This window comes from Mustela putorius, unplaced genomic scaffold (genome assembly GCF_011764305.1).
Source record: "Mustela putorius furo isolate JIRA1106 unplaced genomic scaffold, ASM1176430v1.1 tig00001130_pilon_pilon_pilon, whole genome shotgun sequence".
NCBI lineage: Eukaryota > Metazoa > Chordata > Mammalia > Carnivora > Mustelidae > Mustela > Mustela putorius.
The window spans coordinates 11,222-83,310 of record NW_025421584.1 but is presented as its reverse complement, the minus strand read 5'-3'; the positions used below and the strand labels follow the sequence as shown (position 1 = coordinate 83,310).

Sequence of the window (72,089 nt, the reverse complement as noted above, 5' to 3'; positions counted from 1 at the left end):
CATTGTGCAAGTATTCCGATTTGACACATCTAAGATATAATTTATAGAAATTACATTAATCTGTGGAGACTGAAATGGTATTTCTAATAGTTGCATCTTAATTATTTGGAACTAAGTAAGTTTCAGTATTTTTACGTCCTTCCCTTTGAGTGTTTTAACCACTTCCTTTTCTCCATTAAATTTATATAGATTTGTATAAATTTGTAAGATTTTTATAATATTGTTCACCTATCTCTGACATTGCTCCTAATCCCGTACACTTTTGAGCTCATTTAGACCTGAAACCTGTTTGAAAACAAATCTGAATTCCTGTATGTTGCATGTTCTTCAAGTTTTCCCAAACTTGGAAGCAAAGATCTAAAGGTAAATTCCTGCTTTTGATTTTATCACCAAGGCTGATGTATACAAAATCTGGAATTTCCAAAATTAAATTATACTCCCACAGACGCAACTAGTAGGATTTGAACATACATTCATATTATTCTTTATAACGTAACTACATTATCTAGATTCTTTATTATGAATATGGAAAAAAAGTAATAACTAAACATACAAGAATCAAATCAAATTCGCCAAAACTCAAGACCTCAACCAACTAAACAGGACAAAAAGGGAGTATTACACAAGGATAAAAGATAGAATCATAAAGATTATATACATTGTGTTTCCTTATGAACTAAGCATAAAGCTAAAACTTCTAGAGTTAGTTATAGGAACTTGCTAAAACCATCCATCATGATAATATACATAATACAACTCTTTTAGAATTTGACAGCTCAAATAGACAAAATAACAGCAATGCCATAGAAGATGTGAGTGATACACATCTTACTTAATAGAAGCATATGTATAAAACTTTGTTTTCTACAAATTATTCTAAATATCTTATATCCATTAAATATTTTTAAAAAATCAATTAAAATCCCAACTCTCTTTATTAGCTTTTTTGACCCTGGAAGTTACTTAATCTGAGTTTCCATTCCTTTCTCTGTAAAATAAAAATTTTCACACCTACTCACTAGATTTTAAGAGTGTAATGATTTGTATTTCTAGTGCTCCTATAAACATCTTTAATACACGTGTTTTAACATAATGTATTCCATACAGTACAGCGTGGTGAACACAATTAAAGGCCTAATGATTAGTACAACCGAAAGCCAAGCATGGGAGTGAGCATCTATGAGACAGTAAATAGTAGTGTTTTTTCTCTCTGTAATTATGTTTCTTCTTGGTCTGCATCTTCCCTGACTTGAGTACTAAGCACCTTTTGGTCCCTCTTCCTAGTATAGCTCTTCTCTACTTAGAAAAACTTCAGATGCCCCAAACTGAACAACCCAACAGAGTACATCATTGCAGCATGCCAGATGACCTAACTGCTCTTGCCCTTGGCTGCCCTGGTCTATAGTAATGATAAAATATAAACCAACCAGAAAAAATGAGTCAGATTCTTGGTCATCAAGAAAACCCTAATGAATTCCAAAAAGTAAGAGAGATTTGTATATTCTATATTTAGATATAAAGAATATTTCTATATTCTCTAACCATAATTGAATTGTAAACTAGAAGTTTACAAGATGAAAAAATCGGGGCGCCTGGGTGGCTCAGTGGGTTAATGCCGCTGCCTTCGGTTCAAGTCATGATCCCAGAGTTCTGGGATCGAGCCCCGCATCGGGCTCTCTGCTCAGCCAGGAGCCTGCTTCCTCCTCTCTCTGCCTGCCTCTCTACTTACTTGCGATCACTGTCAAATAAATAAAATATTTAAAAAAAAAGAAGATGAAAAAATAACCTCCAGGGAAAGAAAGAAAAGAGTCCTTAAATATGAAATCAAGTCACACTCCTTGAACTAGCTCTTACCCAAAAACATGATTAAAACTAATATTACAAATAAAAAGAATACTTGATATCAAAATAAACCATCCACAGGAGAAAAGAGCTTACATGTTTTATTACTTAGAGATTGCCAGTAAAATAAGTATGCAACTAAAGAACAGTTTTAAATATTATAACAAAACAGAGTCAGAGAATTATGAATCAAGGAAGACAAAGCACCCATACTCTTTGACACTTCCGTCCACACAGAGTGTAAACAATTATTCACGGCAGCATAGCCTGAAAGTGCAAACGATTAAAATGCCCTACAACAGGTTAATAGATAAACTGTGTACATACATACTATTACTACTCAGCAAGAAAAATGAGAGAACTGCCGATACCTACAACAACTCACAAAGATGAAGGGCCTATGCAGAATTTTTTTTAAAAAAGCTAATCTTAAAAGGTCACATACGATATGAGTCCATTTATATAACATTCTTGTAATGACAAAATTCTGTAGATGGAGAACAAAGAACTGGTTGCAAGGGGTCAGGAGTGGTGGGGGAAAGAGGGCAACTATGACATAATGGGATAGAACAAGAGAGATCTTTGTAGGATAGAATTGTCCTCATCTTCGATATGGTGGGTACATCCATTCCCACATGATAATGTAGCATAGAAATATATACACATGCATTTAACCGATGTAAATCTCCTGCTTTTGATATTGTACCATAATTACATGAGATATAGCCACTGGGGGGAAACTAGGTGAAGGATACAAGGGACCTGTCTGTACTATCTTTACAACTATTTGCAAATCTATAATTATTGTAAAACAGAAAGTGTAAGAAAAAAAAAAGAATGAAATTTTAAAATAGAAAATAAAAATAAATTCTTGTTCTTTGAAAATACAAATAAATACCTAAGTCTGACCAAGAGGGAAAAAGGAAGTAAATAAAAATACACAATTAAGAAAAAGAAATAAGTCGGGGCGCCTGGGTGGCTCAGTGGGTTAAGCCACTGCCTTCGGCTCAGGTCATGATCTCAGGGTCCTGGGATCGAGCCCCGCATCAGGCTCTCTGCTCCACAGGGAGCCTGCTTCCCTCTCTTTCTCTCTCTCTCTCTCTGCCTGCCTCTCTGCCTACTTGTGATCTCTGTCTGTCAAATAAATAAATAAAAAATCTTAAAAAGAAAAAGAAAAAGAAAAAGAAATAAGATATACAGCCATCAAAAGAAATGAAATCTTGCCATTTGCGACGACATGGATGGAACTAGAGGGTATTATGCTGAGCGAAATAAGTCAATCGGAGAAAGACAACTATCCAATGATCTCCCTGATATGAGGAAGTGGAGATGCAACGTGGGGGGTTTGGGGGGTAGGAAAAGAATAAATGAAACAAGATGGGAAGGAGACAAACCATAGGTGACTCTTAATCTCACAAAACCAACTGCGGGTTGCTTGGGGGAGGGGTATCAGGAAAGGGGGGGGTGGGGTTATGGACATTGGGGAGGGTATGTACTATGGTGAGTGCTGTGAAGTGTGTAAACCTGGCGATTCACAGACCTGTACCCCTGGGGATAAAAATACATTATATGTTTATTAAAAAATTTAAAAAAATAAAAAAAGAATAAGAAATAAGAAACAAGGTATACCCCCAAATACAGAAGGAATTAAGAGATCTTAATTAGCAATTAACTTGAAAATTAGGGTAAAATGATCTACTACAAGTCACTTTTCTATAGAGGGTGTCCCTGGATGGCGATGGAGTTGTGCTCCCTGAATCCATTTCCATAAAACACAATGGAATACCTAGAGGTCTACCGGGCAGAGGAGAGAAGCTTAATTAAATGTATGAACTGTCTTTTTCAATTTTCTAAAGACAGATAAATTCACAAGCATTGTCCATGTCTTCATGTCACTTACAGATGCAAAAGTTATAAGTAAACATATAAGTTGAATCCAGTAGAATATTTTTTAACACTTCTGACAAGTAATACATATTCCAAGACTATAAAGATGGTTTTGCAATAGGAAATCTTCAATGTAATTCATTATATTAAACCAAGCAACAACAACAACAATTTACTTATATTACTAGGTGATTAAAAAAAAAAAAAGAATTTGGGGCACCTGGGTGGCTCAGTGGGTTAAAGCCTCTGCCTTCGGCTCAGCTCATGATCTCAGGGTCCTGGGATCGAGCCCCGCGTCGGGCTCTCTGCTCAGCGGGAAGCCTGCTTCTACCTCTCTCTCTGCCTGCCTCTCTGCCTGCTTGTGATCTCTGTCTGTCAAATGAATAAATAAAATCTTTGAAAAAAAGAAAAAAAAAGAATTTGAAAAAAAATTCAGCTGCGATTCAAAATAAGATTGAAGTAAAATATTAAAAGAATGAAGCCGCTTCAACATAAAGCCGCATCAACATTCTAAAATAGAAAGACTTCAACATTCTAAAATAGAAAGGCTGTTTCTTTTTTTTTTTCTTTTTAAAGATTTTATTTATTTATTTGACAGACAGAGATCACAAGTAGGCAGAGAGGCAGGCAGAGAGAGGAAGGGAAGCAGGCTCCCCGCTGAGCAGAGAGCCCAATGCGGGGCTTGATCCCAGGACCCTGAGATCATGACCTGAGCTGAAGGCAGAGGCTTAACCCACTGAGCCACCCAGGTACCTCAGAAAGACTGGTTCGTGAAGTAAAAAAGCAAATAGTACATCAAAAGGCAAAACTATTGCCATAAAATCAGTAACAAAATTCTTTGCTCACACATATAATTATGAATCTAGAAATACACTAAAGAGATGAGTATTAATAGCAAATCTGGTAAGATGCTATTTAAAAGAAATATATGCATTGATTTTTATTCATTACTGAGAACAATTAATGAAAAATATTAAAAACACTTGGTACACTGTAGTAACAATAAAAATTAGGAAATGCCCAGGAATATTTTTTTTAAACTTTTTTGAAGATTGCCTTTATTTATTTGACAGAAAGCACAAACAGGGGGAGTAGCAGAGGCAAAGGGAGCAGCAGGCTCCCTGATTAGCAGGAAGCCTGATGTGAGGCTCCATCCCAGGACCTTGGGATTATGACCCAAGCAGAAGGCAGCCACTTAACCAACTGATCTACCCAGGCACCCCTGCCCAGCAATATATTAACAAATGTAGCTAAAGGATATATATGAAGCAGATTCTAAAATTATACTGAAGGATGTAAAATAAGAACTGTAACAATGGAAAGATACACCATGTGTCTGGGTAGGAAGACTTTTTGTGAGTTTATAAATTAATACATATATTTAATACAGCTCACGTCAGAATTCCGAAAGATTTTATTTTGTACCTGGATAAAATGATTGGCAAAATAAATTGTTAAAAAAAGCAGTGAGGGGGAGAACTTGATTTACATTCCGTAAATCTAAATAGTTGACTTTGGCAGAGCACTACATCATTGGAACAGAATCAAATCTAGAAATAGATTAAACTTTATCTATTGACTGAAAAAAATCCACGATCCATCTAGCATCGTGGCCTCCCCACCTCCAACTAACTATTCTTCCACTCACTTAGGTGTCCACACGCGGTTATAATCTTGATTTACTCCCCAAATCTCAAAGTCAAGCATTTCTCTGATATTGTCTATCTTTCTAGCTCACTTATCTTCATAGGCGCACCTCTTGATTCTACCTTTTTATTTTCCTGTCAACAATTTCTTGTTGACCTCACTAGTTAAAGGACCAATTACTGCTCTAGCTTAAGAGATACATGTACAAGCACGTGTTTCTGTGCCCTCTTGAGAACATCTTAAAAATAAAGGAATTAAAGACTAAATCTTAATACCGAAGGCACGGAAGTACATTATCATATTTCTGCAGATCTATGCAAAATGGAGAAAAGCTGGATGCCTTTAATGGATAAAAGGAGAGGAAAAGGAAGTGTAGAATATCCAGGTATAGACTATAAGAGAGGCCAGAGCCCATCTGCGTGGGGTCCACAGAGAAAGCCCCAAGCGGCATTGGGTATGGTGGAAGTGGGAAGAAGAAGGGAACCAGACATTATATACAAGAGGACCTTTTGGTAATATGCATGTTCCATATCTTTATTGTGATAATGATTATACAAGTGTATGTATCTATTAAAACTCATCAAAATGTGATCCTAAAATGAGTGCTTTTCATATTACATAAAATATACTTCAATAAGCATTTTAAAAATTGACTCAGGAAGCTACCCAGAGAATGAAATGCATAGTTATTCACTGTCCATTCATGGGCCACGGGTTGAACAAGCTGTGCAATCTGTAACAGAGTACTGGCAACCATTAGAAAAAAAGAGAGAGAGAGAGAGAATGAGGAAGAGCTCCATGGATCAATGATACACAGAAAGATTTCTTCAGGTTACATTGTTAGGTTAAAAAGGAAGATTCAAAAGAGTGTATGTTGTATGCTGCCTTTTCTATAAGAAATGGGGGTGTGTGTGCCTGGGTGGCTCAATGGGTTAAGCCTCTGCCTTCAGCTCACGTTATGATCTTGGGGTCCTGGGGTCTAGCCCCACATCGGGCTCTCTGCTCTGTGGAGGCCTGCTTCCCCCTCTCTCTCTGCCTGCCTCTCTGCCTACTTGTGATTTCTCTGTCAGATAAATAAATAAAATCATTAAAAAAAATGGGAAAAAAGAATACTGCATAGAGTATTAAAAGAAACACCGGAGGAATAAATCAGAACTTAGTGATAATGACTGCATATAGTGAGGGCATGAGATCAGGATGGCATCGGTAGGAATGGGAAAAAAATCATGAGAAGGATGAAAAAGAAAGCCCTAAAATTGGATATAAATAGGAGCAAAAGAACTTGTATCAAATAGATAATAAACCTAATCCCTAATAAACCATAGAGGAAAGTATTCAAGTAACGTGATCACTTGATTGTATGTCCTTGGCGAAATTACACCTAAGGACAAAAAGAATGCTAATGAAGCACTACTCTCTTAGCCGGTATCTGACTGGTAATTCTATTGTTATTGTAAGTCCAACCATTTTGTAAGAGTGATTTAATCGTATTTCCATTACTGTGAAGTGAGCTGTGCAAGAGGTAAGTGTCAGCAGACAAGTTTATGAATGTACATGGTTAAGTTATCTGGTACAAGATTTATTAGTGTTACGTTACAGAAAACTTGGATGTCAGTTGTGCTTAACCTAAAATAGGTGGTATGAGGGTGACATGTGGGAATATTTAACCAGCTTAAAATTCCTAGTGAGGAAATTATGGCTAAAGGAACATGAAGCTAAAAAGAACAAATGTCTTGTGGCAGGAGGCGTGGCAAGTTGAATGCTTGGAGCTCCTGTGGTGTGTGTGGACACATGCGATGTCGTGCAGCCTGAGGGGAGGCCTGTCAATAGAAGGCGTTGGCAATAGAAGAACCTGGCAGTGTTCCGAGTAAGTACCTTATCTGCATTTATCTATTTTACCTAGAAATAATTGTATTATTTATTTCCTGTTCACTGTCATAGACTACTGTTTTGCCTGTTTTAAAAGACAACAGAGGGGGCACCTGGGTGGCTCAGTGAGTTACAAGTCTGCCTTTAGCTCAGGTCATAATCCCAGGGTCCTGGGATGGAGCCCTGCATCAGGCTCTCTGCTCAGAGGTGAGTCAGCTTCTCCCTCTCCCTCTCTGATCTTGCTCCCTATTGCTCTCTCTCAAGTAAATAAATGACATCTTAAAACAAAAACAAAAAAACAAAACAAAACAAAAAACATAGAGACAAAATGCTTACAAAACAAAAAGGAAAATACACATGAATGAGAAACTGTAATTTCAGAAAAATAATTTTCACATGAGTATGTCCCATTTTGTTCCCCAAATTTTTTAACCCTCACAACAAAAAAATGTATTGTTTTCTCTCTGGGAAATACAAAAATTGATTTAAGGAACAACAGAAAAACTGAGGCAGCTAACAACTAGGATATGCTATAGTCGGAGCGAACACTTCTTGAACCACACTGTGTCAAGCTTTATACTTCGGAGGGGAGGAGCAAGATGGCGGCGGAGGAGCAAGATGGCGGCGGAGGAGCAAGATGGCGGCGGCGGAGCCCTCATATCATGGGAAGCGGTGGAGCGGTGGAGCACAACATTGGAACTTTTAGAGTCTGCGCCACTGAGCAACTTCAATCCGGAGGCTAAGCAGGGGGTGGAGCCCTCACAGGGACAGTGTGGTCTCGGTCCCGTAGGGTTACAGAAAGACCAGGGGTGTCTGAGTGTGGCTGAGCTCCCAAGTATCAGAGCGGGGATGCTAGCTACAGAGACGGAGCCAAGGCAGGGCTCTCAGCTCAGGCTTACCTTAAACCGCGATCGGAGGCACAGTCCAGGCTGCTCTTCGAGCAGAGACCACCTAAGTGGTAGATCCGGGGAGTCTCACCTTCCTTCCTCTTCCGGGAGGACAGCACGAGCATGCAGCAGGAATGGGCTGGATTTGGAGACTCCAAATGGGGCCGCACTGGAGACAGAAATGCTTGGTCCAGGTTGGGGGAGCTCAGAGTGTGGCTGGAGACCAGAGAGCTGGGAAGGACTGACAGCTTTATCTCCGAGGGCCCACTGAGGAGTGGGGCCCCAAGCTCTGGGCTCCTCCAGGGCCGGAGATTGGGAAGCCGCCATCTTCCTTCCCATCCTCCAAAGCTCTACGGAAAGCGTTCAGGGAACAAAAGCTACAAGACCAAAACCAAGCCCATTACTTAGCTTGGCCCCTGGCAAGGGAGGGTCAATTCCACCTCAGGCAAAGACATTTGACAATCAGGGCAATAGGCCCCCTTCCTGAGAACATCAGCAAGAACATCCAGCTGAGCCCAAATTCACCAATCAATGAGAGGGGAAAGCAACACATGGGATTCATAGCTTTTTTCCCCATGACTCTTTAGTCTTCCAAAGTTAAAATTTTTTTTTCTTACTCAATTTTATTTTCCCTCATTCCTATTTTAACCTTTTCTTAACTAGTAACTATTTCTTAACTTTTATCTTACCTTTTTAAAAATCTTTTTAAATTTGCATGGTTATAGTCATATTCTATTCTTTCATTGTATTTAACCTTATTTTTTGTATACATATAGGTTTTTCTTTCTTTAAATTTTTGAGATACAGTTTCTTCTAATACATCAAAATATACCTTAAGTCTAGGGCATGGCTTTGTTCTAGTTTCCAGCCTGATCACATTCTTTCCTTTTTTTCTTTTTTCAACCAACTTATCATTCCTTTTTTTTTTTAATCTTTTTAAATTTTCATATTTAGTCATATTCCATCCCTTCATCCTGTTTACCCTTATTTGTGTGTGTGTGTGTGTATGTATATATACATATATGTATATATATATATATATATAAGTTTTTCTTTCTTTAAAATTTTGGGAGGTAGTTTCTTCTAAGAGACTAAAATACATCCAAAATCAAGGGTGTGGCTCTGTTCTATTAGCCAGTCACGTGTGTGTGTGTGTGTGTGTGTGTGTGTGTGTGTGTTTGTATTTTATAATATAAAAATTTTTTTCTTCTTTCTTCTCTGCCCAGTTTCAGGTCTCTTCCAGGTTGGATAGTGTATATACTTATGTGGTTGTTGCACCCTTTTAGTATTTTGTTCTCTCATTCATCTGTTCTTATCTGGATAAAATAACAAGGCAGAAACACTCACCTCAAAACACAAAACAAAACAAAAAAACAAAACAAAACAAAAACCAGGCAGGACCAATGGGTAGGGACCTAATCAATACAAATATTAATAAGATGTCAGATCTAGAGTTCAGAATGATGGTTATCAAGGTGCTAGCTGGGCTCAAAAAAAGCATGGAAGATACTAGAGAATCCCTTCCTGGAGAAATAAATCCATCTCTGGAGAAACAAAAAACCAAAATCTAACCAGGCTGAAATTAAAAAAGCTATTAATGAGGTACAATAAAAAATGGAGGCTGGGGTGGCAATCCTTACATCAGATAAATTAGGTTTTAAGCCAAAGACTATAATGAGATGAGGAAGGGCACTCTATCATACTTAAAGGGTCTATCCAACAAGAAGATCTAATAATTGTAAATAACTATGCCCCTAACAAGGGAGCACTGAATTATATAAACCAATTGATAACAAAATCAAAGAAACATATCAAAAATAATACAATAATAGTAGGAGACTTTAACACCCCCCCTCACTGAAATGGACAAATCATCTAAGAGAAGAACAAGGAAATAAAGGCTTTAAATGACACATTGGACCAAAGAGACATCACAGATCTATTCAGAACATTCCATCCCAAAGGAACAGAATATACATTCTTCTCTAGTGCACATGGAACATTCTCCAGAATAGATCACATCCTGGGTCACAAATTAGGTCTCAAGTGATCAAAAGAATGGGATCATTCCCTGTATATTTTCAGACCACAATGTCTTGAAACTAGAACTCAACCACAAGAGGAGAGTTTGAAAGAACTCAAATACATGGAGGCTAAAGAGCATCCTACTAAAGAATAAATGGTTCAACCAGGAAATTAAAGAAACGTTTTTAAAAAATCCATAGAAACAAATGAAAATGAAAGCACAACTGTTCAAAATTTTTGGGACACAGCAAAGGCGGTCCTGAGAGGAAGTATATAGCTATACAAGCCTTTCTCAAGAAACAAGATGATCTCCAGTACACAACCTAACCCTACCTAAAGGAGCTGGAGAAAGGACAGCAAAGAAAGCCTAAACCCAGCAGGAGGAGAGAAATAATAAAGATCAGAGCAGAAATCAATGAGATAGAAACCTAAAGAATGCTAGAACAAATCAACGAAACTAGGAGCTAGTTCTTTGAAAGAATTAATAGGATTGATAAAGCCCTGGCCAGAGTTATAAAAAAGAAAAGAGAAAGCACCCAGATTAATAAAATCATGAATGAAAGAGGAGAGATCACAACTAACACCAGAGAAATACAAACAACTATAAGAACATATTATGAGCAACTATACACCAGCAAATTTGACAATCAGGAAGAAATGGATGCATTCCTAGAGACAATATAAACCACCAAAACTGAACCAGGAAGAAACAGAAAACCTGAACAGACCCATAACCACTAAGGACATTGAAGCTGTCATCAAAAATCTCCCAACAAGAGCCCAAGGCCAGATGGATTCTCAGGGGAATTCTACAAAACATTTAAAGAAGAATTAATTCCTATTCTCCCGAAACTGTTCCAAAAAACAGAAATGGAAGGAAAACTTCCAAACTCATTTTATGAGGCCAGCATTTCCTTGATCCCAAAACCAGACAAAGACCCCATCAAATAGGAGAATTACAGACTAATATCCTTGATGAACACCAATGAAAATTCTCACCAAAATACTAGCCAATAGGATCCAATAGTACATTAAAAGGATTATTCACCACGACCAAGTGGGATTTATTCCTGGGCTGCAAGGGTAGTTCAACATCGTCAAATCAATAAGTGTGACACAATACATTAATAAAAGAAAGGACAAGAATCATGATACTCTCAATAGATGCAGAAAAACCATTTGACAAAGTACAGCATCCTTTCTTGACCAAAATTCTTCACAGTGTAGGGTTAGAGGGTACATATGTCAATATAAAAGCCATCTACAAATATCATTCTCAATGGGGAAAAACAGAGTTTTTCCCCTAAGGTCAGGAACACGGCAGGGCTGTCCACTACCACCACTGCTATTCAACATAGTACTAGAAGTCTTAGCCTCAGCAATCAAACAACAAAAAGAAAAAAAAGGAATCCAAACTGGCAAAAAAGAAGTCAAACTCTAATTCTTTGCAGATGATATGATACTTTATGTGGAAAACCCAAAAGACTCCACGGCAAAACTGCTAGAACTCTTACAGGAATTTAGTAAAGTGTCAGGATATAAAATCAATGCACAGAAATCAGTTGCATTTCTATACACCAACAAGAAGACAGAAGAAAGAGAAATTAAGGAGTCGATCCTAGTTACACTTGCACCCAAAACCATAAGATACCCAGGAATAAACCTAACCAAAGAGGCAAAAAAATCTGTACTCAGAAAATCATAAAGTACCCATAAAGGAAATTGAGGAAGACACAAAGAAATGGAAAAATACTTCATGGTTATGGATTGGAATAGCAAATACTGTGAAAATGTCTATGTTGCCTAAAGAAATCTACACATTTAATGCAATCCTTAGCAAAACATCATCAATTTATTTTTCAAAGAAATGGAACAAATAATCCTAAAATTTATATGGAACCAGAAAAGACCCCAAATAGCCAGAGGAAGGTTGAAGAAGAAAACCAAAGTTGGCAGCATCACAATTCCAGACTTCAAACTCTATGACAAAGCTGTCATCATCAAGACAGTATGGTATTGGCACAAAAAATAGACACATAGATCAATGGAACAGAACAGAGAGTCCAGAAATAGACCCTCGACTCTATGGTCAACTAATCTTCAACAAAGCAGGAAAGAATGCCCAATGGAAAAAAGACAGTCTCTTCAACAAATGGTGTTGGGAAAATTGAACAGCCACAAGCAGAAGAATGAAACTGGACCATCTTCCTATACCACACACAAAAATAGACTCCAGATGGATGACAGACCTCAATGTGAGACAGGAATCCATCATAATCCTTGAGGAGAACACAGACGGCAACCTCTTTGACCTCAGCCGCAGCAATTTCTCCCTAAAAACATCCCCAAAAGCAAGGGGGAAAAGGGCAAAAATGAACTATTGGGACTTCATCAAGAGCAAAAGCTTTTGCATAGCAAAGGAAATAGTCAACACAACCAAAAGACAACTGACAGAATGGGAGAAGATACTTGCAAATGACCTATCAGATAAAGGGGTAGTATCCAAAATCTATAAAGAACTTATCAAACTCAACACCCAAAGAACAAATAATCCAATCAGGGAATGGGCAGAAGACACTGACAGATATTTCTGCAAAGACATTCAGATGGCCAAAAGAGACATGACAAAGTACTCAACATCACTTGGCATCAGGGAACTACAAATCAAAACCACAGTGAGATACCTCCACACACCAGTCAGAATGGCTAAAATTAAATCAGGTAACGACAGGTGTTGGCGAGGATGTGGAGAAAGGGGAACCCTCCTACACTGTTGGTGGGAATGCAAGCTGGTGCAGCCACTTGGGAAAACAGCATGGAAGTTCCTCACAAAGTTGAAAATAGAGCTATCCTATGACCCAGCAATCACTCTACTGGGTATTTACCCTAAACATACAAAGGTAGTAATCCGAAGGGGCATGTGCACCTGAATGTTTATAAGCAGCAATGCCCACAATAGCCAAACTATGGAAAGAACCTATATGTCCATCAACAGATGAATGGATAAAGAATGTGGTACACACACACACACACACACACACAATGGAGTACCATATAGCCACCAAAATACACGAAATCTTGCCATTTGCAACGACATGGATGGAACTAGAGGGTATTATGCTAAGTGAAATAAGTCAATTAGAGAAAGACAATTATTGTATATCTCTCTTATATGAGGAATTTGAGAGGCAGGGCATGGGTTCATGGGGCGTAGGGAGGGAAAAACTGAAACAAGATGTGACCGGGGAGAGAGACAGACCATAAGAGACTCTTATTCTCAGTAAAGAAACTGAGAGTTGTTGCCGGAGGGGGGGGGGGGGGGATAGGATGGTTGGGTTATAGACATTGGGGAAGGTATGTGCTAACGGAAGTGTTGTGAATTGTGTAGGACTGATGAATCATAGACCTGTACCCTTGAAGCAAATAATACATTATATGTTAATAAAAATTTTATAAAAGGCTTTATACTCCCTTGTTCATTTAATGTTTACAACCCAACATAGTTATGGAGATTATTATCTCATTTCTTCCTCCTCCTCCTCGTTCTCCTTCTTCTTCTTTTTGAGAGCCCACACACTCTGGGGGAGGGGCAAAGAGAGAGAGAATCCCAGCAGACTCTACACCCAGTGCAGCCCAATGTGAAGGTTGACCTCACAAACCTAAGATTATAACCTAAGCAGAAATCAAGAGTTGAATGCTTAACCAGCTGAGCCTCCCAGGTGCCATATCCCAATTTCAGTATGAAGAAAATGAGACCCAAAAAGGTTAAGTAATTGGCCCAAGATCACTCAGCAGTAAAATAACTGAGCTGGAACATGAACATACTCTGATGCCAAGTAGCCACACCCTTAACCAGTTTGCTATACGGACTTCTAGGAATCCTGCAATGAACAGAAAATATCCCTTTTTAAAATTAAGTATTTCAGCATGTAGAAAAACATAGGAAAATTTTATGAATCTCACAAAACACAAAGTTATCAACAGAAAGAACAGCCCAGGCTCACTATTATTACATTAGAAAAAGTCAAAATGGTGGATCCCTGGGAGAGCTTGGCCCAGAGAAAACCAAGAAAAGCTGTGGCCTGGAGACAGCTGGGAGATCTGGGCAGTGCTGGCCAAGGAGCAGCACAGGAGTGGCCTCTACAAAAGGCTGGGGGTACGCAAACCTTAACAGCTGGTGTGAAATGGGAGGTTTTCTCTACCCACTTTGTCAGGACACAGACTCAAAGTATCAAAACACGATGCCTGCAGCTTCCTCTAGATAATACACATTTTAAAATAAATTACGTAATTGTTAGTTTACCTAAAAAAAAGAAAAAAAAATAGCTCTAGTTTAAATTGAAGGAGCAAGCTGATTTGGCACCTGGATAGACAGAAAAGCAACTACACAGATTCTGAAATGAGAAAACCAATTCTATTCACACTAATGAAAAAAAGAATTCCTGAGAATAACTTTTAAGAAAGTTCAGGACCTATGCAAAGAAAACTAGCAGTTTTTAAAACGGTAAAAAATCTGGACAAACATAAAAATATCCTTATGTTTCCTAATGGCAAGTAAAAATGTCATTCCAATTAGATTTCCAGTTTTTAAAGCATTGATGAAAATGACTAAATTTCTGGTTTAAAATATTTTAATTGTGCAATATTTCAAACAAATCCAAGAGAAATCAAGACTTGAGAGAAGACTTCAGCAATATATATTAATGGTAAAGGATTAGTATCTATATCATATTTTAGAAAAAAACTCCGTTATTTAAAAAAAAACTACAAAAAGGAAAAATGGGCAAAGGATAAAGTGATCTTTAAGACTCATATGTAAAAAACAAATTGAAAAAGAATGAGAAAAGGCTCACCCTACTAGCCAAAAACACATTATAGAACCATTAACATCAAAACTATTGTTTCACCAGACCCCTGAGACAGTCTGATGAAAGCTGCAGAGCCCTTCTAAGAATGTTTTTTAAAGCATGAAACAATATGCCCAGGATTAAAGAAAACCAATTACACCGAAATGCATTAACTTCTAAGGTTAAGAGACCCTAGAATAGGCCAAAGAAGATTCCAGTACTTAAGGGAATTTAATCTAGGACAAAATTTCAGCTCAGTGGGGAAAATAAAATGTATTTAATGTGTAGTGCAGGCACACTGGATATTCATATGGAGAATACGATGGCTCCCTATCTTATGACATAAGCAAAAGTAATTCCAAGTTTTAGTGGTTCAGAAAGAAAAAAGAAAACCATTATCTCAGAAGAGGCTAAGGAGACTGCATGCACAATCTGAGAGCTAGAGAACCCAGAAGGTGTAAAGTACAATAATAATAATAATAATAATAATAATAATAACAACAACAACAACTTGTATGAAAAACCACAGCATCATTAGAGCGAAAACACAAACAGGTCAGAAAAAAAAAAATGCTTAAAACATACACATACGGGTTAATAGCTATACTACACAAAGAGCTTATGGAAGATAAAACCCTCAAAACTGACAGAGAAACTGGCAAAGAATATGAATAATCATTTCAAAAAAGAGCAAATCCAAATGGCCCACAGTCACGAAAACATGCTCTACAGAAAATATGAAGTGAAGTAAGTTACACTTTGCAAATACTAGGTAACGAAAATTAAAATTTGATAACACTTCCTGTGGCTGATGGGGAATGCTGGTGGAAATGTTCTTTGTTACACATTTTTGGAAAGCCATCTACAGAATGTATCAAAACTAAAAAATACAATTTTGTTTGACCCATGGATCCAACTCTTAGATACATATCCCGCAGAAACAAAAAGATCTGTGCACAGAATATTTATTGCAGCACCATCTGCAAAAGCGATAAATGGAAACAATATGAACGCCCATCACTACAGCAGTAGTTACACCCTGGTAATCCATACCCCAAACCATGGAATATTAATATTGCACAATCACTGAAATAGATGTTAGATGCCTATCAACTGGTCTGCAGGGATTTTCACAATCTATGGTAAGGTGAGAAAGGAAACGGGGTACATACACAGATGATACCATTTGTTATATAACAATGTATATATACATATTGCATATCATTTTGGAGGCAACTATGGAGGCATGGAGAAATGCAAAAGGGGATACACACCAGGTTGTAACTGATTAGCTCAGGGAAGAGAGGTAAGAGCTGAGTATTTATGTGACAAAGGAAACTAAACCAAAAAACATGAGACCCTATAAACGAAGAGGTCCTTAAAATCACATGTATGAATACAACTTATTTATATGAATGTCTATAAAGAAATATATCAAAGTAACCTCACTAAAACATTGTTATTTAAGAGTAATAGCTTTTCAAGTGATAGCGTTACTTTTTTCTTCCCTATGCAAATAAGTATCAATATACTGAACTCGGTGCGCGGAGAGCCCTTACAAAATAAGAACATACTCATGTGGCATACATTTGGTTCCAAGAAAAAAGAAAATCCAACTCACACTGGCTTAAACAAAAATGGAGTTTATTGGTTCACATCAGTAAAAGGTCCATAAGTAGGGCTGATTTCAGGTCCAACTTGATCCAAATGTTCCAGATTGCATCAGGGCTCCAATTTAGACTCCCTCTCATTCTTTGGGGGGCGGGGGGGGGGGATACAGCCCTGAGGCCAGCTCCTTTTGTATTAGAAAAACTAGTTGCAGCAAGTTCAAATGTGAATCTTCACACCACACTATCTTCCAAGAAGGTGTCTTCTTTCAGCTGTTCCTAAGGAAGCCTCTTGTATTTAAGCAGTCTGAGCTGGGTCAGGTGCCTATCCTTGAATCACTTATTTTGGGGGGTGGGGGAAGAGGGACAGTTAGTAGCAGTGGTTAAAGGTAACCAGGCCAGCCCTACCTAGAGGTGGGGGCATGGCAAGCCCATTATCCAAAGAAAACATGGTGGAAGTGAATGTTAGATGGGCGACCACAACATACAGGAGCAAGGAATTAAAGAAAATACAAATATCCAATAAAATACTGAAAGTGCCAATCTCACTAGTAATCAAAGAAATACAAACAAATTGCATAATTTGTCTCTTATGACAGGTTAATTTAAAAAAAAAAGAATTAAGTGTGAGAGATGTGGGGGGGTGCAAGACTGAGAACAGGTGTGCACATAGTTGGAAATGTATGTGTAACACAACAGCTCTACAACTTTATACCACAATCAGAAACAACATGGATTCCTGAATATGAAACAAAAAGCTAATAACAAATAGTAAAATTTAATGCCCCAACAGAAGTTGACTCCTTTTTTGTTGTTGTTGCTGTTGTTCAAACTGGATGCTCCCATTTGGGGGGAAAAAATCAGAGATCCCTGGGCAAATCTCTATTTATATTCCTTAGCTCCAAGTCTTCCTATTTACTCTTTTCAACATTCTTAGACAAAACCCATGATAGAGTCTCTAGTTAATTACCCAAGGAACAGCTGGGGTCAGAACTAGGGTAATGTCTTCCGGAAACGGATTAAAGGCTTTTTCCCTCTATCTAAACAGACAAAAAACTTTCAAAGTATGACTAATGAAATGGAACCCAAGATAAAGAAGCGTAATACTTAAATATTGAGAAGAACTACAATCCAGAGTACCTAGAGGATTATCCCAGTTTGCTTGAAAATACAAAAAACTATATACTGAATTGTGTTTAAAGATATTATGGAAATGAGGTAGGTCTGTGCCATGCCACAGAGAGAAAAGGTAGTGATATAAGGATTCTTTTATGAACTATGGGGTGACAGTTCCAAACTTGTGCAGAATCACATATACTTCTTTGAGTATGCTAAGTACAATGAATCAAAATCAAGTTCAGTTCCACTGTGTTCAATTATAAAGTCAACTCCAAGTATGAATCTGTAGATATGGCGATTAAATACTTCAAACGAAAACATTCCCCCAGTCCCCCAGATTTCAATTTTGAGCAAAAGACTATTCTAAACAAACAAACAAACAAACAAACAAAAAAAGAGACTATTCACAGATTTAATTTTTCTCAGGTCCAATTACAAAGTTAAGGTCCCATACATCTCCTGATTTTGTATTTTTCCGAAGTCAGGGATTTTCTTTCCATTCCAAGAAGGAAAAGGACTAAGAGACCAGTCTCTCTACTCCCTTAACTTTTAGATCAAATGACTTACCTGGTTAGTTTACATCAGTGGAATTTACTTTATAACCAAGAAATCTGACCTACTCTTATTACATATAACAAAAAATGACTAAAAAAAAAATTGACAGAATGTGTTTAATCCTGTTGTGTTAAAACAAAAGAGCTAGTAGGCAGCCTTAGCAAAAGGAACGGTGGTTGAGACCATGGACATATGAAAAATGCCTTCACTGGACTCCAGCTCCATCACTGATGAAGCTTTGTGATCTTTGGGAGTTACCTAGAAAACCTATGTGTCATTATCCTCATCGTTAAAATGAGCATAGTAGGTGTACAAAGCAATCTCTTAAGGTTGCTGTGAGGTTTAATGAAATAAAAATAATCCAGCTCTTGGAACAACACCTGCCCTAAGGAAGCTTCCAATAAATGTTAACTATTAATCTAATATAAACTGAGTATTTATTTGTTCATTTAGGTCTGTGTCAGTACCCCTACAATTCAAAACACGACATTCCAATTGTTCCAATTTGCACCATCTGCAAAAGGCACTTTTAAACTACTTCAAATAATTTGGAAATGAAGAATTAACAAAATCCTCAGCTATCCAAGTGACTAATTTCAGATATGGTAACTACTTCAGTTATGAAACCTCCACTAGGAAATAAGCTTGCAACAAAACAGTAGAGTGAAAGCCATATAACAGATGAGAATCTGAATAACACTATATTCAGATGTTCCTCTCAGCCCATGAGAGTAACAGGGAAACGTAGAATACCTCCTGCACAAATGCATCTAGGGAAAGCAGGCTGTATTTATTTCGAAAACTATAAAAGGTTACAATATAAATCTATCAAACAAAATTAGTTTTTTAAAAGTGACTCATATGTATCCAAATTTTGACCAAATCAACACAAAAATCCAATGCACAAAAAGATTATTATATAGCTCAAGGAGCAAAAAGCAATAAACAGAAATAAATGTCTTGTCAATACAGACACAACATAAATATACAAATCTACAGCTTTAATGTAACACAAACAAATCGTAAGTACATGTGTTAGCTACCTTTCTCCAACAGTAAAGGAGTAAATGCTTTATATTTAGTAAATACATATATAATGTATAAAACCTTTAATCACATATAGTCTCACAAGCGTGAACCAAGTAGAATGCAAGGTTTTCTTACGTGGAAGATGTACAGTTCATAAAGAACCCAACTTGAAGTAAACCCACTATCACAAGTTATTGCAAAGGTGACCCAGAAAAAGTCTATCATTTGCAACGTATACAAAGAACAAACTGCCCAGAAATTAGTGTCAAATCTTAGTGAAGGCTATCATGGTTAACCTGCCTGAAAGGACAAATAACTTACTTGGGGGCTTCATATAGCCAGTATCAATGTAAATTAAGTCACATATGAGTGAAAAAAAAAGTAATGTATAATAGCAAGAGGTTAGAAAACTGAATACTGTGGAAAAGATTTATTAGTCTGTACAAGTTGGTTCTGATAAACTATTGGCTACTTGTTACAGTAAGTTACCAACATTTTCAATGCAACAGTATTTTCCCACACACATCAAAATCTGGAAGCAATCCGTCTTTCTCATATTGTCATTTAGTGTTCTATTTTTCCCAACCCTCAAAACACAGATATAGGTTTCTGAATATCAACTAGCCATTTAGGGAAGTCATAAGATACAGATGTTCATAAACATTACACAAACTACAACGGACATACCCGGACAGACGCCACCAACATTTATAGAAAAAGGTGTTGGTTTTTAAAGTGGTAAGTACTACATGGGTTACATAAACACACTATTCTTCTCCTTCCAAAACCAAAATGGGAGAAAACCTTACTGCCATTCTGCCAAACACCACAGAACTAAAAACGCTGCGCAAAGGGTCAGAGTCCAATGTACATGTCACAGAGGTAAAACTCCAGTGAACAACTGAGCTACTCATTGAAGAAAATTCAAAAGTAAGACCAAACTTCTTAAAACATCAATGCTGTTTTAGAAGCATCATCAGAACAAACAGATTTAATTATAAATTGGCCTGAACTGCACCCTGTAGAGAATTTTGCTTAGTACTAAAAGAGAATCTGTCAGCAAACATCCTACAAAAGCTGTGGAATCATGCTCTGTATTATTCCTGAAAGGAAATCTGCCAGGTCTGATGATACCTGAATACCTCCCAGTGGTTCTGGGAGTTCTACATACCAATTAATTCAGTAATTGATAGGAGTCAGTTAAGCAAAGAGAAGACCAAAAGTAGACCTTGTATCAACATAGACTAGAGAGGTGGATTTTTTAATCACATGATAAATGTAAATCATAAAATCAAATGTACTTTAAAAAGTACACCTATTTTATGTTACATAAAAAACTGTAGACTGCAAACTGTGCATGCTTACCATAACATTGTACCTGGGAAAGCTGATGAGTGGGATTTCTTGCAAATATTTACTGCCATGATACAAAACAAATATGTGCAAACTGCAAGGTCCCTAAAATAGCAGTTAGAGTTTATATACAGAAAGATGTCACTATCTGATCAAATATGCAAGAGATGGAGTTTCCCAGAGTTTATAACATAGAGCAGTAACCACCACAGGCTCCTCCTCCAGGGCCTTCTTCCCTGTGTGTCAGTTTGACTCCTTTATTCTGGTTCTCACTTTCCCACAGTCCAGGCGTCTGAATGATCTTTTCAACAAGTTCCTCAAAGGCACACTGTACACCATCACAGGTTTTCGCACTTGCCTCTGAAAGTCAAGAAAAAAATGTGAGAGTCTATTCTTTTACAGTCCTATTCCTATGCTTTTCTGGAAAATTATTATGGCATAAATATCAGCCGATAGTATATACAGAGGCAAATCAGCAGTTTCTTCCCACAGGTTTAATATTCGTGAACCTCCCCCAACTCTCAAAGTTGAGCTATTCAATTCTATCCACAAGAAGAGTGGTATATGAGCCCGGAATTTTGTGATATGCCAAAGCTCCTTCTTAATTTTTCAGTTAGTTTTTAAAGTCAACCCCCCCAAAACGGATTATTATTCCCATTTCAGAATAAGGAAATTCAGGCTCCCAGCTGAACAGTCTGACTGTTCTGTGCTGGCAATGAGATACAGATCTCCTTAAAAGAGCATTTATGGCCCCCAAGAAACTCATGGGGGACAGCGAGCCCTGCCCCCCAAGCCTACCTTTCCCTCGTCATTACATTTTTGACTATCTGAGATGACCCTCTTACTCCTTTATCATAAAACTCCTCTATCTCAGCTCTTCACCTAACTTTATGTTAAGAAAAACAGAAACCATCTGACAGGAGCTACTGATCTATTCCTACCAAGAGGCTCACCAACCTGCCGGCACTTGTAACCTTAGGCTCTGTCTTCGCTCCTGTGACAGCGGATGAACTGTCCCCTGCTGCAGTCTAGGTGCATCCCCTTTCCTAGCTCCTCGGATCCCACCCCTTCTCAGTCACTGAAGAATCATGGGCCCCCACTCCTGGATTGTATCAGTCAGCCCAAAAGCCTGCCGAAATTACTGTCCATCTTACTAACCAACCAAGCAACCAACCACCCTGCATTCCAGCCCACACACCCGACTCGCAGCCACCCCGGCTCTCTAATCTCTTTCAAAGCGAAACTGTCATCAAGAGCTACCTATTAAGTTGGCGCAGCCACTTTAGAGAACAGTGTGGAGATTCCTCAAAAAATTAAAAATAGAACTCCCCTATGACCCTGCAATTGCACTCCTGGGTATTTACCCCAAAGATACAGATGTGGTGAAAAGAAGGGCCATCTATACCCCAATGTTTATAGCAGCAATGGCCACGGTCTCCAAACTGTGGAAAGAACCAAGATGCCCTTCAACGGACGAATGGATAAGGAAGATGTGGTCCATATACACTATGGAGTATTATGCCTCCATCAGAAAGGATGAATACCCAACTTTTGTATCAACGTAGACAGGACTGGAAGAGATTATGCTGAGTGAAATAAGTCAAGCTCAGAGAGTCAATTATTCACTTATTTGTGGAGCATAACAAATAACATGGAGGACATGGGGAGATGGAGAGGAGAAGGAAGTGGAGGGAAATCAGAAGGGGAGGTGAACCATGAGAGACTATGGACTCTTGAAAAACAATCTGAGGGTTCTGAAGGGGCGGGGGGTGGGAGGTTGGGGGAACCAGGTGGTGGGTATTACAGAGGGCACGGATTGCATGGAGCACTGGGTGTGGTGCATAAACAATGAATTCTGTTACACTGAAAAGAAATTAAAAAAAAAAAAAAAGAGTTACCTACTTACGCTATTTCCCCTTTCTTTTCTCACATTTTTTCTTCAAACTCTAAACAACCTTGAACAACACCAGTTTGAACTGTGCTATTCCACTTACACATGGATTTTTTTCAATAAATACAGTACAGAACTGTAAAGGTATTTTCTCCTCATTATTTTAATAACATTTTCTCTAGCTTACTTTACTGTAAGAATCCAGTATGTAAGACACAGAACATACAGAGCAGGCGTTAACTGTTTATCAGTAAGGCTTCAGATCAACAGGAGGCTATTAGCAGCTCAGTTTTGGGGGAGGCAAAAGTCATATGCGGATTTTCAAGGTCAGGACCCCTAACCCCTCATTGTTCAAGGGTCAACTGTACTCTAGCTAGGTTTTTGTTCTCACCACTCCATTGACATTTTCTTTTAAAAAATAGCAACGTTCTCCATCTCGTCAAATCTACTGACCTCCTCCTATTCAACATCTAGCAGTTGATACAGCTGATCACTTTCCTCCTTTAAATACTTTGTTCACTTGACTTTCACTGAACACTCCTCGGATTCCTCCACTCACCAAAATGTCATTCACAGCCTTGTTGGCTGACTCCTCCTCTTGCTGCTGACCTCTAACTGTCGGAGCACCCCAGCTTCAATCTTCAGCTGTTTTCCTTCCAGTTACTCCTGTGGCCACTTTAATTCCATGACTTAAAATACCACCTAAAGGTCAATGACCAGCATGTCCACGGGTTCTCAAAAAAATGGTTCATCTTTATGCTAAGCAGAATTCCTGATTCCCCACTCCCTTACGCAAACCTGTTCTTACCTCACACGCTCACACACAGCTAATGGCAGCACAGTTCACCAGTTTGCTCACGCCAGAGACTCAGAGTTATCCCTGACTGTTCTCTCTCCTCATCCTCAATACCCAGTCTATCAGCAGAGCCTGTCACCTTTACTATCCAAATATCTCCTTGATCTGCCAACCTTCCAGAAGCTACCCACAACCACTCCCACAGTCAAAGGCACCAGCATTATTCATCTGGGCCACTATAAGAGAATGGCAAGCCTCTTGCTTCTGCTTCTCAGGGGCCATTTTCTGTACAAACAGGTCTTTTAAAAAGAATATCAGATTACAGCACCACTCCCCCGCTTTCCACACTTAGAATAAAATTCATTCCTTTACCATACCCTGTGTAAAGCCCAAAATGATCTTTTAAACTTCATCTCCCATTATCACCACCTTTCCCCCCAACATACACTATACTCCAGCCCACAAGCTTTCTTCCTGTCCCTTAAACATTCTAAACTCATTCCCACCTCAGGAAGTATTTGCTATTCTCTCAACCTGAGATAGCCTCCCTCTAGATCTTCATATTATGGATTCTAGTTCGAATGGCACACCTCAAAGAACTTCCCTGAATTACCTCCCACCCACCGTCATACTCTCTTCTCCTTCACAGCACTACTTACTCAAGCCTGTTTCCTCTACTAGAATGTGAGCTTCATGAGCTCAGGGACTTTGTCCACTTTGCTCATCTGTTTGTTATATTCTCAGAGTCCAGTAAGCGTTTTCTGAACTAATGTATCAAAATGAAGGACACCCAGCAAGTAAGCAGAAGAGGTAGTACTCAATTCCTTTCTAAAACTCCCTATTATCTTCCACTTATAGCACCCAGCTTCTATCTATAGATGATGTTCTTTTATTTCCATTTCTTAATTCCTAGAAGATTCTAACAGTGGAATAGCTCAATCAGTAATTCCTAAAGCTGGCTTCACATCAGAATCAACTAGGGTGTCTTTAGAAACTGTCTTCCAGGCCCCGTTTCAGACCTGTGAAAAGGTTCCAGGGAACCTGTAATGTTAAAAAAGTTCCAAAGTGATATAGTCCGTCCACTTTTCTAGACAGGGGGTCAAACAAACTTTTCCTGTAAAGAGCCAGATGGTCAATATTTTAGGCTTGGAATGCCTTATGGTTTCTGCCATAAGTACTGAACTCTGCCAGGAAGCACAGAAGCAGCCACATACAGCGTGTAGATGACCAGGGAGGTAAGGCTGTCCTCCAATACAAATGATGGGACCAAATTTGGCCCCATGCTATAGTTTACTGAACCCTACACTTCACCGTGCTTCTCAAGTATTAATGTGCATACAAACCACATGAAGATCTTGTCAAAATAGAGGTTCTAATTCAGAAAAGCTGAGTTGGGCCTAAATGAAGCATTTCTAACAAACTTCCAGGTGGTATCACTGCCGCCAGCACAAGGACCACACGGTACAACTACAGGGCTGCGTGCCTGCCTTTACTGAATGCCATCATATCTGGAGAGGAAGGATCTGTGTCCTATGCAACTTCACATAATGAGACCTGGTTTTTTTGTTGTTTTTTTTTTAACAGAAGGAAAAATGAACCTGTGCTATTTCATAGCACAAGAAAATGATGAACTAAGTACATACATTTCACAGTTCATAAAGAGAAAAATCTAGCAAAAACTCCATTTTAAAATTCCTCTTTTTTTTTTTTTTTAAATTTTTTATTTTTGATAAACATATATTTTTATCCCCAGGGGTACAGGTCTGTGAATCACCAGGTTTACACACTTCACAGCACTCACCAAATCACATACCCTCCCCAATGTCCATAAAATTCCTCTTTAATAATGAAAGGATAAATGTTCACACACCTACCTATAAATAACATGGAATGCTTTCGTGCAAATTTCAGGCCTTCGTTTCTATCAACTTCACGATTTTCCTGAAAGGTAAATATAAAGATTAAGAAAAGCTACCAAAATACAGTCAAGATGCAAAGTGTCTGACTTCTTACCTTATCAATTTTATTTCCAACTAGCATGTTTACTATGTCATTTCTCGTGCAGTATGTTTCCAATTCATTTAACCAATTATCCAATTTAACAAAGGTATCTCTTCTTGTGACATCATAAACTGAAATAAAAAGGGTCACTTATTAAATAAGCATTAAAAATAAGAAGCAATGACATTATATTTCTGATATGTGACTAAAAGCTAATATTTCTATGTACGTAAGTCTGTTTCTAAGCCTTCAAATGTTTAACAATCAGTAAACTGCTAACCCAGATGTAAGAAACAAGTGTGTTAAAAAATAAGAATAAACATACACATACACACATTTCAATTTTATTAAGACACACTCTGAGAGAAATTAAATTATATCCTGTGCAATAACCGAAAATTAACTTAAGCAAAACAACAGCTGTTCCCATTGGTAATTAAAAGACATTGATCCAAAAACCAAAATGTTCAGATCCCAATCTGTGGCAAAATACCAAAATTCTTCCATGGATTTAAACAACTATGACCCTGTTAACTTGTTTCTTATAAGAACCAGAATTTGCAACTTTTGAAAAAATATGAAAACTTAATGGACAGGATCCTGATTGTCTCCCTGTTATCACTTTCATCTTACATCCCACTGCATTTTAATATGTAAAGAGCTTATTAATATAAGACTTTATTAATTTAAAATGTTTTCTAGGGGCGCCTGGGTGGCTCAGTTGGTTAAGCAACTGCCTTCAGCTAAGGTCAGGATCCCAGGATTCTGGGATTGAGTCCTGGATCTGGCTCCCTGCTCAGCCTGCTTCTCCCTCTCCCTCTGCCACTTCCCCAGTCTGTGCTCTCCTATTCTCTGTCAAATAAATAAACAAAATCTTAAAAAAAAAAAAAAGTGTTTTCTAAAGATGCTGAACCAAAATAAGAGTTGCTGTTAAACTGATAAAATGAACCTAAATCCTCACGATTAATGACATAATATAAAAAGATAATCTTCCCTAAAATTGATCAATATTTATTTCTAGGAAGTTTCCCAGGAATATTAATAACAAGTACTTTTCTACAACTTACAGTGAGAATCCATATTTGGCTTTTAAATTCTGTATGATTATGGATCAACAATGTTAAGTGCTTTGTGGATACTCTTTAGGACTAATAAGAGATTCAACTAAACAACTAGCACACTTCTTCCTTTATAAATGCACAGCAAATGTTAATACACTGCTGACTGAAGATCGTTCCTGGTAACACTCTTAAGACAGACAATTATTTGTGGATTAATCCTCAATTATATCCTCATCAACATGTACTTTTAAAACCAAATAAATTAATCGGATCTTTATCTTTCAATCGCTAGACAAAGAACTGAAAAGAAATTCTGAAAGTTTAAATATTCATTAATATTAAATGAAGTTAATATAACTTCAAATTAATAAAGAGACCCTGAAGAAAAATAAAAACTTACTGACCTTCGCAGATAGGGAAAATCAGAAATTGCAATAATAAAACAACAATATTTAAAGCAGTATCACAAAGTAAAACCTTACCTAATATAACACCCTGCGCACCTCTGTAATAGCTGGGAGTTAATGTTCTGAATCTCTCTTGACCAGCAGTATCCTAAAAGTGACAATTATTATTAAACTATAGAAGTATAAAAAAAAAGATCGTCAACATATCAAGAGTAGAACGTCAAACTGCATTATTAAAAATATCCATGTTCAAGCTCATTTAAAACTTGAAATTAGGGGCGGCTGGGTGGCTTAGTCATTAAGCATCTGCCTTCAGCTCAGGTCATGATCCCAGGGCCCTGGGATTGAGCCCCGCATTGGGCTGGAAGTCTGCTTTTCCCTCTCCCACTCCCCCTGCTTGTGTTCCCTCTCTCGCTGTGTCTCTATCAAATAAATACATAAAATCTTTTAAAAAAAATTGTAAAACCTGAAATTTAAATTGGATGTATTCTCTTACTGACAAGTGTTACATAAAATAAAGAAATACTGACTCATCTCTAGAAAAACACATGTCAGTAAAGGGGTATTTTTTTTAAATATAATTTTTTATAAACATATATTTTTATCCCCAGGGGTAAAGGGGTATTTTTAAAGATTTTTATTACACGTGGAACCTGTTTATTACACATGAAACCCATGGTTCTCAACTTCAGAAGCACAATGAAATTTCCTGGAAATGAAAAATTCCAACCCCTAGTGATTCTGGCTTCAGTGGTCTATGATAAAGACAAAAGTTTTCAAAGTCTCCCCAGGCGATTCTATTGTAGAATCAAGGTTAAAACCCACTTAACTTTTTTTTAAAAGGAGAATTACAGGAGTATCTTATTTTAGGTAAACAATTTTTAGGTCGGAAAGTATTTTCGGTGTATCTTCTTTTAGGAAAATGCATAAAACCAAACCACTTGCTATCACATGTTTCTGACTCCTACTGGGGGAGAGGAACATAAGATGTACATCAGCCAGGAAGCGCAGGGTCCTGGGATCAAGTCCCATGTCAGGCCCCACGCTCAGTGGTGAGTCTGTTTCTCCATCGCCTTTACCCCTCCCTTGTTCATGCTTTCTTGCTCTCTCTCATAAATAAAATCTTAAAAAAAAAAAAAAGACTAGAGCAAAAAATGTTTTAATGTTAAAATAAAATAAAAAACTGCACAACTGACACTTCACACACAAATATCTAAATCAATCCAGTTATGCAGACTCTTGATTTTTTTTTTTTTGATCCACTTATAAAATGTCTGAGTAGGTATGATAATTTGGGCAAAAACCCCATGCCACAATACTGGATCAGGATTTATAACACCTATAAAATTTATATGCTTAAATAGTCAAAAGTTAACATTTGCTTGTGTTTGTTTTCAAGATAGGAATTTGCAGTAACTGCAAAAGCATCCCTGGTAGGTAAGAAAAGCAAGCTTATTATCTGAGGTTTTCTTCTCTGACAGGAAAGGAGGAAAGAGATTATTAAAGATAGAAATGAATAAAAGACTAGGAAGGATCTGGAAAGGCTAAATATTAAAATGTGGGAGTAGAAGTGAGGGCACGATATAGAGAAAGCTTTAGAGGAGCCAAGTTAGGTCGTGATGTGTGTGCAGCACTTTCTAGTGGGGTACTGTACTCGGGCTGGACTCAACTACTCTATTTGACCGATCCTAGGAGGAGTGCCCAAGCTGGAGAGAACTGATTTTACATATGTATTTAAAAAACCACAGAAGAACTAGAAGAAGCAATGGTTTCATGTATTTCTACTAATGAGTGAGGAGGTCTTCCTAAATACGATCTAACACCCAAATTCATGGGGAAAAAATGGTTTGACCACATACATATTAGAGCTTTGGTATAGCAAGAAAGTCCTTCTTGACCCCATCCATACCCCATATACACTCTCATCCTAAACAAGCTTTGAAGGCAAATGACAAACAGGAAAAAAACATTTGCAGCATATGACAGAGTCGGTAACGTGCGCGCGCACACACATGAACATTAACCTCTGAAGCACCTGCATGGCTCAGCTGGTTGAGCGTCTGACTCTTGATTTCAGCTCAGGTCATGATCTCGGGGTTGGGAGACTGAGCCTCTCACTTAAAAAATATTTATATGCCTATGATAAAGATGTCACTTCGGTAATACCTGCCAACCTTTTTATTACACAGGAACTAAAAAGTAAATTTTAAAAACCTCTTGCATAAAAGAAAGATCTCACAGAAACCAACAAGCCTTAGATCCAACTCTAACACGCATATCTCACAGAACTGTAGCAAAGGCAGAAGGAAGTGATAAATTCAACCATGAAAAGTACATGGAAAATCAGGCCCCCGCTTTTGTACAGGAAGAAGCCAACATTCTTAAATTGTTCAGTATATTTTATTACGGCGTAGTCCAACACTTTCCAAATTGTTTTCTGTTAGACATTACTATTTTGATTGATATCATAATTATATTTTGGGGAGGGGGCAAACAGGCTACCAATCGTACGAAGTATTACATGTTAGAAAAAAATTAACAGAAAAACATGAGACACATTTACACAGTTCCATGTTATTTGGGATAAAATGTGTATTAGAAATACTATGCTGTTCAGAGAATGCCAGGAAGATGAATCAGATCATACAGTGCATGAACAGTTGCTGTTTCAATCTGCAACTGATGCCCAAACATTTACTATTTAATCACCATGTTGAAGTACATCTCAACATTCTAATATTTATTAGAAGCAGTTCTAATATTATCACAGGTAATAAAAACATATTTATATATCTAATTATCATAGTACATGTGAGAATCAGATATATAGGAGCATATTTTTATAAATTATACATGTAATATATTAGCAATCATTTAGATATATAGAGAGAAGTAGGCAGGTAGATAAGAGGTGGGGAGAAACAGGCAGACAGAGATAGACACTGAGCATCTTGGATGTTTTTGACAATTAATGCTACTTTATTCAGTCAGCACTATCATGAAAAGGTCTAGTTAGGAAAGCAACATGCATCAGAATGTTTGGGTTCTCAGGCAAATGAAAAGGAAGTGAGTAAAGACTGGGCAATGATATTAAAAAATAAATCCAAAGTTGGCAAAATCAAATTTCAAAAATATTTATACTAAAAACAGGAAAAATACATTTTTTCCTGAGCATCACTTCATCCTCTTCTCCCCAACAACTGCCATCAGTGTGAGCTGAGTATACACTGCCTTCTTCAAAACTTTAAAGAAACATATTCAGTAACAATAATCCTCTCTAGCAGACAAGATGATTTTTCTACATTTTGGTTTCAAATATTCTTGAGGGATTACACACTTTAAAATTTGGGGTAAGTAAAACAAGTCTCTGCTTCATTACCCAATTATAAGACATAACCATTTATTGTTTATCCCTTAACCAACAAATTGTCCAAATTATTTAGTATAAATCGTTTACCTCTAGAACTCTATACACATCAATTTCTGCTTCTTTAAAAAATACAAGTTGAATATTTATACAAAATACATTTTTAAAACTCTTACCCAGATTGCAAGTTTAGCCTTATTTCCATCCACTGAAATTGTTTTCACCTTAAAGTCAACACCTTGAAAAAAATAAAAATGTTGATAAGCATCCCAGTAAAATGACACTTTTAAAATCAATTACCAAGAAAACAGAAAAGCCACTTTATGAAACACTCAAATTCATACCCCAAATTCTTGGAGTTATGGATTGAAAACTTAAAGAAACATGTGCCTAAAGTTCAGCAGCTTAAGATTTAATCAGGATAAATGAAAACCAAATGCTTGCAGAATTCAAACACTTACCTACCCATACTTGCTTGAAAAAAAAATAAATAAACACTTTAATGGAAAAATAAACTTCAATGTAAGGTGATTAACGATGCACATTAAAAGCCAAGTGCTGGAATTCACGGAGCTCACGCAGAGACGACTATCCAGGCTGACCCTGGATCAGGGCCATTTTCTAAGGGGCTCCAAACGCCACCTACACTCCGTCATTAAGGGTGCTGTCCACAGCCAGCTCATCCCCTAACTCAGATTCTGACTGGAAGCAGCTTGGTAAAAACATAAAAAGGCCACTTACTCTTGTCTTATGAATTCTTTGTTTTTAATCCTAAAAAAAGTATTCGTTCTATATAACTTTATCAATGATCCCTTGCTACTGCACAACTGCAAAAGAATTTACACACAAAAACATATGTGCCCAATCCTCTAAGAATCTTCATAAGTGAAAAGGAGGAGTGCTCAAAGTGCTATGAAAATCTGCTGTATGCACTACTGGGTATTTACCCTAAAGATACAAGAAAGAACCTAGATGTCCATCAACAGATGAATGGATAAAGAAGATGTGGTATATATACACAATGGAATACTATGCAGCCATCAAAAGAAATGAAATCTTGCCATTTGCGACAACATGGATGGAACTAGAGCGTATCATGCTTAGCGAAATAAGTCAAGCGGAGAAAGACAACGATCATATGATGTCCCTGATATGAGGAAGTGGTGATGCAACATGGGGGCTTAAGTGGGTAGGAGAAGAATCAATGAAACAAGATGGGATTGGGAGGGAGATGAACCATAAGTGACTCTCAATCTCACAAAACAAACTGAGGGTTGCTGGGGGGAGGGGGGTTGGGAGAAGGGGGGTGGGGTTATGGACATTGGGGAGGGTATGTGCTTTGGTGAGTGCTGTGAAGTGTGTAAACCTGGTGATTCATAGACCTGTACCCCTGGGGATAAAAATATATGTTTATAAAAAATTAAAAATTAAAAAAAAATCTGCTGTAAATACTAATTTATGTAAAGAAAAGAGTTCCATAAGAAGACACATAAGGTTTTACTATAGTGCCCCCACCTCCAAAAAAAAAAAAAAAAAACCAAACCCTTTCCAGGAAAAGGAGTTGACACAAGCCATTTGGCTTAAATGAACAGTAACTGCCCACATGTCTTTAAAGAGTATCAAAATTAATGTGCAGGCTACCCCACTGGCCAGAGGGAAAGCATTAGCTCAAGAAGCTTGGAAAGAAACTTTGAAAAGATCTTATTAGCTTGTCACAATTAATTCAGAAGAGCCACAACTAAGATGAACAGCACCCTCATATACTAAATGCTTGCGAGAACACCTGTCAGCAATATGGAAATACATCAGTAATTCTTGGATGATTTCAGGTGATCCATTACAAACACACAGTAGGTAATAAAAATGCGTTTCAAATATGCATTATATCAGGTTCTTCTGTATGCCAAAGATTAAGGAAAAAAAAAAAAAAAGTTTAGTGTTCTGGGCTAGGGTGATAAAGGAGCTGAGAAAGCCACACCCAGAATCATGGGCAATTGTTCATTAAAGGACAGTGCTAATAACATAGTCCAAGGAAAACCTGAAATTTCTTTGCAGCTAAACATATAAAAAAATCTTATTAAATCACTTGTTATCATTAAATCTAGATAACGAAATACTATGCCACACCACTTATATAAAAAGTATGAAGGGCGCCTGGATGGCTTAGTCAGTTAAGCATCTGCCTTTGGCTCAGGTCATGTTCCCAGGGTCCAGGGATCAAGTCCCACATTGGACTCCCTGCTCTGTGGGGAGTCTGCATCTTCTTCTGCCCTCTCTGTCTCTCATGAATAAAATAAAAATAAAATCTTTCTTTAAAAAGTAGGAAATTATTTACATTTTCTTTGTAGTACTTGAAAAACAAAACCAAACCTGAGAAAATTCAGATGAGGGAAATGGTTCTGACTTGGTACAGGTACTACTAAATTAAGGCCACTGTAAACCATACATAGAGATAATCCATCATACATACTCTCCAGTTAAATTCTCCAAGTTTTTCAGAGAATAAAGAACTCTTTTTTCCCTAATTACTCCAGACAACATGCTCAAGGGCAGACTGGCTTTTTGCCAGCTACCAGCTAGTACACCCAAGAAAAGAAACTCACTGTTTCCAAAATGTTTGTGTTTACCTCCCCTCTCCCAATTTCCTTCTTCTCTTTCACAATTTCCTGTTTTTCATATGTTTCTTGACAGTCTAATGATAGTCTCTGTCATATGTATCACTTACGTGTTGTTAACTGTTTCCAAGTTACTCTTCTGGGATATTAAATCTGCAAGTTACAGATAACGTCCTTAGGAAACAATGCCCACAGATGTCCTATCATCAAAGTCAATACACACAGGTAGCCTGGAAAGGGCACCTCATCTGGACCCAGGCCCTGCAAGTCCCCCATTTCATCTTTCCTTCGTCCCTCTGGGGAATCTCCTACACAAACTTTAGCTTTCATCTGCTCAAATTGCTTCTTCACCAAGTCTGGTTCTTCTGTTTTGCAAGCGGCTCTTAACTTCCTTTTAATGATAGCCACACTGGGAATCTTTTTAATAAACCTGATTTTGCCAACTTCTTACTAGATTTGATTAAACTGTCTTTTCAACTTCTTCATGTGGATGACAAGGAGCTTGTAACAGAAGCTGAATGTCTAGGGGAAAAAAAAACACTCCTGTGCATTTCTTCTACTCTCCTACAACACTGAACACTTCTGTGACCATATTGTGAGGGGTTTTCCCACAAGCAATTCTCGACTCTCTGGGGACATCGGTGTCTTATAATTCAATTCAGTCTGATAGAGTCAGATCCCACAGGGGAAGGGCTAATTAATAAGTCCTATAAGACTACTGCCCTCCCATTTCAGATGCCATCCCAAATCCAGGTTGCTACCTGTGCTTCTGACCACCTGGCTATTAATCAAAGCTTCCCACAATCCCCTCCTTTGACTGGATTAATTTGTGGCTCACAGAATTCAGAAAAAGCTACTTATTAGAGTATCATTTTATTATAAAAGGATATAACCCAGGAACAGCCAGATGGAAGAGACAAATAAGGAAAAGTATGCGGAAGGCACAAAGCTCCCATGCCCTCTCCAAGTATGCCATCTTCCCAGAACTTCCATGTGTTTGCCAAACAGAATTCTCAGAACCGGTAAATTTAGCATTTTTATGAAGGTTTCATTATTTAGGCAAGACTGATTAAATCATTGTCCTTCAGTGACTGAATAAAATCTCCCAGCCCTCATCCCTCTCCCCTCCCCTGAGGTAGGAAAGGAAAGAGGAGGACTAAAAATCTCAACCCCATAATCACATGGGTGATTCTTCAGGCAACCAGCCTCCACCCTTAGAGGCTTTCCAGAAGTCACAGCACCAAGATAAACTCAGGAATCATTGAAAGGGGCTAGATATGAAAAACAAAAGACACCTTTACTGCTTTGATCAGTTAAGAAAATCAAAGGGTTTTAAAAACTCTGTGCCAAGAACTAAATATGTATTTCTTATAAATCAAAATATCCACAGAAAAACTGTAATTTTGGCTTTTTCTTGTTGTTCATTTGGGCTTGCACTTTTAATAGTTAATTCAGGTTTTTTAAAGTAATCTTTTTAAGGCAGATGAATAGTTCAGTTAAAACTAGACATTACAGTCAATAAAACCTTTAAAACAAGCAGTAAATGGAACATGAAAGTTTACCAAAGATAGTATCAACTGTATTATACAGAGACACTCATCAATGAGAAATCAGAACACATCAATGAAATCATATGCCATGTCAGAATTAAAAAGCAATCAAAAGAAACTAACTCAAAACTAACAAAAATTGGGCGCCTAGGTGGCTCAGTGGGTTAAGCCTCTGCCTTCGGCTCAGGTCGTGATCTCAGGGCCCTGGGATTGAGCCCCACATCAGGCTCTCTGCTCAGCAGGGAGCCTGCTTCCCCCTCTCTCTGCTTGCCTCTCTGCCTACTTGTAATCTCTCTCTCTCTGTCAAATAAATAAAATCTTAAAAAAAAAAAAACATAGATGCTAGAATTAGCAAACAATAAATTAAAAACTAGTCTAAACATATAACCTGTGTTGAAAAAGTGAAGTACATATGAGAGATTGAAAAGACCCAAATCAAGCATCAAGAGATGAAATGACAATGTCTGAGATGTAAATTACATGGGATGAGATTAACAAAAATCAGACATCACAGAAGAAAACATAAGTGAATATGAAGACACAGCAATGAGTGCCTGGAAGGCTCAGTCAGTTTAGCAGCGGCCTTTGGCTCAAGTTATGATCCTGGGGTTTGGGATCAAGCCCCATGTCAGGCTCCCTACTCAGTGGGTATTGTGCTTCTCCCTCACTCTCTGCCACTCCCCCCAGCTTGTACTCTCTCACTCTCAAATAAATACATAAAATATTTTAAAATAAATGAGTAAAAATCAAAATCAATGAAACAAAAATAATTGGTTCTATAAGGAAAAAATCAATACACTGATAAATTCTAGCCGAAGTGATCAGGAGAAACAGAAACAAAAACTGCCATTATAAAGAATGAGAAAGATCACATCACTACAGATTGCACAGAGGTTAAAAAGCTACCAAGGAAATGTTATAAACAAGTTCATACCAAAAGTTCATGACAATCCAGATGAAATGTCAATTTCCTTCAAAGATTAAAAACTATCAGAACTGACTCAAAAATAAATAGACCACAAACAAAATACCTAAAGAATATAAACAAAAGGAAATCAAAACATGTCACTATAAAAAATCAACTAAACCCAAAAGGCAGCAGTAATGAAAGAAACAAGGGAAAAAACTGTGTAAGACACACAGAAAACAAACAGCAAAAGGTCAGAAGTAAATCCTTCCTAATAAGTAATTATATTAAAGTCAGAGATTAGCAGAATATATATAAATATATACATAAATATATATAAAAGATCCAACTATATGCTGTCTATAAGAGACTCATACTCCAAAGGAAAGATCCCAATAAATATGAAGCAAACACTTACATAACTGAAAGGAGAAATACAGTATTAGTTTTAGATTTTAATATACCACTTTCAATAATAGATAAAACAGCCAAAGAGATAAGACAGAAATAGGATTTTTGAACAACAATACAAACCAGTAAGACCCAATAGAACATGCTACCCAACAACATCAGAATAAAGTTTTCTCAAGCGCACATGAAATATTCTCCAGGACAGACCACATGTTGTCTACAAAACAAGGATTAATAAATTCTAAAAGAGGGGCGCCTGGGTGGCTCAGTGAGTTAAAGCCTCTGCCTTCGGCTCAGGTCATGATCCCAGAATCCTGGGATTGAGCCCCGCATCGGGCTATCTGCTCGGCAGGGAGCCTGTTTCCTCTCTCTCTCTGCCTACTTGTGATCTCTGCCTGTCAAATAAATAAATAAAATCTCTAAAAAAACAAAAATAAGTAAATAAATTTTAAAAGACTAAACTCATATGAAGTATTTTTTATCATAATGTAATGAAACTAGAAATTGGTAACAGAAAGAAAACTGGGAAATTCACAAACGTGCACAAATTAAATAACACCCTTTTAAACAACTAATAGAGTAAAGAAATCGTAAGAAAAATTAGAGACTACTTTGAGACAAATGAAAACACAGTACACCAAAACTTGAGATGTAGCAAAAGCAGTGCTAAGAGGGAAACTTATAGCTATAAACATATATATTATAAGAGAAGAAATATCTCAAATCAATAATCTAAGTTTATACCTTAAGGAACTAGAAAAGAAGAGCAAACTAAGTGCTATAAAAGGAAGGAAATAATAAAGATCAGAACCAAGATAAAGGACACAGGGAACTGATATACAACAGAGAAAAATCCATGACCAAGGGCTGGGGTTTTTTGGTTTGTTTTTACAAAAAGATCAACAAAACTGACAAGCTTTTAACTAGACTAAGGAAAATAGAAGATTCCAATTACAAAATTCAGATATGAAAATGGGGACATTACTACTAATTTACAGAAAAAAAAGATTATAAGAGAATATTATGGACAATTATATACCAATAAGCTGGATAAACTAGATGAACAAATTCCTGAAAACACATAACTGACTAAATTGACTTATCAAGGAAAAGAAAATCTGAAGAGACCATTAGTAATTAAAAACATCTCAACAAAGAAAAGCTCAGGACCAGAAAGTTTCACTGACAAATTCCACCAAATATTTAAAGAGTTAACACCAATTCTTTTTTAAAAAACAGAAGAGAAAGGAACACTTTCAAGCTCATTCTAAGAGGCTAGCACTATTCTGATACTAGAACCAGACAAAGATGTTACAAATAAAGAAAACTACAGACCAATATCCCAGAGGAATACTGATGCAAAAATCCCCAGTAAAATACTAGCAAACTTAATTGAGCAGCCTATTAAAAGGATTACACACCATGATAAAGTGAGTTGTACTTTTATAATATAAGACTGGTAGATTATGAGCAAATCAATCAAAATAATATATCCCATTAAAGAATGAATGGGGGAAAAACACATGATCATCCCAATTCATGCAGAAAAAGCATCTGACAGAACTCAACATCCTTTTATGATTAAAAAAAAAAAATCAACAAACTAAGAACAGAACAAAATTTCCCTAACATGATAAAGGCTATATAAAACTCATAACTAACATATTCACTGGTGAAGGACTGACAGCTTTCCCCACAGATCAGAACAAGACAAGGACATCTACTCTCACCTCTTCTATTTTACAGAGTACTGGAAGTTCTCGTCAGAGCAATCAGGCAAGAAAAGGAAATAAAAGGTATCCGTATTGGAAAGGAAAAAATAAAATGACTTCTGTTCAAAAACATGATCTTATATACAGAAAATCCTAATTCTAGTACATACATACATACACACACACATAAACACACACCCCAAACAAATAAAAAACGTGTTAGAACAAATGAATTTAGCAAAGTTGCAGGATATAAAATCAACAAGCAAAAATCAGTTGCATTTCTATATACTAGCAATGAACAATCCAAAAAGAAAAATTTTAAAAACTATTCCATTTACAGTAACATCAAAAAGAAAATAATTGGGAATAAATTTAACCAAGGACTTTTAGACCTGTACACTGAAAACTACAAAACACTGCTGAAAGAAATAAAAGAAGACATAAGTGGAAAAAGTGTATTTATGAGTTGGAAGACTAAATATTTTTGAGATGATAATACTACCCAAAGCAATCTACAGTTTCAACACAATACCTATAAAAATTCCAACATTTTTTTGCAGAGAAGAAAAAACTGATATTCAAATTTATATAAAACAAGTAGTACTAAAGAGCAAAACAACACTGAAAAAGAAGAATGAAGTCTAAAGACTCACACTTTCCAACCTCAAAACTTACTACACATCTACAATAATTAAAGCAGATGGTACTAGCATAAGGACAGACATTTAAACCAACGGAACAGAAGAGATAGCCTAGAAATACACCCTAACATAGAAAGCCAATTGATTTCCAGCAAAGGAGCCAAGACCATTCAATGGGGAAGTATGGTCTTTTCAACAAATGGTCCTGATAACAGTGAATATCCATATATAAAAGAATGAAGTTGGACCCTTACCTTCTACCACACACAAAATGAACAAAGACATGAACGTAAGAACTAAATCTTTAAAATTCTTAAAAGAAATTATTGGGAAAAATTTTCATGACACAGGATGCAGAACTGATTTTTTGGGTATGACAACAAAAGCACAGGCAACAACAACAACAACAAAAACAGATAAACTGGACTTCATCAAATTTACAAATTTATGTGCATCAGAAGACACTATCAAGAGGACAAGACAAACCACAAGTAAGAACTATTTGCAAATCATAGCTGATAAGGGATTAGCATCACTAATATATGAAGAACTATAATTCAAAAATAGTAACAAAATAACCTAATTCAAAAATGAGGAAAGGATTTGAATAGACATATATACAAATGGCCAATAAGCACATGAAAAGATGCTAAACATCATTACCCATTAGGAAAATGCAAATCAAAAATCAAAACTACATGAGATACCATTCTTCAAACCCATTAAGATAGCTATTAAAAAAAAATAACAAAAGGTAACAAGGATATAGAGAAACTGGAACCCCTGTGCATTGCTTGATGGAATGTAAAATGGTAGAGTCACTGTGAAAAATAGTTTGATGTTTCCTCAAAAAGCTAAAAATACAATTACCATATCATGCAGCAATTCCACTCTTAGGTATATAGCCAAAAGAAGCAATAGCAGAAACTCAAACAGATACTTGCGTAGCAATGTTGATAACAAAACAGATACTTCACATCAGAAGGCCTAAGCAACTCAAGTGCTCATGAACAGATGAAGATAAACAAATGTGGTTTTTACATATCATGGAACATTACTCAGTCATAAAATGGAATGAAATTCTGATATATGTTACAACATAGATGAACCTTGAAAACGTTAAGCTAAGAGAAATAAGCTACTCATAAAAGGACAAATATTGTATAATTCTAGAATAGGCAAATTCATAAAAGCAGAAGACAGAATAACGGTTACCACAGGCTGAGGGAAAAGTGGAATAAAGGCTATTGTTTAATTGGTGCAGAGTTCCTGTCTGAGGTGATGAAAAAGTTCTGAAAACGGATAGTGGTGATGGTTGCAAAACAAAGCAAATAAACTTACTGCCACTGAACTGTAAACTTAAAAATGGTTAAAATGGTAAATTTTATGTTTATTTTACCACAATAAAAAAATAAATAGGTAACTGGAGAGTCCTGCATCTATTAAAGAAATTGAATCTATGATTAAAAAGCTTTCCATGAAAAAAATTTCAGGCCCAGAGTGAATTCTACTGCACATTTAAATAATAATCCATTCTAAACAAATGCCTCCAGAAACGTGAAGAAGAGTGAATACTTTCTTAGTCACTCTATCAATTGTACATTACCCTGATACCAAAACTAAAGACATTATAATTAAAAGCTATATAGACTAATATTCTTCATGACTCAGATGAAAATCCTAAACAAAATTTTATCGTAACTAATCCAAATTATGTATAAGAGAACAACACATCACAACCAAGTGGGTGTTGTTATCCTAGGAACAAAAGTTTGACTTAACACTGAAAAAAATCAATAGGGACTTTACTACACTAAAAAAAGAAACTTAAAAAAAAAAAAAAAAGAAAGAAACTTCAGGGGGTGCCTGGGTGGCTCCGTGGGTTGAGCCTCTGCCTTCAGCTCGGGGGGTGGAGGGGGGCAGACTTCGTATGATCACTATCAAATGCAGGAAATGCACTTAACAAAATCCAACATGCATTCCTGATAACACCTCTCAGCAAACTAGAAACAGAAGGGAAATTTCCCAACCTGATAAAGGGGGTCTATGAAAAACACAGATAACATCACACTTAATGGTAAAAGACTGAATATTTTTCCTCTTCATACCAGGAACAAAAGACAAATCCCAGCCCTCTTCACTTTTTTAAGAGAAAAACCAAAAACCTTTTTCTTTAAAAGCCAGGGCAGTAAGACAAGAAATAAAAAGAACCCAGATTGGAAAGAAAAAAAATGTAGAAATTCAATGGAACCTACAGGATTAAAAAAAATTAAATTAAAAAACTCCTAGAACTATAAGTTTAGCAAGGTTGGAGGATACAAACTAAATGTTTAAAAAAAAATCTATTGTATTTCTATATATCATCAATGAACAAAGGATTTTTTAAAATTTTAACATTTTTAATAAAAGTCTATTAAATATTTAGGGCTAAATCTGACAAAAGATGTAAAAGACATATAGCCACTCTGAAAGAAATTTTTAAAGACCCAAATGACGGGAGACACATAATTTGTTCTGTGATTATAAGACCCAATGTTGTTAAAAGGTCAATTCTCCCCCAAATTGATGTATATAGAGTCAATGCAACCCCTATAAAAATCCTAGAAGGCTTTTATTTTTAAATCAACAAACTGATTCCAAAAGTCATTAGGAAATACAGATACTAGAGTCAAAAATAACTCTGAAAAAAGTAACAGAATTGGTAGACTAAGAATACATGACTTCTAGGCCTACTATAAGGCTACAGAAATCAGGACAATGAGGCACTGACATAGACAAATAGATTAATGAGATAGAATAGAGTCCAGAAATAGACTCACCATATATAAACAACCAAGTTTTTAGAAAGGTGCAAAAGCTATGCAGTGCAGAAAGGACATTCTTTTCAACGAATAGTTTTAGAACATACAAGGGGAAAAAAAAGGAAAAGAACAGAACTTCGATTCATATGCTTTACACTATATACAAAAATTAACTCAAAATGAATCACAGACCTAATGTAACACATGAAACTAAACAACTTCTAGAGGAAAACAAAGAGAAAAATCACTGCAATGCTCTGTTAAGCAGAAAATATAACACTGAAAACATTAGAAAAAACTGACAAATTGGGTTTATCAAAATAATAAACTTCTGCTTTTAGAAATAAACTGTTAAAGATAATGACAAGAGGAGCCACAGTCCAAGAAAATATCAGCAAAGCATATATCATGTAATAAGGAGTTCATATGCATAATATATAAAGAACTCTCAAAACTCAACAATAAGAAAAAATAAAAAATGAACAAAAGATTTATTCACATCACACACTCTCAAAATATAGCTCAATAGATAGCAAATAAGAACTTTTTAAAAAGACTTTTATTTTTATTTTTACTTACTTGTTTGACAGAGAGAGACAGAATACAAGCAGGCAGAGCAGCAGACAGAGGGAGACGGACAAGCAGGCTCCCTATGAGCAGGGAGCCCGATGCAGGGCTTGATCCCAGGACCCTGGGATCATGACCTGAGCTGAAGACAGACTCTTAATGGACTGAGCCAACCAGGTGCTCCAGCAAATAAGAACTTTAAAGACACTCAACATCACTGGTCATTAGACAATGCAAATTAAACCACAATGAGACTACCACAACATACAAACCTATAAGAATGGTTAAATTTTTAAAGTCTAATCATGCTAGGTGTAACAGGTGAGGATGTGGAAACAGGAACTTTTATGTACTGCTAGTGGATATATAAAATGACACAATCACTTTATTAAGAAATGGATGAACTATTTTCCAAACTTAAACATGCATTTACCATATGATCCAGCAATCCTATTACTGGGTATTTACTCTAAAGAAATAAAAATTTATATTCATATAAAATCCTGTATCTAAATGTTTACTACAGGTCTATTCATAACCACCAAAAACTGGAAACAATCCAGTGTCCTATAAAAAGTGGATGTAAAACATCCACAAAATGGAATATAACCCAGCAGTAAAAAGAAACAAACTACTGGCTTGCAAGAACATGGATACAGCTCAAAGGCAATATGCTAAGTGAAAAAAAGTCTGAAAAGTTTACATTAGATATTCCATTTATAGGACATTCTCAAAAAGATAAAGTTATAGTGATGAAGGCTCGCCAGTGGTTGCCAGAGGCTAGAGGCAGGAGAAAAGTATGACTAAAAAGACACTCGTTTTTTAGAATTATGGAACTGCTTCATATCCTGACTGTAGTAATGATTAAATAACTATATACATTTGTATAACACATGTTAAAATTCAGAAAACTATATAACAGAAAGGGGTCAATTTTACTGTATGGTAATTAAAAAAACAAAACACTGTCTACTCTTATGCTAGGAATATAAAATATAAAAAATATTTTCTAAAAGAATAAATTACCAGAGAACATGTATTACAAAATTTCTGCTTCTTTCTGATTTACGATTTACTTTGCCACGAAGTCCAAGACTGATTCTGTAAAACTGTTCCATGCGCTTTTGAAGTAATGAGCTCTTCACTCAAAAGATTTGATTGTGGCACCTTGATGGCCCAGTTGGTTAAGCAACCAACTCTTCATTTCCGCTCAGGTCATGATCTCAGGGTCATGAAATCAGCCTTGTGTCAGACTCCACATTTAGCAGAGTCTGCTTAAGACCCTCTCCCTCTCCTTCTGCCTCTTCCACCCCTATCCTATCTCCCTACCCCAGCCAGGATCTCTATCTCGATTAAATAAATAAATCTTTAAAAAAAGAAAAAAAAAGTGTTGACTAACAGATGTCTTGCTGGCTCTGTCAATAGAGCATGCAACTCCTGACCTTGGAATGGCAAGTTCAAGCCCCACGGTAAATGTAGGTATTTTTAAAATCTTAAAAAAAAAAAAAAAAAGTTTATCAATTGTGTTATTCTATTTTCCTATGGTCTCATCTGTGTCTTTTGGATCTATTTAATTATGAAAGAGATTTAACAAGTCTCCTAATATAACTGTATTTTCATCAAACTCTCATGTTTTGAACAGGTTTTGCTCTTATACATAACATCTATGTTTGGTGCCTACTTGTTATGATTGTTACAGCTACTTTGATAATAAACCCGGCCTCTCATTATTATATACTATCTTATTTCATTATATCCAGTGCATTAACCTTAAATTCTACTCTAAATTACATTATATTACCACCTGTTTTTATATTGCTTGCAATTGCCTAGCTCATCCCTTTATTTTCAACCTTTCATTATGTAAGTACTCTTCAAGTCCATCCGACAATGTGAGTTACTAGAATTGGACCAATTCACATGTAATTAACATATATTTTAATTCTGTTGCTTCCTTCTTCTGTTCAACATTTTTGACATTCTGTTCAAATCTGTGTTTGATCCTTTTTATTTCTGTATTACTACGTCGTGATTAAAAGAATACCAAGTTAGAAGTTAGGAGACTGGGTTTAGTATCTGTTCTCTTACTGAGGTCTAGATAGGCAGAAGCCTAACCTTCTTAAGTCAGTTTCCTCCTTCTCATCAAGGAATATAAAAATTCCTGCTTTACCTGCTAGTTATTTTGGAAGGAGGGAGGGTGAGAACATCGGGGTAAGATGACATCAAGAGGGGTACTATAAAAGCTTTAAGATCCCATGGAGAAACGATTATGAGGACCTAGATCCCCAAAACTGAGTTTACAAACTTTAAAAGTATCAACAATAAAATGAGGTAAGGGCTCTGCTACCCCAGAGGACAGAGTAAATATATTTTAATAGTTGAGAAGGAGGGAAAGCTGGGTGTGAGAAAAGACATACAAAACCTTATGGAGATTAAAGTTTTTGAGATGAAGAATAAGGTGGGAAGCCAGGGCTTTTTTGTTGACTACTTAAAGGGAGATATACAGTATAATGGTTTTATGGCAAAAAGTAACAGTGAGATAAAAAAGGTTTAGCCTGGGTAGCTCAGTTGTTAAGCATCTGCCTTCGGCTCAGGTCACGATCCTAGGGTCCTCAGAGTGAGCCCCCCATCGAGCTCCCTGTTCAGCAGGAAGCCTACTTCTACCTCTCTACTTCCCCTGCTCGTGTTCTCTCTCTCTGTCAAATAAATAAATACATAATCTCACAAAACAAACTGAGGGTTGCTGGGGGGAGGGGTGTTGGGAGAAGGGGGTGGGATTATGGACATTGGGGAGGGTATGTGCTTTGGTGAGTGCTGTGAAGTGTGTAAACCTGGTGATTCACAGACCTGTACCCCTGGGGATAAAAATATATGTTTATAAAAAATAAAAAATTAAAAAAAAAAGTAGAAAGGAGAGAGAGTAAAGAATAAAGCAATTTCTCAAACAATTAAATAAATATATTCCTCAGGGGGCCAGGGTGGCTCAGTCAATTAATGTCCAACTCTTGATTTCAGCTCAGGTCATGGTATCAGGGTTGTGAGATCAAGGCTGTATCAGGCTCTGAACTGAGTATGGAGCCTAAGATTTTTTCCTTTTCCCTCTGCTCCTCCCCGCACTTGCAAGTGCTCTCTCTTCTCTCTCTCTCAAATAAATAAATAAAAAAAATCTTTAAAGAAATAGTAGAGAACTTGTTTCAAATTTTAATTTAAAGAAATAAATTTTCTAATTTTTTATTTGAAAAATGTTCTACTCAAAGCATTTTTTATTCTCAGTCACCTAAAACAAGGTACATTAAAAAATTAAAAACTTTAAAAAAAATAAAAAATAAAAACTTTTAACATGAAGGAAATTCTGCCAATTTAATAAGCTTATATAAAATCAGTGTAACTAATTTCCATAAGCAGAAAAAGAAACCTGATGCCTTTTGTTTTTCCAAACATACCCTTGAAGTAAAAACAAAAAACCCGGTCAAAATATTCTTATAATTGTGTGTGTCTGTGTGTGTTGTCTATGTGTGTATTTATTTTTATGTCAAAAATATTATCTTGGATTATATATTTAAATATTTGTTGTCTCATTCTATTTCTTCTTCTGAGATTCAAATATACATATGCTGAATTTCCTTTTCTAATTTCCATATCATTTTTTCTCTCCAATGTGTTTTAACATTTTCATTCATTTTGGTTAATTCTACCCACTTTTTCCATTTTTAGCTTCTATTGTCTTTTATTTTGTTTTTCACAGTCTCTACTATCCCTTGTGATCCTTCTAATTTCACCTTTATTTCCGTGATGGTTTTATTTTCTTACCTTATTTCTCTTTCCTCTCCGTCAGCCTACCCTGCATTCTCTCATGCAGTCTCACTATCTCTTCCCGAACTCCTGTACCACTGCTTTGTGCTTTCAGTGGTAAATGCTTCCAAAAACTGTTTTACATTCATAGCAAAACAGCTAGGCATGATTTTCATCTTTTCTACAGAAATATTTTTTCTGCTGAATATTCATCTGTCTGTTGTTTTTCTGCTACTTTCTTTCTTTTTGATTCTTGAGTGGTCGGGGTGGCCTAACGCTGAAATCCTTTTCATAATTCATCTTTAAAAGAGGTGAAATTTTTCTGGACAAGCTATTTGTAAGAGATTCATGCAGAAGGCTCCAGCGGTTCTAGTTCTTGACCATCAAAAACTATGTTTTGGTTCAAGGTTTCATATGAGAATCATTTAAGTTTTTCTATTTGTTTGTTTTTTTACTTTTCAACAACCAAAGGAGATAGGCAGCCTTGAGGTTTTCACAATGAAAAGCCATTACTTCCCCTACCGCTTCAGAGACAGACAAATGTAAAAATGTCTTGTTTGTGTGATTCTTTGTTTGGCTTCATCTCCCCAACTTCTTAGAATCAAACCAGGTGCAGGAAAACTCCTGCCATTAGCTTAAAAAAACAAAACAAAACAAACAAACAAACAAACAAACAAGAAAACCCATTCTGCTTTCGCAAACAAAGGATTTAGGCTTTGCATCTCAGGGTGGGCCTCTCGGGTTCCTGAAGCTTCTCTTGCTGGTTCCAGGCTCTGCAGTTGTGGCATCCTCACTCTACTTCTTCCCACATACAGCCTGCTTAGACTCACTGCCTTTGGCAGCCATTCCAGCTATTTTGTGGCCTAGGGTTTTTAGCTTTCTTCTATTTTAGTGGAATATGGGGTTGGGTTTTAGTTTGTCCCTCTCTTTGTTGTTATTCTAGTTAACCACCAGAAAGCAAAAGAAGAAAATGCCAACTTTACTGTACTGTCCTCGGATTCAAGATCTAACAATTATGTTAAAAGAGTATTTTATACAAGATTGAAACTTGAATGTCTCACTATATTACTGAAAGATAAAGGTGTGCTTTCCTAGTGGACAGCTCTGTATAAAAGAATGAAGCTTGACCATCCTCTTACACCATACACAAAGATAAATTTGAAATGGATAAAAGACCTCAATGTGAGGCAGGAATCTATCAAAATCCTAGAGCAGAATGCAGGCAGTAACCTCTTCGACACTAACTTCAGCAACTTCCTTTAAGACATATCTCCAAAGGCAAAGGAAACAAAAGCAAAAATGAACTTTTAGGACTTGATCAAAATAAAAAAAAACTTCTGCACAGCGAAGGAAACAGTAAATAAAACAAAAAGGAAACCCATGGAACGGGAGAGGATATTCGCAAGTGACACTACAAAGGGCTGGTATCCAAGATCTATAAAGAACTCCTCAAACTCAACACCCCCAAAACAGATAATAATATGAAAAAATGGCAGAAGACATGAAAAGACACTTCTGCAAAGAAGATATACAAATGGCTATCAGACACATGAAAAAATATTCATCATCATTAGCCATTAGGGAGACTGAAATCAAAACCACATTGAGATACCACCTTACACCAAGTTAGAATGGCCAAAACCAACAAGACAGTAAACAATAAGCATTGGAGAAGATGTGGAGAAAGGGGAACCCTGTTATACTGTTGGTGGGAAAGCAAGTTGGTGTAGCCACCTTGGAAAACAGTGTGGAGATACCTTAAGGAGTTAAAAATAGAGCTTCCCTATTACCCTGCCATTGCACTACTGGGTATTTATCCCAAAGATACAGATGTAGTGAAAAGAAGGGCCATCTGTACCCCAATGTTCATAGCAGCAATGGTCACAATCGCCAAACTGTGGAAAGAGCCAAGAAGCCCTTCAACAGATGAATGGATAAAGAAGATATGGTCCATACATATAATGGAATATTACGCCTCCATCAAAAAGGGTGAATACCCAACATTTGTATCAACATGGATGGGACTGGAGGAGATTAAGATGAGTGAAATAAGTCAGGCAAAGAGAGTCAATTATCATATGGTTTCACTTACTTGTGGAGCATAAGGAATAACACGGAGGACGTGGGGAGAAGGAAAGGAGAAGGGGGTTGGGGGAAATCAGGAGGGGGAGTTGAACCATGAGAGACCATGGACTCTGAGAAACAAACTGAGAGTTTTGGAGGGGAGGGGGGGTGCAGGGTTGGCTGAGCCTGGTGGTGGGTATTAAGGAGGGCACATATTGCATGGAGCATTGGGTGTGGTGTATAAACAATGAATTTTGTTACACTGAAAAAATAAAATAAAATTTAAAAATCTAATAAAAAAAAGAAAGAAAAAAGAAAAAAAAGGTGTGCTTTCCTTACTATTTTACCAGTAAAATACTAATTTTCCACAAAACACAAATTTTTACAAGGCCATTAGCAACTGAACTAATTGTTTTAGTTTAAGAGTTCGTGTGTATATTAGTTATAACCTCAGGCAGAAAATAATCTGATGCCTAAATGTAAAAGACACCTTCCAAGACCCAGAGCCCATTTGGGGAACAAATTATGTACATCATTAGTAAGCCACAATCTTCGTATTTATTTTTAAAGGAGACAAAGGCTTTTTAATAATGAGGACAATACATAATTTGTCATTGTCCAACTCTCCAGATTTCATTTGGGTTTGAAATGGAGACAGATAACTTTATATCATATATTGATCATTCCCTTAGTAAAATTTTAACTCTAGGCAAATTCATTTTCCTGCCAGTTACTACTCTTCTACTCCTTGCTATCCATTGCTAGGCATGTACTAAGTGAAATGAAGTTTTATTACTAATTGTTTAAAGAATAAATAATAGGACTCCCTGCTCAGTGGGGAGCCTGCTTCCTCCTCTCTCTCTCTCTTTCTGCCTGCCTCTCTGCCTGCTTGTGATCTCTGTAAAAAAAAAAAAAAAAAAAAAAAAAAAAGAATCTTAAAGAACAAATAATATATCAAAGCTGAATTAAAATAGATTTTAAATTACTTGTGCTTTAAATGATTCCTTTTCACATACATAAATGTAGATCTGTAAAAGTTAATATGCCACACAAAAGCTAATAATGCCTGGTATAACCTATTAAACATTTAGAGGCACTATGAATTCATATTGATAAAAAGAAACAAAAAAGGCCTCTTCCTTAAAGAATTCTAAATAAGAAATATAGACAGAATGATGGAATCTAAAAAAATCAGTTTGACAACCACCATAGGTAGAATGACAGGGTGACACTTTAAAGGAATTTGGCATTTATCACCTAAAGTAACCAGTCCCATCACCAATCATGGTACAAATATATGGTACAAATACACACCATGCTCTGAGAAGCACTTTGTGGAATTCCCACAAAAAATCCATAAACTGAATTTAACCACAAGGACATATCTGACAGATGTAACTGAAGGATGCTCTACACAACTGAGCTGGTGTGTATTCAAAAAATGTCAAGGCCAGGAAAGACCAAGAAAGATAACAGAACTGCCCAGATTAAGACACTGAAGAGAAATAACAACTAAACTCAGTTGTGATCATGGACTGGATCCTGGACCAGAAACAATTTTTTTTTCTTTTGCTAAGTAAGACTTTAGAGGGACAATTAATGAAATCTGTCTGTATACAGCAGAACTATATCTATGTTCATTCAGGAAATACACATTAAAGTATTTAGAGGAATCTTGTCTGCAATTTTACTCTCAATTCAAAAAAAAACCAAGAACACTGTGTGTGTGTGTGTGTGTGTGTGTGTGTGTGTATTTAGAGAGAGCATGATAAAGCATATGTGATAAATATTAACATTTGGGGACATATAAGAATTCTTGTACTATTTTTACAACTTTTCTCTAGTATGAAATTACTTAACATTTGAAAAAAAGAAAAAAATACAAATCCCCACATGCAATAAATGAAACAAAGCCAGTTAAGAGAAACTCTTTATTCTCCCTAATAATAATGCTAGGATCACATTTATTACATTCCACTGAATAGATCATGAAATTTTAGAGCTGTAAGAAAAACACATTGCCTCTCACCAAAACTCTTCCATTTATTGGTGAAAACAGTGAGGTTAAAGGACTTCCTCAAGATCTAGACAACTGGTTTAAGGCAGAGCCAAGACCACTCCCCTACTCTGACCCAGCTCTTTCACAATGCAAGTTGTCTCTTGATACATTTACATTGTCATCTACTCCCTGAACATGGGTACACACACTAAATAGCTCAATCTTCTCATATATTCTAGTGAGCTAATGGGGCAAACCACTTTCTAGCAATCTAAATTTCATTTTAAAAAGGCATTTAGGTATTATTGCTCCTAATGATATTTAATAACTAATGTCAGTAAACATGTGAGTTCACAATATACACAGGATATAGAAGCAAATGCTAAAAATGCAGAATTAACACTACTATTAGGTGATACTGGTAGGTCCGTGATGATAGACACCGAGTCCATATTATTCATCATTATAACCCCACCCTTCGGAGAGTGCCTGACAGACAATAAATACTCAGATAACTGCATGTTGCTAAGTGAAAGGCAATCCATAGTACAAGAAAAAATGTATGTACAGACAATCGTAATATCCGCGTTGTTAACCAAGTGCCACGAAACAACAAATGAGTTATTTTTGCTTGACGAGATCTACAAAGACTCCAGAAATGTAATGAAACTAGTTCAGCCTCGAAAGACAAAGAATTCAAAAGACATGGAAGCAATGGGGTGGTAGATGGAGGGTAGAAAAAATTAAATAAAACATACTGAAGGCAAGAAAATACCTGGCATTTCTACTGAACTTTAAACATAGGCTTACCTATTGTTGCGGCAAGTTCAGGATCAAAAGTATCATCTGTGAACCTCAAGAGCAGGCTAAAAAAGATGTTAAAAAGAGAGATTAGAAATTTGTCTTTTCTCCTAACCATTTCACAAATATTCATGATTATTTCATTTTGTCACAAATGAGACACAGATAATGGGCGCCTGAGTGGCTTAGTCGTGATCCCAGAGTTCTGGGATCAACCCCCACACTGGGCTCCCTGCTCAGCAGGGAGTCTGCTTCTCCCTCTGCCCCTCACTCCATTCGTGCTTGCTCTCTCGCTCAAATAAATAAAATCTAAAGAAAAAAGAGCCTCCGTAAAAAATAAATTAGACACAGATAAGAATAGCTGATGTAGATCTGCTCCCACAAATACTACCTCAGTGCAGATACATAAAGAGGATTTAAATTATTGGAAAGGCAATGAAAGAATCCCAAGAGCAAAGCAGTTTACTTACTATACTGCCCATGCTCTCCTACACAATTCCCAAGTGTGAAAAGATTTGGGTTTGGGTTTGGTTTTGATTTTTAATTGTAATGGTATATCCTTGTGAGAAAATAGAATCAGCAACACGTCATACTGCAACATGGACAAAAGGGGTGAAAATCAGTCTCTTGAAATGCAACAAATTAATTTTTTGTTTAAATCTGATGTGCACTACTCTGAATTCAAGTGAACAGAAAGCTGTGAAAATCTATCATCTGGTAACAAGTAGTAGTTGGACTACTTCCTAAGCGGGAAGAAAACATACAGTTAGCAGGAAGAAAACATACAGTTAAAAGTGAAGGTAGATCACACAAGAGCCAGAGAAGGTATACTCTAGCAAATGCTAGGTAGGGTGTATGAAATCAACTACGAACAGGGAGTTCTGAAAGCTTTTATTTAAAAAAAAAAAAAAAAAGAAAGAAAGAAAGAAAAAAGAATGGAAAGAACTGCTCCACATTTTGAAAAGTTAATGCCAGCAAAAATTGCAAGAAAATTAATCGAAGACAACTGCCATGGTTAAGGTGAGAGTAAGAAGGACTAAACTTAGGAAATAGTAAAGAAACTAGAAAGAAAGAGATGAAATAATAGCAAAAGACACCATTTGAGCAGGAATTTAAGAAACAAGACAGAGGATCATAGGGGAAGAGAGGAAAAAGTGAAGGAAGAGGAAACCAGAGAGGGCGACAAACCATAAGAGACTCTTAATCATAGGAAACAAACTGAGGCTCACTGGGCAGAACGGGAATGGGGAGATGGGTAACTGGGTGAAGGGCGCTGGGGAAGGTATATGCTATAATGAGCACATACAATAAGACTGATGATCACAGACCTGTATCCCTGAAACAAATAATACATTATATGTTACTTCATTGAATTTAAATTTTTTTTTTAAAAAGACACCATATGAGTACTCAAAGATCTTATATATTCCAGAATTATTTATTTAATATAAGGTGGAAGTCAATTATTAGGAGCTCTTCAAAAATGCAGTTTAAGCTTTTGTTAAAGCCCAAGATTTATAAAATTAATCAATCTTCATTCGCATTATCTCCTTTAATAGGACAAGACTGTTCTACCGACGTGCATGCACTAACAAAATCAAGGATATAGCTATCCGATGTCTGAAATGCAAAAAAAAACTTATGCATATTTCTGTAGGTTGTAATTATTACTGCTAGAGGTTTTTTTTCCCCCAGAGTATAATGCAACACATAATGGCCTTTTAGTATTCAAAATCCAGTGCTATTAATTGTATTTAAAAGATTAACTCTCCCTTTTTTGGTTTTGCTTTCTTGTGTCTATCATGAAACCAGCACCACAAAAGTGAAATAGCAGATTTTCCACTTAACATTGTACCCTCTTGACTGTAACTTTGTTTATTCCAATGTGAGTCAGGTGACAACACTAACAAGAATCTTAAAAGACTGCACTTGTAAAAAATTTTCTTCTCTTCCCAACAGTAAGTTTTTAAATTAACAAAAGTAAAAATTTCACTAAAAACTTAGTTACTCATATTTAAGAATGAAAAAGGTAAGTATCCATTCTTAGTCACCACACTAAATAGTATTACATAAAAGAAACTTGCAGAGTAGCAGTGGCAGTAGTAATAATAATAATACCAGAATAATACAAATAATAACAATGGTATTGGCCATTATTTATTGAACATCAACAATGTGCCAGACACTTGAGCCTGTGTTTCTTCTTACATAATTGCTAATCCTTATGATAATCCTTGTCATTAAAGGTCCTTTGTCAGGAAAGGCAGGGAACTGATACAGTACAAAGCAACAAATTTTAATACTGGCTCTAAATGTAAGGAGATCTTAGCCACGGGTATACTGTTAGCTGGAAATGTATTCAAAACTCTATGTGATGCTTTTTTCTAGGCAGAGTCTATTTCTCTGTTTAAGTTTTTAAAGACTCCATGATTAAGAACCATGCTTTAAAGGATATATAGTTAAGCATTCGTATTTTCAAAGTCAAAGGATCAAAACACTCTCCACACTGAGCTACAGGTAGAAAGAGTAACTACCTCCATATCATTTAGAGGAAACCAAATTTATAATAAACAGTGTGATCATAAATAGTCTGCATTTCTTAATTTACACCTGAAGTTGGCCAAAAAGGATGTGGACAGAGACATAGAAGGACAGCAATTTAATTAACAGAAGGTCTCTATAATCCCTTCCAGATTCTGAAACACTTCGCTACTTCTTTACTTCACCATGGCTAGCCACAGAATCAAAGCATCTTACACATTAACGTTCGATAAGGTGTGAGGGATTTCTATTCCAACCTCATTTTTCAAATAAAAAAGAAGACCTAGAGTGTTAAGTATCACACACAAGGTCACACAAGTGGCAACACCAGTTTCATAATCTTGGTCTCCTGGCTGCTAAAACACATGCTCATCACACCCCAACAGTCTGAAATAAACTGGAAAAATAACCCACTACTTTGAATTACTTAAGATGTCCTTTCTCGTGCAACAATACAAATGATATTTCACTTCCCTTAACTCTAGATCTGTAAAGAAACAAACTTACTGGTCAGAACAACCCTTAGAGATTATATCCCGACAAAAGTTTGTGTACTAACTCTACTAACTCACCTTAAAAGGAACAGGCTTCTATGTTAGTAGAGTCATTTATTCTCATCATGCCCAGAAAGAATAAGTGTTCGAGGTTGTTTTCCACAGCAGAGCACATGCACCAATAATGTTCATCTAGCTAGAAAAATAAGCCAACTTTCTCCCTAAACGTAATCCTTTCTTGAAAGAGGCAAAGGTTAAAATTTTGCAGTGAGCAGCTGAAAATTCACCATTAAGAATTGAGAAAAGTTTGGAGCAGATTAGATCCAACTAAGTTTGTCTGAAGGGAGGGAACTAAGGAAACAGTTAAATCCGCCTAACTGATTTAACACTAAAGAACCTCAATTACGTAAACACTCTAAACTTCCAGAAAATTTTAACACAGTTAACTGGTCATCCATCCAATATGTTTAGGAAGATGCTGCCAACCAAACCTGAATTGGGCTGAACCACGCGAAATGACATTCAACCACCCGTGACCTCAAAATCAGCCATTTCATATGCCTTAACCTAAATGAGGGTCACATCTCAAGAAAGAAAGATCACGAGGCTATAGAAGTCCTATTAAGACAATGCTCAAAATATTAACTTTTTAACCCTCAAACAGTGATCATGAAAAGTACTTTATTCAGTCCTTTATTTTTTTAAAGATTTTATTTATTTCTCTGAGAGAGAGAGACAGCATGAGCCAGGGGAGGGGCAGAGAAGCATACTCCCCTCTGAGCAGAAAGCCTAAGGCAAGGCCAATCCCACAACTCTGGGATCCTGAACTCTAGGATCATGGACTGAGCCCAAGGCAGACACTTAAGCAACTAAGCCACCCAGGTGCCCTATTCAGTCCTTTAAATAATGCATACATACACACACACACAGACTCCCCATACTATTTTGCTATCCCAAAGTATTTCATTAATTCATTCCTTGTTATGTACAAGTCCCTCACTCCAATATACACGGAGGTAAATGAGAAAAATTAGAAAATTATTAAGTGAGAAAAATTAGAAAGCATACTGTCACACTTTTAAAGTATAAAAAATTGCAGAACATATTACAAAACAAAATTCAAGTTAAAGAAGTACAACTTGGGGCATCTGGGTGACTCAGTCACTAAGCTTCTTCCTTTGGATGGGGTCATGATCCCAGGGTCCTAGGATCGAGCCCGGTATAGGGCTCCCTGCTCAGCTTTTCCCTCTCCCACTCCCCCCTGCTTGTGCTCCCTCTCTTGCCGGTCTCTATCAAATAAAGAAACAAAAAAAAAAATTTTTTTTTTAAAAAGGTACAACTTGATGAAGCGATCTGAAAGATAAGTTTAGCCGCAGATGTGGCTAAAATACGAAATTACAGCTCCTGGAATTGGAATATTGTTTAAAAATCCAGATCGCCAAGAATATAACCTAGTAATCATCACCACCACCATCATCATCATCCTAAGAGGGCAAGGAGAACTTGACCTGGAGAACTTTGTTCTAGGGCTTGGATGAAATCACAACCCACTTGCAACACTCACTGGGCGTCATTGTTCTTACCTGATACTCAACTACTGTCAGTTAATCTTTTCCCTCCAGAAAAAGTCAAGAAAGAATACACAAAACACTAATTCGCTCTTTCACCTCTAAACGATGCGGCAGAATGCGAAGGGACAATGACACTTTATTCTCCAAGGCGGTCCAGAGCTTGAACTCCCCGACTAAAGCGATTACTCAAGCGGTCAGAAGGCCCGAGAGTTCTTTCACAGCTGACTCAGGGGCAGAGAGAGAAGCGGCCATGGGCGGCCCCGAAACAGGCCAGGAATGTGACCCACGGCGTCGCGAAACTTCCTGAGTGGAATACTACGTCGTCAGAGAAAGCCTGACAGAACCACCAAAGTGCTGAAGTTACAGCTCAACTCGCGGGGTGACAGTGAACCTGAACCCCAGGGCCGAGTCCGGGCTCCGCTCGCGGCCACACTCGGGCCCGAACCCGCCCGCCACGCCCTGAGCTCCTCGGCCGCGAAGCCGCGAAGCCGCCGACCGAGACGCGGCCCTCGGAATTGTTTTCGTCTTTGCTACGACAGGACGGGAACGTATCCAGACAAGTCGGGCCTGCCCGGGGCCGACAACCAGGCGGGCTTGGGGGGCAGGGGCTGCAGGACCGCGCCGCGGAGAGGCCCGGGAGAACCCGCAGAGCCCGCCCCCAGCCCGGCCCGCACCAGCCGCCGCCTTTACCGTTCCCGACGCGGCCCAGCAGACAGCGGCCAGGGAGGCACAGAGAGCCCCGCCGCCCTCGTCGCCGCCCGCAGACCCGCCTCACCTAGACTTGCCCACGCCACTCTCGCCGATGATGAGGATCTTCAGGGTGGTCAGCACGTCCTCGTCCATCCTGACGCCGCTCCGCTCTGAGCCCAGCTGGCCACCCGGTTCCGGTTCTCAACCCTTCACCGGAGAGAGGGGCCCGCGCATGCGCAGCGCTGCACGTCTGCCACCTTCCTTTCTCCCCGGGTGTTTAGGTTGCAGAAGTCCCGGTCGCCCCAGTTCCGCCTTGGGGAAGCTCTGCGTCTGCGCAAACTCTGTCCCGGGCGTCTTTCCGGAGCGCTTATTCATCCTCTGCGCAAGCGCAGAAGGGAAGGGCCGCGTGTGATTTCGCCCTTTTGTAGGCGGTTACACCTCCCGTCTCCTAACCTAACCCTCCTTCAGTGGTGTACTTGGGAAAGGACCGAGCTGGCAGAGCATAACGCTCTTTTATTTCAGCAGCTGCTCGTAATAGGTGCAATGCAATAGGAAAAGCTTGTGCTTGAAGGCAGATATCTTAAATTTAGGTCCCAGTGCTACCTGATGAGGGATCGGAGCAGGAAAGTGTTCATCCTCAGACCAAAAGGCTGACCTGCGGCCTGCATAGTTTTGATAGGGTTCAGATATGTGCTGCTTGCTATAGTCTCATGACTACCTATACGTCTTACTGGTGGCTAATATTGAGCTGAATGATAAGCACCAGAGAAATCTTGTAAAAGTAGTTCCAGGTGTAGAAACATGAAGAAAACATTATGATCTAGTATTCTCTGCACGTCTCTCCTCCCTCTTGAGCACTAAGCATATACCACCAGCATCATACAGCAAAGAGTACAGCCCTTTCTGCTCACGGGTCCTGTCCCCATGCTACTTAAATAAACTCCTTACGCTGCACCATACAACTCCTCAAGAATTCTCTCTGTACTGTTGTGCTCAGAAACCCCACACCATACCATATAACCATGTTACATTATCTAGCCTTCTGACCCTATTCCCTGTCTCACAGTCAAAGCCAATAATACTTCTTAGAATAATATTGACTTAAAATTGTTATGAAGATTAAATGAGATAATTAATGAACACACTTTGTAAACTCAAGTGCTCTGCAAAAGGTGCGATAGGGTGTTAACCTCCCGGCTTAGCTTCTGTTAGGTTAAAGACTAGTACCGGTCACATGTCAGTTCACTGTGGAAGGGAGATGTAAATGTCAGATCAGGTGCATACAAACCTCTGTTGGTGCAACTTCAAGCCAACTACTGCTCCTCATTAGAACTGCTACCCCTATAACTGCAGGAATTGTAGGTACATGCTTTATCTTCTTCACTAATCTGCAAATCTTCGTGAAAGTACCGACCCTCACATAAGTTTAGCAAAGTGCCTGCTACATGGCAGACACTAAATGAACATTAGCTCTCAAATCTTATTTTATTTTTTTTAAAGATTTTATTTATTTACTTGACAGACAGAGATCACAAGTAGGCAGAGAGGCAGGCAGAGAGAGAGGAAGGGAAGCAGGCTCCCAGCTGAGCAGAGAGCCGGCTGTGGGGCTTGATCCCAGGACCCTAGGATCATGACCCGAATCAAAGGCAGAGGCTTTAACCCACTGAGCTACCCATGCACCCCCAAATCTTGTTTTCTTAATACTTGCAGCTAATGCCAGGTACAATAGATATCTCATTAGAGAATATATAAATAAAATTTAGAATTAATTTTAAAAACTAATTTTTTCAAATATCTAGAAAAGCTTTTCTGCCAGACAACCAAATGGCTCCCTCACTTCCTTCAGGTCTTTGCTAGAATGTTGCCTTTGCTCAAATGAGTCCTTCTGTGTCCCTACTACGGAAATGTGCAAATCCTTCCATCAATCCCTATACCTCTTTGCATTATACTTCTGCAGAGTCCTTACCATGCTCCTGTGCCCTATATATTTCACTATTTTGTTGACTGTGTAGTCTTACCCAACAGAAGGGAAGCTTAATGAGGGGATTTTTGTCTTTTTATTGTTATATCTTTTGCATCTGAAAGTTACTGGCATAGAATATGTGCTAAATAAATATTTGGGTTTATTTAAAAGATTTATTTATTTATTTGTAAGAAAAGAGTATGTGCATGAGTTGGGGGGGAGGGGGGTTACAGAGGGAGAGGAGGCGTGGGAAAGAGAATTCCAGATTCCATGCTGAGCACCGAGTCTTACATAGGACTCGATCTCAGGACCCCACGACCATGACCTGAGCTAAAACCAAGAGTCCAACACTCAACCGACTGAGCCACCCAGGCACCCCTAAATAAATATTTGTTGAGTGAATTCACTGAATGAACATTCTTGAATCCATTCCTAACTTTGGAAGTAGTACCAACCCGGTAACATCAACCTCTCACAAAATAGCCCTTGAAAACTCAGTCGACTCTATCTGCCTTAATTTTGACTACAGTATCTAGAGTTTATTTGTGAAGCTCACGGTGTTGTCAAGCTTTCCCACTCTGGGGCAGTTAAATATAATCCCCAGAGCCCTAGAGGTCCCTCTCAAGGAGTCTGCAAAGCAGTCAAACTATTTTCATAATTATTTAGGACGTTATTTACTTTTGGGGGCCCCTGGGTGGCTCAGTTGGTTGAGCCTTTGCCTTTGACTCAGGTCATGATCTCAGGGTCCAGGGATCGGAGCCCCACCATCGGGTTTTCTGCTCAGCAGGGAGCCTGCTTCCCCACCTCCCTGCCTACTTGTGATCTCTGTTTGTCAAATAAACAAATAAAATCTTAAAAAAAAAAAAAAGATGTTACTTTTTTCACTCTTGCTCTCTTGTGATAATACAATGGAATTTTCCAGAGACTACACAAAACATGTGACAGCAAAACAGACTGAAGACAGACCAGATAGGAGAATCCAGCTGTTTTCTATTAAGCCAGACATTAAAGAGATTTTCCAAAATGTAAAATAATGCCACTGTCCTAAGTTTTTTTGTTTTAAAATAGTTACTTTTATAAACACATTAACTAGTAATCAATAGGTTTATTATTTGTTAATTAATAAGTTTAAAATTTTGTTTTAATTTCTAATGGAGTAAATATTAATAGATCTAGCCACAAAATCAGCTCTGATTGCTCCATAATTTGTAAGAGTGTACAATCATTTGTACAACCAAAAAGTTTGAGAACTGTTGCACTATAGTATTCACACCAAGGTAAAAACCAAAAACCTTCTCATAAATAACAGGCCTGGATTAACTGATATTGTATGTAACATTGTTGACCTAGTTAGGCAACACCATGTTTTCTTAGATATCCTCCTACCTCTGGGCCTCTTTTCAGGTTTGTTTGTTTTTAATGACATCCTCTTGCTTGTCTTTTAAACATTTTTGTTCTCTGGGTTTTAGGGTTTAGGTATGGCTTTATCTATTGACTTTACACACACTTCTTACTCTATGCTACTCTACGCTGTCTTCTGGGACTTATAGCTTCCTTATCCCACTTGCTTGGAGTAATCCCAAGGTGACATCTCCGGCCAAGATTTCTGTCCTGAGATTTAGGCCAGTGCACACAGCTGCCATGACATAGCTATATGGGTCTACCCAGGTGCAGAACACCAAGCTAAACACGCCTGACACCAAATGCATTATCTTCTCCTCTAGACTAGCTTTTTCTCCTGATTTTCTTCTTCTTCTTTTTTTAAAAGATTTTATATATTTATTTGACAAATACAGATCACAAGTAGGCAGAGAGGCAGGCAGAGAGAGAGAGAGAGAGGAGGAGGAAGCAGGCTCCCTGCTGAGCAGAGAGTCCGATGCGGGGCTCGATCCCAGGACCCTGAGATCATGACCCAAGCCGAAGGCAGAGGCTTTAACCCACTGAGCAACCCAGGTGCCCCACTCCTGATTTTCTTCTTATGACATGGCACTAGTATCCATTTAACTCTCTCTCTCTCTCTCACTCACTCCCTACACCCATTTAGTCCTCGCAGTTCTACCATACGCATCCTTGAAATGTATCTACTTTTTTGTCACCACCACTGCTATGATTAGGTCATCCTCAACTTTTTGCTGGGTTACCTACCATTATCAGCAGCCCAGCTGGCCTGCCACCTCCGCTTTCCTGTCCCCTCAGGCTATCCTCTACGCTGCAAGCAATGTGGTATTACCCAAATATGAATCTAATGTAGTCACTCAGCCTTCAGTCCACTCCTCACTGCCCTCACAAGTGTTTATTATCTTATCATAAGCCCTGATTGTCCCTCCAACCTCATCTCTTGCTTTCCCATACCCTGTACTTTGTGTTCCAGCCGAATTAAATGCCCTTCGTATTTTCAACAAACCAAATTTTTCTTGTCTCCAGGACCCTGCATGTGTTGTTCCTTCTGCCTGGAAGTAATCCCCTGTCCCCCATTCCCCACCCCATCACTGCACATGCACTCACACACACTTTCACGTGGGCAACTTCTACTCATTCCCCATGTTCCTGTTTTGGGATCCCTTTCTCTGGGACAACTTCTGTGGCCCCCCCAGGTTGGCATTGCATGTTCCTATTATGTGTTCTGATAGTGCCTACATATCTATTGTGATGTGCACTCCATGGTGTGATAATTGTGTTGAATTGTTTGTTCCCTGGTCAGAACGTGCATTATTGGAAAGCACTGACTGCTGTCCTGCATTGTTCTATCTTCAACATCTAGTATAACGTCTAGCATAGAGACATAGAGTAGTTGTTCCAGAAAAATGATCAACTTAAAAACCCCAAATCAGCCTCAGGAAATTGGAATGATGTAAAATCTGCTTGCTAGTTTCTTTTTATATAAATTGGGATGTCTCTTGACTCTCTATCTTGAATATGACGGAGAAACCTCAGTAACTCTTAATGCACAACGATTATCAAGTACCGCTAGAAAGGAAGCCAGCATTCATGCACAGATAAGCCAAAGTAGCATTTTACGTGTGGGTGTATGTGTGGGGTGTGTGTGTGTGTGTGTGTGTGTGTGTGCGTGCGTGGGCTAAATGACCAATACAGACAATACATGTTCTGGAAAGTCAGATCAGAGCAACTGGACACTGAAACTTAGAACAACCAGAAAAGGCTTCACAAAGAAAGCAGGGCATGACAAAATGTAGAATTTAGATCAGTACAAACAAGGGAGCAACATTTCAGGCAGAATGAATTCAGTATAAACAAAGGCATTGGGATGATAGGTAAATAGAATCTTTTAAATGGATAAATCTAGCTATGTATAGGAAGTATTCAGAAAAGGGCGAGAATATGGTGGTGGCAGGAGGCTTAGAAAAGGAAGGCTGCCTACAAAAGACACGAGGGAAAATTGCAAGGGGTAATTGGTGAAGGGCAAGGAGAAGAAAGGGAAGAGAAAAATATCAAGCATTTGTCTAATATTTTAAGTTTTAGTACTACCCATAAGAAGGAAAAGGCAGAAAGAGGGAGGAAAATGAGTTAGGTTTCAACCATGGTGAATTTCATATGTAGGTGGGCCTTGACACCAAAGTTTTCTGACTCTTTTAGAGCTGTGGTTCTGAAATTCAGGGCAGATGCCAAGACACCAAAACAGAACAAACAGGTCAATGACATTCTCAACCAACAGTTTGGCCTGGGTGCCCTACTCCACATATACACTATTATGCTTAAATCTCTGGAAAAAGAATCATTCTTGCTTAGGCTTCAGACATACCTCATTATGGTTCCACACTAATATTAATTCTTTCTGCCATATTCAAAAAATATGATCAGCTCAATCAAAGGCAAGATGCTTAGGACCTGAAGCTTGAGACGACCTATGAGGAAGCTCAGTATGGAGGGGAAGGGGTTGTAAGTATGAAACCACTTGGAAATGTGGCGGGGAAGGCCTTCTGAGTCTGTGCTGACCACAACATGCCCCCAGCATGTTGCCAGAAAGGGACAACAGAGTAGGAAAAAGATCACATTTGGGCCGTTGACTTCTCTGCAACTTTTTGCTATGACTCTCAGCATCGGGGCGGAGAGAATAGAAATGCCGCTTGCAAAATGTGCGCACTCTAACAGGCACCAACACGAGGATTGTGACTCATGGCGTGCACGGGGCTGCTGTGTCCAAGTACAATAAGTCTTTGTGGCTGGAGTTCAGGTGCTACTGGTGCGGTCGCACATCCTCCCTTCCCACTCTCCCTCCCCCCCAAGCTCCATTCGTCCCTGGCTGAGCAGAGTTTCTCAAACCAGCTGTACCTTCTGGGTATTTCCTTGTCTCCATTGATGCACAGGAACTTTGGTCTGTAGCCCTACACTGAGAGGGGTCAGGGTCAAGAGCTGGAGTAGCCATATTAGGCTTCCCACCTCCATTATTTCCTTTTTCCTTTTATTTTTTTTATTTAAATTCAATGAACCAACATATAATGTATTATTTGTTTCAGGGGTACAGGTCTGTGATTCGTCAGTCTTATCTAGCACCCAGTGTTCATTATAACACCTACCCTCCCAATGTCCAGCACCCAGTCACCCTATCCACCTACCCTCCGCCCCTGCAGTAACCCTCAGTTCGTTTCCTATGATTAAGGGTCTCTTCTGGTTTGTCTCCTTCTCTTGTGTCTTCTTGTTTCATTTTTTCCCCTCTCTTCCCCTGCGATCCTTTGCCTTGTTTCTTAAATTCCACGTATCAGGGAGATCATATGATAATCGTCTGTCTCTGATGGGCTTATTTCGCTTAGCCTAAACCCTCTAGTTCCATTCATGTCGTTGCATATTCGGCTTTGAGCTAGACCCAGCAGGGCTGTCTCAGGGCCCAGGGGGCAGGGTAGCTGAGGCTGAGAAGAGGACCACTGTGCGGTTTCTCCATTTGACCTCAAGCCCATTATAACCCATGCAATACCACTCCCTATCAAGGAATTCATTTTTGCAGCAAAAGAAATGTGGCAGAGGGCTCAGGCAGGCCCTTGGACTTGAATGATGTTATCATATGCCCCACCCAGAAGCAGCAGGTCTGACAAACTGTGGAATAGCTAGCTGAAGGCAGGCTCAGTTTAGATGTCAGCATAAGGACAATACCCTGTAAGACGTGCTGTCCTTTAGGATGCAGTAAAAGCTTGAAACTTGCAACTACAAATGATGCTGCTTTTCTCATAGAATTCATAATCTATAGAGAGCATCTGTCTGACTTCTAGATGACCTGCTCTAGTCCCAGCTCTCACTGGGCTCTGGTACCATCACTGCCTGCCTCTTCCCCTTTTGGTCTAGAGTGGAAAAGTTCTCCCACTACATTAATCTCTGAGTTCCTCCCTTGTTACTTGTTCTAATGTGACCATGCTACTGTAAATAGTTCCTTGATGATAGTTTCCTGAGACAGCTGAGTTATGTTCTGTTCCTTGCTGGGACCTTGACCGATGCAGCCATTCTCTTCACCAATTCACTGAAGTAAGCACTTAATGTTACTCCCATTTTTTAGTTAAAGAAATTGAGTCACGGGTGCCTTGGTGGCTCAGTGGATTGGGCTTGGGCTCAGGTAATGGTCCCAGATCCTGGGATCGAGCCCAGAATCAGGCTTCCTGCTCAACGGGGAGTCTGCTTCTCTCTCTCTCTCTCTGTGTGTGTCCTTCCCCCTGCTCATGCTCTCTAGTCTCTCCCTCTCTCCCACACATCCTCTCTCTCTCAAATAACTAAAATCAAGAAAGAAAGAAAGAAAGAAAGAAGAAACTGAGTCACAAAGTTGAAGTAATTTGCCCTAGGTTATACGCCAGGTATGAAAATTGAATCAGGATTATATCTCCTGATAACTTCCATTATCTACATTATAACATTACCAAAAACACGTACACTTTAGCTAAACTTGTAAAGGTTTATTTCCTCAAATGCCAGTACCCAGTGGTATACGAAATTTACTTCTGGGAACACTGACTAAATGGATAGGCGTTCTCCGCTATTCAAGTATTTGCATGAAGCTCATTTTTGCTACTAACTAGAACATTTTAGATATTTCACATTGATGATGATATTTTCAGTTCAAAACTCCAAGTGAGCATTCTGATATTTGAAAATGGAGTAGACCATAGATTTTCATGAAGACATATTAAGTGAATCGGTAATATTTACAGTGAATGATAAGGCCATGATGTCAACAGACAACAACTTAAATCCCCAAAAGCCAGGAAGAGATAAGCTAACTAAGGACTTCAAAAGAAAATATAGTTTTATAGGTATAAAGTTAGCTCTGAGTTATTAATCAATATAGTCTGAAAATCTAAAACCTAGGTGAACCTGGTATGGATATACCTGAAAGTCTATAGTTTTGTCTGTACAATCTTTGTCAAGTTTGGGTTTGCTGGCTTCAAAAAATGAGTTAGAGAATGGTCTATGTTCTATTATCTAGAAGAGTGTGGATAATTTACCTAAATTCAATTTCATTAAGATTTTATTTATTTATTTGAGAAATAGAGAGAGAGCATGAAGGGGAGAGGCAGAGGAGAAGTAGACTTCCCGCCCACATCATGACCTGAGCTGAAGGCAGCCGCTTAACTAACTGAGCCACACAGGCACCCCAAATTAAATTCAGTTTAAACTTAAGTCTTCCTAATCAGACAACAGTAAGAAATAAAAAGTATTCAAACAGCAAAGAAGAAGTCAAACTCTCTCTCTTCACAGATGACATGATACTTTATGTGGAAAACCCAAAAGACTCCACCTTCTAATTGCAAGAACTCATACAGCAATTCAGTAATGTGGCAGGATACAAAATCAATGCACAGAAATCAGTTGCTTTCTTATACTCAACGGGGGAGTCTATAGTCAACAGGGGAGTTTCTTATAGTCAATGGAAGAGTTGCTTTCTTATTCACTAACAATGAAAATATAGAAAGGAAAATGAGAGAATCGATTCCATTTACAATAACACCAATAGCCATGACACACCTTGGAATAAACCTAATCAAAGAGGTAAAGGATCTGTACTCTAGAAACTACAGAACACTTATGGAAGAAATTGAAGAAGACAAAAAAAGAAGGAAAAACATTCCATGAGCAATCTATATGTTCAATGCCATCCTGATCAAAATACCAATGGCATTTTTCAAAGAGCTGGAACAAACAATCCTAAAATTTTTATGGGACCAGAAATGACCCTGAATTGCCAAGGAAATGTTGAAAAAGAAAAACAAAGCTGGGGGTATCATGTTGCCTGATTTCATGCTATATTACAGAGCTGTGATCACCAACACAGCATGGTACTGTCATAAAAACAGACACTGGAATAGAATAGAGAGCCCAGATATGGACCCTCAACTCTATGGTCAACTAATCTTCAACAAAGGTAGGAGAAAATATCCAATGGAAAAAAGATAAGCTCTTCAATAAACGGTGCTGGGAAAATTGAACAGTTATATATAGGAGAATAAGACTCAACCATTCTCTTACACCATACCCAAAGACAAACTCAAAATGGTTGAAAGACCTCAGTGTGAGACAGGAATCCATCAAAATCCCAAAGGAGAATATAGCAGTAACCTCTTCCATATCAACCACAGCAACTTCTTTCAGGACCCGCATGGGTCCTGAAAGGCAAGGGAAATGAAAGCAAAAATGAACTTTGGGACTTCATCAAGATAAAACACTTCTGCACAACAAAGGAAACAATCAACAAAACCAAGAGGCGACCCATGGAATGAGAGAAGATACTTGCTAATGACATTACAGAGAGAGGGTTGGTATCCAAGATCTATAAAGAAATTCTCAAACTCAACACGCAAAAAACAAACAATCCAGTCAAAAAATAGGCAGAAGACATGAACAGACACTTATGCAAAGAAGATATACAAATGGCTAACAGACACATGAAAAAGTGTTCAACATCATTAGCCATCAGGGAAATTCAAATCAAAACCACACTGAGATGCCACCCTACACCAGTTAGAATGGTAAAAAACTGGCAAGGCAAGAAACAACAAATGTTGGAGAGGTTGTAGAGAAAAGGGAACTCTCTTACACTGATGGTGGTAATGCAAGTTGGTATAGCCACTTTGGAAAACAGTGTGGAGGCTCCTCAAAAAGTTAAAAATAGAGCTACCCCATGACTCTGCAATTGCACTACTGGGTATTTATCCCAAAGATACAGATGTCATGAAAAGAAGGGGCACATGTACCCCAGTGTTCATAGCAGCAATGTGCACAATAGCCAAACTGGAAGGAGGCGAGACGCCCTTCAACAGATGAATGGTTAAAGAGGATGTGGTTTACATATACAATAGAATATTACACAGCCATCAGAAAGGATGAATACCCACCATTTGCATCAACATGGGTGGAACTGGAGGGGATTATGATAAGTAAAATAAGTCAAGTAGAGAAAGACAATTATTATATGGTGTCACTTACATGTGGAATATAAGGAATAGCATGGAGGTCATTAGAAGAAGGAAGGGAAAAATAAAGGAGGGGGAGAATCAGAGGGGAAGACGAACCATGAGAGACTATGGATTCTGGGAAACAAACTGAGGGTCTGAGAGGCATGGAGTGTGGGCAATGGGTTAGCCCGGTGATGGGTATTAAGGAGGCATGTATTGCAAGGAGCACTGGATATTATATGCCAACAATGAATCATGGAACACTACATCAAAAACTAATGAAGTACTGTATGGTGACTAACATAACATAATAAAAAATAATAAAAATAAAAGGCAAAATATAATAAATAAATAATAAACTTAAATCTTCCTTAAATATTTGATAGAATTCACCAGTGAAACCATCTAAGCCTGGTGCTTTATTTTTGAGGTTATTTAATTTAAATATGAGGTAGAGGGGCGCCCGGGTGGCTCAGTGGGTTAATGCCTCTGCCTTTGGCTCAGGTCATGATCCCAGGGTCCTGGGATCAAGCCCCACATCGGGCTCTCTGCTCAGCAGGGAGCCTGCTTCCCTTCCTCTCTCTGCCTGCCTCTCTGCCTACTTGTGATCTCTCTTTGTCAAATATATAAAATCTTAAAACAAATTTAAATATGAGGTAGAGTTAGTGTTACTTCTTCTTTACTTACTTGGTAGAATTTACTAATAAAACTATTTGAGGTTGGAGATTTTCAAAAGAATCTTAACTGAGAATTAATTATTTTAAATACACACACACAGAGTTTTATATCTATAGTAGTATATATAATATAAATAAAAATCATATATCTATAGATAACTTGAATATAGTATATGTGTGTATATATACATATATATTTATATATTCAGATTATATATTTCATCTTTAGTCAGTTTAGAAAGTTTTTTTTTTTTTTTTTTTTTTTTTAGGAATTAAATAGGTCTATTTCACCTAAGCTGTTGAATTTATGTGAAGAGTTACTACTTTTTAATATATCCAGTATATGTAGTGTTTTCCTCCTTTTTTTCGCCTGAAAAGAGGACAAAGGGCATAAGTTCCATACTCTCTCTGAGCTTAGAAATTGTGTTTTCCACTCAAGTCACCACCAGAATTCAAGAATTCTCTTTCGGTGCCCCATTGCCCATTTCCAGTACATTGAGCTGAGGCCAGGAAATTTTGAAAAGAAAAAAAATGATAAACACTGCTGGTTTCGTGGTATTTCAGATTTTAGTCTTCTTTCCCAAGCCATATGCTATTTACTTTTCGGAGTCCTTAAATAGTTGCTCCACACATTTTTTTCCAGGTTGTAGAGCTTCATTCAGTGGGAGAGAAGAAGGGAAGTATGCTCATGCCCTCTTAACCAAAAGCAGACACTTTGACCAGTGCCTTTTGAGTTTTGGAATTTCTGGCCCTCTAGTCTACTCAGAGGGCCAGATCTATTGAGTAACAAAGGATAATCTGCCATGCCAAAATTCAAACTTCAACAGATATCTTTCATTAGTGTATTTAAAACATAATGATATATTTTATGATATGCCATTCACAACCCTTGATACACACAGAGCATTGTCAGGGCTTGTCCCAATGATTCTCAGCCAAATATTTTTGTCTGCTAAAGAAGTATCCATTTAGGAATAGGCTGTCTGCCCTCACCCACCAATGATGAACCAACCCAGCACCACCTCAAAATCTCTTGCCCTGCTGCTCTCACCTAAGCATGCTTATGTTAAGTATGTCTATAATTCCAGAATACCAAGAGGTATACACAGATACACAGAATGGCAAGTCTGGGACTCAGACTGACTCTCTTCCTTTAGAGGATTCAGGGCTCCCCTAGTCTTGGTGCTACGGTATCAGTGCAATATCAATACCAATCAGCTGGCTGGAACCTACTTCCGGCCTCATTCCTGCCAGCCTCATTTCCTGGGGGCTGGATCTTGTTCTTTTTCTCTAGTTCTGAGATAATTCTTAGAACAACCTGGCTCTCTAGCTACTACTCCCACTGTCACCAATTTCAAAGCAAGCTTGTGCCCTCGTCCTTTAGATCAGGTTCTCTTTGTTCATAAACTGGACCGAATCTGTCTACTTTTGTTAGTTTGGGTTTTTTATGGGTAAGAAAATTTCCCCCACCTTCTACCTATAATATTTTTTATATCTGCTTTCTCCCTTACTGCATTAACTAGCATTTCATTAAAAAAAATTAAGTAACAGTGATAATGAACACCATTTTTACTTGTTCCTAAATTTAATGGGAATGCCTATAGAGTTTCACCTATTGTTTGTTATTTCTCATAACTTACCAATTCAATGTATTATATTAATGAATTTTATTATATCATTCTATGCTAAGATAAAGCTTGATTGATTTGGGCAAATTATTCCTTTATATGCTATTCAGTTATATTTTCTGGCATCTTATTTATGAGTTTGCATATATAAATATATTCCTCAGTGAGACTGAGATATATTTTCCCATCAATCACTTTACTTAGACATGGGCAAGCAGAACAGGGATCATTCTAAGAGAATTATAGATATACCATTCTTTGTGGAAGGGTTTATTGTGATATCTATGTTTCTTTTTACCCTAAATCTATCTCCTCCTCTTCTTGTTTGGCACTCTCCTTATTTCCTCAGGAAACTCCTCCTTTAATGTCATTTAAGAGAAGTTGATCTCTTGTCTCATCAATCTTAGGGGGTGGCTCATAACTGAGGCCTAGTTCCCTAGCTCACTCCCCTAGTCAAAATGATTTAATTCATGGATGGGCACATGATTCAAATTCTAGGACTCTTACTAAAACTGTCAAGAGGGAGAAGTCAATTTTACAAGGGATGCTGAAAAGTTAGGACATGGCCCTGAAGGTACTGGGAGGCCTTTCACTATCATGAATAAGAATTTGAACAGAGCCTAAAGGGAAGAAGGTAAAGCCAAAAGTAGGGACAGAGAGCTCCTACCACCACCAGTTGATCCTCTGCATTGAGTCAGACTCATAGCCAGATGGTCACATCTTTCTTTTACATGAACCAGTAGGTTCCTTTTTATTTTTTTTTAAAGAAAATTATGAATTATTTTATTTTTATTAATTGTTTTTGAGAGAGAGAGAGAGTGAACATGGCAGAGGCAGACAGAGGAAGAGGGAGAGAGAGAGAGAGAATCTCAAGCAGATTCCACACCCAGCACAGAGCTCGATGTGAGGGTTGATCTCATAACCCTGAGATCATGACCTGAGCCAGAAATCTAAGAGTCAGACACTTAACTGACTGAGCCACACAGGTGTCCCAAATAATAATTTGATAATATAATGAACATCCAGTTTTATCAAATATGTTAAGCATCATAATTCAGGTGTTCTCCCTGTAAGGCATTAAACATTGCAGATTTGAGACAATCTGTATGCTCCTACCAGATCCCAAATCCGACCTAGAGATGATTACTGTCATAAATTTAGTGTTTATCATGACCAACATGACACTATATATTTACTGCCTAGTTATGTATCCTTAATCCTGTTTTATAGATTTTTTAACTTTATAATTTTATCAAATTAGAGAGGTACTCAATGCAACTTGACACTTTCATTCAGTGTTGTTTTAGAGATTTACCTATGTTTTGAGGCATAGCTAAAGTCCATTTAAAGTGATGTATTCTAAATTCCATAAAACCATGTATTCACCATTCTCTCTCTGATATTTCCGGTATTTGACTAGTATACCATTTTTTCCCTTAAGCTATGCTGAGTTTGCATTTTCTCTACTTGCCAATCAAGGGATCCTAACTGACCCATTCAAGAAACCTCTAAAAGTCCCCCAGATACTGCTCTTTTCTGAAGGTGCCTAAAATCCCAACTATCAGCATCAATCTTGGTTAAGGCATTGCTTTTGGAAGGCTCTCTTAAACTAAAGGCTCTCATAAACTAAAGGTATTTTCCAAGAAGAACCAAAAATGAACTCATGACATTTTGCATAGAACATGGAACTGTTCCTACTTTGGTAGCTATTTTTTTTTTAAAAAGAGCCTTAAGTGGAGAACAGTACATAGCTGTCTTCATGGGACTATGAAGGAGGACAGCAGGCCTGAAATGGGTCATAACTGGGGGAAATTCCGAATTCAGATTTAGCCTAAGAGTACCAGGCACCCGAGAGGGCTTAGCAGCTTTGTCTTACAGGGGAAAATGGGGAAGATCAATGTTGTCTGTGAAAGGCCACAAGGGTCTAATTAGCCAGACCTGGTTTCAAAGCTTCATTCAGTCACTTACTATCTGTTGATCGGAGGTAAGTCATTCAAGGTTTTAAGCCCTAATTTCTTCATTTGTAAAATGACATGAGTTATACCTGCCTTCAAGATGATGAATATACAGTGACCAGTGAACAGCAGATCCTCAATCATGATGACGACGATGATGACGATCATTAATCCAGCCGGTCTCATCAGTTAGGACCGCCACTAGAGTTGGCGACTCCCCAGGGGTTTTACTGTGGAAGGATGAGTTGAGGACTATTTACTTGGAGCCCAGTTTTGAAACTGGCGCTTTAAGTTTATTAAGGGGTACGCTTTGTTTTCCAGCAAAGACATCTCTTAGAATTCTGGAATTTGGACCAAACTCTTCAGGATAACCTCCATCCTCCTACCCTTCAAATGTTAGGTTTGAAGGAACATAAAGAGAAAGCTCGTTCTGCCCACAAGCCCCGTCCCCGTGCTTTAATAAAACCACTTTTTAACAACCCTCTTTCCCTACCCACCCCACAAAAAGAAGGAATATGAAGAACTACTGAAAAGGGGGAATACATTTAAAAAAATTTTTTTTAGGTCAGTATGAAGAGAAGGGAGCAAAAAGAAAAGGTGGAATTTCCAATTACTTGAAACTCAGGGAAAAGGGTATAATAGGAGTCAGAGACGTTTGGGGCTAACTTCATATCTGAGTGTGCCCCTCCCCCCAGCAAGGCTCGGTGACAAGTCACCTCTGGGATGTCTTCTCCAATCACTGAGCATCCTTTAATTATTGCAGCATTCAGGTGGTGGAGGCCAGGTGTGGTTCCAAGGAAGATCTTCTGGACATAATACTTCCTAGGGGAGGAGAAAAAGTCAGAAAAAGCAGGCACATGAGGACATGAAAGGACACAGGGACTGATTTATTTCCTGTAAGAGAAATCCTCTACATCCCGGGCAACACCTATCCCTCTCCTCCCCACCAGACTTTCGCCGAACTGAATTTCTGGACTACTTGCCCCTTCCTGCCAGCTTGGACCCCCTCACATCACCAGCGCGACTCACAAAAGCCATCAGAAGGTAGCTGGTGAGTGACTGGTGAGTAGTGACAGTAAAACTGCCCTCGGAGACTCAGGAGTCACTTATTCACGTGGTCTGTGAAGGAAGATCTTGTGTCCCCAACTGAAAGTGACAGACGAAGGCACCTCCCACACTGGAGTAGACTCCACGTCCATTGGCAAGGGCTTCTAGAGGTCAGATCTTTATCACAGGGATCCCAGTGGATCTAGACAATTGAAGGAAACTGGGAGGTAGTGGAGGTATTTTGCCAGTTTCCAATAACTTAAGTCCGTTGGTTGAAAAAAAAAAAGAAAAAAGAAAGAAAAAATGCCCTACCCTATGTTTGAAAGGTAATTAGGGAATCAAGTCTGGGGTAAATCTTCAATCACCGTGAGAATGTAATTAAAGTTGTTGATAGGCCTAAAAGTGAAATAGAGGCATGCTGCAAGGAGAAGTTGAAAAGTTTAACCCTTCAGAAACATCTGGAAGATGAGAAGGGTTAGTACTGGACCCTACCCCTCAAGAGTTTCTGATCTAATTGGTGCATGTGAGTTGGGGTGGGGGTTGTAGTTTTGGCTGGTTGGTGGGAGCTTTTTGGTTAGTTTTGGGTTTGGTTTGGTTTGGTTTGGTTTGAATTCTTCAATATTAATGTGCTGCCAGGGATGAGATCCACTGGGGGCAGCGAATTCTATGACTTCAGGACTCCTATGTACTGACACATTACAGTAGCAAGTGGCAGTGTTGGTGATTCTAAGAGTAATATTTTCACCTGCAGTAGTGTGAACGCTGTTGGGAGAGCTGTAATCACTTATCAGAATAGGTAATATCTGTAGAACCCAAAGAAGATTGGGTTTTCTTGGGTGTCTAGGAGAGAACTCCATCTAGGAAAGGAAAGGCCCTGAAAAAGCCCAGGAATGGGATATGAGGGGTTTCTCCCCCTTCTTGAACCCCTGAACCATGATATTAACACCATCACTACATTCTCAATGACTTGTGTGCCAATAACACAGGCAATCGTGGCTCATGTGGTGACTTCTGATTGTATGCCAACACAGTAATAAAACTCAGTTACTCACTGCAATGCTCTTGGTTACAGAGCACGTG

The 72,089-nt window shown here is 38.0% G+C and overlaps 1 protein-coding gene across 1 annotated transcript; it reads right to left on the bottom strand.

The window, feature by feature from the left end:
• Positions 1-18,128: 18,128 nt before the first annotated feature.
• On the bottom strand, positions 18,129-55,660 carry RAB18 (RAB18, member RAS oncogene family). The gene is made up of 7 exons (XM_004781630.3): positions 55,435-55,660; positions 50,063-50,118; positions 30,367-30,428; positions 26,899-26,971; positions 25,368-25,486; positions 25,229-25,295; positions 18,129-21,027 (listed from the first exon to the last, which is right to left on the bottom strand). The coding sequence occupies exons 1-7, from the start codon at positions 55,500-55,502 to the stop codon at positions 20,852-20,854; spliced, it is 621 nt and encodes a 206-aa protein (XP_004781687.1). The 5' UTR covers positions 55,503-55,660; the 3' UTR covers positions 18,129-20,851.
• Positions 55,661-72,089: the final 16,429 nt, after the last annotated feature.

Bases quoted from the DNA above. Each gene is read 5' to 3' on its own strand.
- RAB18 (XM_004781630.3), bottom strand. From the start codon at position 55,502: ATGGACGAGGACGTGCTGACCACCCTGAAGATCCTCATCATCGGCGAG. The intron at 50,119-55,434 runs GTGAGGCGGGTC...CATCTTTTTTAG, and splicing joins AGTGGCGTGGGCAAGTCTAG to CCTGCTCTTGAGGTTCACAG. The intron at 25,487-26,898 runs GTAAGGTTTTAC...TTTTTATTTCAG, and splicing joins TGCGCAGGGTGTTATATTAG to TTTATGATGTCACAAGAAGA.